At 44.3% G+C, this 72,089-nt stretch overlaps 1 protein-coding gene and 1 pseudogene across 3 annotated transcripts; both read left to right on the top strand.

Moving 5' to 3' along the window:
• The first annotated feature begins 2,535 nt into the window (after window positions 1-2,535).
• On the top strand, window positions 2,536-2,919 carry LOC307051856 (nuclear transport factor 2-like; annotated as a pseudogene). The gene has a single exon. The product of its transcript is annotated as a nuclear transport factor 2-like (transcript).
• Window positions 2,920-15,992: 13,073 nt separating this feature from the next.
• Window positions 15,993-51,484, top strand: ZNF496 (zinc finger protein 496; the record flags this gene model as incomplete). Of its 2 annotated transcripts, none has more annotated exons than XM_079703475.1 (7): window positions 15,993-16,382; window positions 16,808-16,991; window positions 22,872-22,948; window positions 41,889-42,021; window positions 42,567-42,674; window positions 43,774-43,887; window positions 50,730-51,484. In XM_079703475.1, the coding sequence occupies 7 exons, from the start codon at window positions 15,993-15,995 to the stop codon at window positions 51,482-51,484; spliced, it is 1,761 nt and encodes a 586-aa protein (XP_079559601.1). The 2 variants fall into 2 exon arrangements, with proteins under 2 accessions (XP_079559601.1, XP_079559600.1); XM_079703474.1 differs by having other exon boundaries at window positions 43,774-43,929.
• Between the last annotated feature and the right edge of the window lie 20,605 nt (window positions 51,485-72,089).

Below are 72,089 nucleotides of genomic sequence, written 5' to 3'. Positions count from 1 at the left end.
ACTTTGTGTGGTGATGGATTTAACTAAAATTGTGTTAACTAAACTTACTTCACAATATATACATATGCCCCAGGTAGTTTTGATGTAGGTGGGCTCCCACTGCTCTTTGAGAAATACTGACAGACCAGTGATGCTAAAATGCAGATTGGAAAGACTTTCACCTAGTACTTAAAATTTGGAAGGTTTTGGAGGGAGCCAGGAATCAGAATTTTCATTACACACACAGTTTCAAAGGCTGCTGTTTAAGAACTCATAATCTAATAATATGGTTACTGTCTCTCACACTTTTTAAAATTGAAAGCCAAAGAAATATATTTAACATTGTATCTAGTACATATGTATTTATGTGTATGTAAATATGCATGTATGTATAAAATGGGAACAAAATTTAGGGAACAATATTTACCTGACATAGCCTGATAAGAAAAAACAGCCCCCTCTATAATCAGAATTTTGTCAAGTGTTCTAAAAGTTAAAGTAACACAACAAAAAAACTCCTTTCATTTTCCTCACTCAAGGTCCTGCTTCTCTTTGTTGTTCCCAATAAAGCCGGGACTCCTCTGATTCCTCTTTTAAATGTATATTTGGATCCCTTTTCAAATGCAAATTCCACTTTATCTATGGGTATTTATGGTAGATTTCAAAAACACATGCTTGAATGGCTTTTCAAACATAGATTGTGAGTTTACTTTTGAGGACTTCCCAGACTCCCAGTGTTGATCCCCAAACCAGAAGTATTTGGGAGGCGGGGCTGTCTCCTTTTGTTCTCTAAAAGACCCCATAAACTTGTGGAGATAGGAACTGTAATGAAGTAAGCAGTGGTTTCTTGCTGGTGGATACTCCCCTCATTCTTACTTCTCGCAGATCTTGAGAAAACAAAAGCCCTATTTCAGACATACCAGAGTCTATGGACTCATTTCCAAAACTAGAACAATGTGCTCTGGCCATCTAATCTCCACTAGTCTCTTCTATTAAAAAAATAATAATACTGGACCACTACGTTGATTAAGCCATGCACAACTCACAGGGTGAAACACACCAGTCTAAGACCTGTTGGGAAAGGATTTGTTGCGAGGTTCCAGGTTTAAAGGGCTCCCTGTTCTCGTTCTGAGTGGCATTCACTGAGCCCTCAGGACCTGGGCGGACAACAGTCCAAAGAAACTGAACTCGCAGATCTTTTTTTTTTTTTTTTTAAAGTCCCCAGTAGGAAAGACGAGTGCAAAAAGTGCTGGGTATCAGAGATGTCGGTGCAAGTGTAAGGAGAGGGAAGGCAAATTCGTAAAACCTCGTGAGGAGCTGTAGTCGAAGGAGAAGATGGAAGCTCAGACCCGGGGGCTATTTGCCCTTCGGCAGTGGTTCTCAACTCTGGGAGACCAGCTTTTCTTTTTCATTTGCGAATGTGAGGAATCCCCGCAGGTGCTCAACAGCAGCTGTGCAGGAAAGCCAGCGCGGTGCCACGCCTTTTCTTCTTGTTTATTCAATTTGTCATCAACGACGCATCGGAACAATCGAGAGACAAAAACGTGTTCGCTTCCTTTTTTCAGAAGATTCCCTAGGAAAACGATTTGCTTTTAAAATTTCTTTGAACAACCTTCCGCCCTAGAAATGGGAGAACTGAAATTCCGGTTAATTCTGATTTCAAATACCTGCATGGCAATTTGGGAATAAACATTCATCCCCAAGCCCTCTCTCATTCATCTATGGGAGAAGGGAGGAACTACCTAAGACCCCGCAATGTCACCCCTCCAAGGGTGATAGGGCCAGCGCGAGCCCTTCTTACCGCGGTGTCCCGGAACCAAAGTTGGTGACCGGTGGTTACCGACAGTGGCGGGCGGCTCCTGGGTCCAGCCGTCTGCCGGAGTAGCCTATTTGAGATACAGCACCCACCCTTAGAAATTCCCGCGCGGGCGCCTATGTACTTGGCAGGATGCACACCTCCCCGATCCTCGCCTTCCCAGCCCGTAGAGCGACGGCAGAGAGGCTGCTGTTCTAGACCCTCCCTTGCGGCCAGCCCGCCCCTCCCTAGGCTTCAGGGCCTTTGTAAGGCGCGACCACCTGCGTCAGAGAACGAAAGTGGCACTGGCGGGGCTGACCCCCAGAAACTTCTGGATCCCGGGCGGGGGCCACCGGTGGAGATGGGGTGGGAGTAGAAAGAATTACGCAAGGCGTGAGGGTTCAGTGGAGAAAGCAAGGGAGAAGTCCAAGGGCTTGAAGTGTCCGGCTTCCAGCAATGGGAAAGCTCTGTAATAACAGAGAGACCAGGCAATGGTCCCTGTAAAGAGTCCCGGAAATCAGGGGTCAGATGTACTTGTTGTGTCCCTAGAAATTCCTCACATGCGGCTGTTAACTTTTCCAGGCTTTTTCAACTCAGTTAAGGAGTCTGATGCTGGATAATTTCTGAGGATTTATCAGGGTGTTAGCTCTGTGCTACTAGAGTAAGTAAATTTTAAAACAAACGAACAGACAGACCGCGCTGGGTTTCTGTCGCCATCGTTGCAGCCCCTTGGGTCTCAACAAGACCGGTGATGCTCCAGAATGGGAGACAAGCCAGTTTGGGAGCAGATTGTATCCAGCTTCATTCAACATTACTACCAGTTATTTGATAACAACAGAACCCAACTAGGCGCAATTTATATTGACGCGCCATGCCTTACCTGGAAAGGACAGCAGTTTCAGGGGAAAGCTGCCATTGTGGAGAAATTGTCTAGCTTCCATTCTGCAAAATCCAGCACAGCATCACGGCTCAGCACCATCAGCCCATGCCAGAGAGCTGCATCATCAGCATGGTTGTAGCCCAGCTCAACGCAAGTGAAGACACTACCACGGGCTTCCACCAGATGCTTCTATTAAAGAGCATCAACTGATGCTTGGGTTTGCACCAATGACAGGTTCAGGCTTGCCCTGTACAACTTGGGCTAACGCTCTCCCAGCCAGGCACTCATGCTGTTTCCTCCTCCCCCCTCTTCCCAATACTATTCACACTCCTCCAGATGCTCCGAATATCATACACAAATGAGCAGGGCCGCGGTGGGAGTGAGCGCAATACGCTGCTGCTACTGAGGTATTGTGCGTGATGTTTGGACGCTAGACTAGTTGCATCTGACAGGAGAAGTTTGTGTTCTACCAGCGCATGCCTTGGAAAGACAAGTTAATGCAAAAGGTTGTCTTTTTTTTTTTTTAATCTACTGACAAGTTGTTTTAGTAACCCAAAGAAGTGAAGGAGAAAGCTGCTGCCTCACTGCCCAAATGTACTGATTTGTTCAGATGTTTCAATGCCTCATGATACAATAAAACCACGGAAATTTTCTTAACAAAAACAAACAAACAAACAACCTTTTTAAAGAAATTATACCAAGTAGTTGTGTGGGGGGTAAAGGCAGATGTTTTTGGAAGTGAGGCTAAGGATAGAAGTAGATGATAACCTTTCAACTAGAATAGATAATGTAAAGAAAGAAAATAGGAACACAAAGTAACATTTACATGATCTATTCTTAAAGTGGGAAATCTGCGTCATCTAAGCCACAGGGAAGATAGCTATGTTCACATCAAGTTGGTTTTAGATGGTACATCTGTCTTATTTGTTAAGTCCCATTAGCCTTCTTCGTGGCAGAGCTGGGGAGTCCCTAGGAAGGCTACCAGCATGAGCCAGGCCCAGGGCCCACCTTACAGTTCAGAATTCTGGCTCTTACCATTCAGGATGAGGTTTAGGAGCCGGACCTTTCTTATTTCCAAAGCCCACAGCACAGGCTTTAGGATGCTCTTTCTCGGCAAGCTACTACAAACCAAGAGGTTTTGGTTCCCAGACATTCCACAGATCTGGGAGAGGATTTTTACCTGGCAATGTCTTTCCACAACCTAATGGTGACTGAGACATACAAGAGCCCCCTTCAGCGACTGGATTCCATCACAGTTATGGGGCAGCCGACTTTCCAGCCTTCAACTCCTGTACTCACTATTAACTGTCTACATTCTTGTCAAGTCAGTAAGCCAGCAGCCCACACACCTGTCTCCTGGGTTTCCCCAAAATACTAACTGAATTCTAGTACCTGTCAAGATCCCCTTAGCCTAATGAGAACCGTTCATCAACACTCCATTTTGTTAAAAGACCCATAACAGCTTATGATAGTGTTAAAGAAAAATTATTCATGACACTGGTTAAAGCACAATAAGGCTGATCTTGGAGAGGCAGCGGTGACTGGTGGCATGAAGCGAGATCTTAATTCCCTGCCCCAGAATTGAACCTGGGTAGCCTGGATGAAATCCAGGAATCCTAGCCACCACACCCCCTGGCTCTTGCCCCCAGTGAAAAATGCATTTCTCACGGAGGCAAAAACTGTAAAAACAGGTACAAAGTTTATTATTAGAGACATAGCACAACAACAAGTGGGAGAGCAAACAGAGAAAGTTTGTTTAGTTAAGACAGAAGCAAGGCAGAGATGCACACCGGGAGAGAAAGGGTGTGGGCATCCGGGTCTTTGTTTACCTTTGACCAATTATCTGGTTTCTTTTTCCACACCTGACCTGCCTTAGGACCCTCCCCAATATGCGTGCACAACTTTTTTCCAAGATGGATTACAGCCCAGAGGTCTATGAGACGGCCTTAACATCACATATTATGGGGTGGTGCCCCCTCCTTTTTGACCCGCAAGGAGCCTTTCTGCACATGTGCAATGTTTCCCTAGCCCCAAGGATGGAGAAATGTATGACCTCTTGATCTTTTAACAAGGTTTAGTCCCACTCTGTCCCTGCCATAAAAATGTCCAATGTCCGGTTATTTACCCTATTTCTCTTGCTGGTTTTTATATCGAGGTGCAGATCTCGAAATATAGACAGGAGTCCGGTCATAAATATGTAGTCCGGTCATAAATATGTAGTCCTGGAACCCGTTTGTCTCTTGCTTCAGGAAATGTAATCAGGGGGCTGGTAATGAATGTCTGGCGTGGAGCCCATCTTCTTCTCACCCCAGGAAGTGTGAACAGGAGGCCAGTTGTAAATGTCTAGCCTGGAGCCCATCTATCTCCTGCCTCAAGGCAATCTTTATTCAGGGGACTATTGGGATAGGTGTATGGACCACTGAAACAGGGTTTTGCAATGGGGGAGAGTGATTGGACTCAACTCCAAATACAACAAGGAAAAGTGGGAATTCATAGCCAAGGAGCAGGGTGGAAGAGTCAGTGGATAGAATATTACTAAGGGGAAACATTAGGGGTAAAGGGGCATTCGGGCTAAAGTGACCTGACCTGAGGGGATTCTTGCTGAAGGCAGGCCAGGGTGATCAGATATCACCTGAGGGATGGTGGGGGGATGAGGAACCTGATCAGTGATCTCAAGGGTAATCAGAAATCTCTAGGGTGGGGACTTCTGGTCAAACTGACTTAGCAGGATTCTTGCTAAAACTGGACAATGCAAAGCAAGAATGGAAGCCCAAAAGTCAGGTCTAGTAGAAAAATGATCAGGGAAACCTGATTACAGTTTGGCTGAGGAGAGAATCTGCCAACAACAGCCCAGCCTTTTTCCTGCAGAATAGAGTAAAGCAGAAATTATCAGAGTGAATCATGATTTGTGCATCTTTCTCTGAGCTGCAGGCAAAGAAGCATGAGAAACACTAGCCTACAGAGTGAAATCCAAGTTCTTTAGCCTGGTGTATGAGGACCTCTTACCTCATCTGCAGGTTTGTCACACATCTCCCTCCAAATAGCAAGTGTTTTGCATCATGGTCATTCATTCACTTATTTCATCTTCATGTTGTACCAGTGAGATTTTCCCGTCTTCCTGAATAAGCCCCACTTGCTCACCCTTGAGCTGGGCTGCTCTGAGTTGATACCCAGTAAATGCTAAATTAAATTAACTCAAAGAAGAGAGAGATTAGGACAGCAGATCTGTTGGCAATTACCTCAATATTCCAGAGAGATGACTTCAACAAAGACAACCAGAATGCCAAAGAGAAGATGGTTGGGGGACTTTGTCTATTTTAACCAGTTAGATCTGGGAGATAACAGGCAGGGAAAAGCGGAAGGTGACAACTTTCATGTTTCATTGAATGGTCTCAAATCTGTAAAAGATATCTGTAAGAGGCTAGGAACAAGAAACTGGAAATAATAATAAAATAAGCAGAGAAGTAAGACTGCAACAAGTTTCCTAATGCTGCAGGCCAAGTTAGTGGGTGTGTGTGGGTGGGTGTATCCAGACCTGTGTTAGTTTCTTAGGGCTGCCATAACAAATTGCACAAACAGGTTAACCTGAAAAAACAGGAATTTATTCTCTCATAGTTCTAGAGGCCAGAATGTGAAAACTAGGCATCAGTAAGACCATGCTCTATGGAAGAATCCTTTCTTGCCTTCTCCTAGCTGCTGGTGATTATGAGCAATCCATGGTGTTCCTGGCCTTGTAGACCTACCACTCCCATCTCTGGCTTTGTTGTCACATGGCCTTCATCCTGTGTGTCTGTCTTCACATGGCCTACTTATAAGGACACCCGTCATCAGATTTTGGGCTCACTCTAATTCAGTATGACCTTGTTTTAACTTGTTCACAACTGCAAAGACCGTATTTCCAAATAAGGTTAATTTCACAGTAATAAGCGATTAGGACTTAGATATACCATGCTGTGGGACACATTTCTACCCATTACAGGATCCTCACTACCATCCCTATCTGCACATGAAGTAAACTGAGCTTGAGGGAATGGGGCTGAAGGGAGACTGGCAAAATTGGGAGAGCCAGTAGTTAGGGTCAAGAAATTCCTGAAATAGATCATGCTATGTTTAAAAGATTCAGTGTAAGTACTTGGAGTGTTTGAGGAACAAGGAGTAATTCAGAATTCTTTGTGTCTAGAGCAAAAATATGTGGTGCCATCCAGGTGTTCAATAGCAGAAAAGCAAACTGAGATACACTGTAATAGGAGGTGTCGAACACTAAAAAGTTTAAAAGTTCATGTGCAGCTAATTGAGGAGGAAAAGGGGACTATGATGCATAAGTACCTGTTAAGGATCTCTGGCTCTGTGCTTTGGTACTTATGTAAAAATTTTTGTCTGATCCATGTGAGCCAGGTATTGTATCATCCTATCATGAGTGGAGAAACTTATCCACTGCCTCCTAGAATCTAAGTAACTTGAATGACCAGGGTTGTTTCCCTCCTAAAAGAGTCAAAGCCTGTCCAGGAGCAAAACTGTGAAAATCAGTGAGGAGAGAGAAAAGAACAGGCAGGAAAGAAGACACACAGTAAAGCAGCTGTGTGTCCACAGGAAATGTGCTTTCACTAAGGTTTTGTAGCAGCTGTGAAATGCCACAATGCACCCATCTTGGAGTGACTCTTATTTTCTTACCACTGACTCCCCAGATCTGCTTGCTGCACTCATCTATGACTCCACGGCTAAATTACCCTCACCTCCTGACAACCCCTGACCCTCAGTTAACCCCACCCCTCCTGAGCCCACCTCTAAATAGCATGCAAAGCAGAAGTGACCCCACTTCCCTGGTACCGTCCTCCTCCTCCTCCAACCTTCAGCTGCAAACAGACCTTAAGAAGACACTTTCCTTCTTCCTTTATCAAGCCTCACTCCAGCATCCTCTATGCCCCCTCCCTCATGGCACCAGTACAATAAATCTGGTTGTTTCAGTTAACTGAATTTGCCAAACTACAGGCTGGTCCCTGGTGGTCTGGATGAGTCAGTATTAACACCCCAGTGCTCATGAACAGCCCCCCAAACTGATGTTTGGTGCTTTGGCTTTGTTTCTTTGACCACAGCATCCACATGTGACTTCGAGGAAAGGGATGGCACCTTTTTCCAGGGAACAACTGGGTCATTTTAGGTGCTTTCATTGGAGCCCTTAAGTAGTTGGTTATGTTGGCCTTTGTGTAGTTCTCAAAGTCTTTTTGACTTCAGCAAAAGGAACAAAACAAAACAAAATATGAAAATAGATTAGCAGCCTTCATGTGACAGCTGGGAGGCCTGTATTGCGAGAAAATTAATTAAGCCAAATTCCTTCACTCAATGGATTCTCACTGAGCCCTTTTTACCAGCCATAGCCTCTGCTAGATATTGGGGACCAGGTCAGAGCCCTGCTGTCCTTGCTTCCTGGACGCCTGTGAATAAGTCACAGTAATATTCAGCACTATTAGTCTTAGAACTGCTAGTCTGAGCTACAGTTTATTGAGAATCTACTATGCCCAGAACCATGCTGACCCCTTTACAACAGAGCTTCTCAAACTGCAAAGAGCTTGGACGTCCCCGGCGGTCCAGTAGTTAAGACTCCCCGCTTCCACTGCAGGGGGCATAGGTTTGATTCCTGGTCAGGGAACTAAGATCCCACATGCTATGAGGCGTGGCAAAAAACCCCAAAACTTCAAAGAGCTAGAGAGTCCCCTTGTATCTGGCTAACCATGCAGGCTGTGTTTGGGGCCTGAGGGTTCTATTTCTAATGAGCTCCCAGGTAAGGCAGATGTGGCTGGTCCAGGAACCAGACGGCGAGGTGGCACATCTTATACACCTGTATTTGTCATCGGTCCACAAGCATATTCTGTGGAATGATGACCTCCTCCCCAGGGGAAGATGTAATTGCTGCCCTCCCATATGTAGATACTAGGTTTTAGGAAAGCTACACATGGTACTTCATGGTGCACAGTTGACTTTCCACGTTTGGTATAATTTATGGTTTCCTTTCCTACAGCCCATTCACTTTCCACTCTGCAAGGTGAGCGTGTCATGTCTTCTCCTTCCTGCCCTCACACCTCTACCATCTCCTGCTCCTCCCTGTTAGCCAAGGGCCCCATGGATCAATCAGGGCTCTCCAGGAAAACAAGACCAATAGGGTGTGTGTGTGTGTGTGTGTGTGTGTGTGTGTGTGTGTGTGTGTGTGTGTGTGTAAACCTCAGTCTTTACCCTTAAAGACTGATTGGTTGAGGCCCACCAACATTATGGAGGATAATCTGCTTTACTTAAAAGTCTACTAATTTATTTATTTTTTAATTTATTTATTTATTTATTTATTTTTGGCTGCATTGGGTCTTCGTTGCTGCGTTCGGGCTTTCTCTAGTTGCAGCGAGTGGGGGCTACTCTTCGTTACGGTGCACGGGCTTCTCATTGCGGTGGCTTCTCTTGTTGCGGAGCACAGGCTCTAGACGCGTGGGCTTCAGTAGTTGTGGCTCACGGGCTCAGTAGTTGTGGCTCATGGGTTCTAGAGCTCAGGCTCAGTAGTTGTGGCGCACGAGCTTAGCTGCTCTGCAGCAGGTGGGATCTTCCCAGGCCAGGGCTCGAACCCACGTCGCCTGCATTGGCAGGCGGATTCTTAACCACTGCACCACAAGGGATGCCCCAGATGTTAATCTCATCTAAAAAATATCTTCACAGCAAATCTAGACTAGTGTTTATCAAATACCTGGGCACACTGACCTTGCCAAGTTGATGCATAAAATAAATCATCACACCCTGTTTCTTATTTTGCCAAAGTGTCTGAGTATTCAGAAGTCCACCACGGACTTCCACTCACCTGCTCCCTGTCAGCCTCAGGGCCCAGAGGTCACTTTGCCTTCTCCTCTCCCTTCACTGCTCCCCTTGGCTCCTGCCCAGCCCCTCCTTCTTTTAAGCCACACACTGTAATTCTCCCATCCTTAAGGTGGGACCCATGCTCCCTTGGCCACTGCCACTTTTTCTTGCCCAATTGTCTCCACTCCCTCACCTCCTTTCTCTCTCCAAACTACTCCATCCCAGCAGCTCTACCACCTCTGCTCTCCTCAGGGGCCCTCTATACCAAATACTAGGGTCAGTATTCTTATCAGTGTTTTTCCTCATCTAATTTGTTCTTCCAGCAGCACTTATCTTCACAGACTATCCCTCTTTCTTGAAATACATTTGCCTGCCTGGGATTCCAAGGCTCGGCACTGCCCAGATTTCTCTCCAGCTCCTGGTGGCTGCACTTTCTCCTTCCCCTTTCCCCGCTTCCCCCTTTCTTCTTCTCCTCCCCCTCTGGATCTCCCTCCTCTCTTCCTAGTCTCCAAAGCTGGTGTGGCAGATCCACCCTCTCCAAGGCAGCTTCTCAACCTGCACTTGTCCATCCCAGGGTCTCAATTCCTGCTCCATGCTGTAACAACAGATTTCCACCTCCAGCCTTGGCTTTCTCCCTGGACAGTCATAACTATTTGTCTTTTGAGCATTTCAGACCCAGCAAGTCCAAAACTCATCTTTGTCTCCTAAACCCTTCCCAGAAACCTGCTTTGCAGTCTCCTAGGCAGACCCTCCAATCACCCAATTGGGGCCAAAACTACAGCCGTTTCTCACTCTTTTGACCCCCAGCAGCACACCATGGGGGAAATCACCACTGTTCACCAGCTGATTCTGGAATGGACCGTGTCCTGCCTGCATTTCTGTGGCTGCTTCCAGCATGGCCTCTGCCTCCTCCATCCAGCTCCAATCTGTTCTGCACAGTGATCACGTAACATCAAAGTCCCATCAGGCCACGCCTTCACTTGAAACCCTCTAAGTGTAAAATCCACATTCACTCCATTCCAGCCTCCCGTTTCTCCAGGGCAGGGGGACAAGCCTCCTGCTTTATGGCCTTTGCATATGCTGTTCCCTCTGCTGGAATGTTCTTTCTACACACCTCTGTTCAGTTTGCCCTCCACCTGCTCTCTCCTCAAATGTCACCTTTTCATGAAGGTCCTACCTGACTACCCCAGCAGGATCCTTCTTAGCCTGTTTTATTTTTTTCATGCCAACTACCATCTGATTCCCCTTCCAGCTTCTAAAAGCCAGGATCTTCTGTCCACTTTGGTCTCCCCAAGGTTAAAACAAATGGTGGCACACAGCAAGCCTTTCATAAAAATATACACAATTGGCAACATAATATAAACCAAATGAAATGTATACATTAAGTGTGAGATGGCTCGATGGTCCTTGAGCAGCACTGACATTCAGGGTTCTCTTTCTGTTGCTTCACTAGTGGTATCTGTCACAATCCCATCTCGTGTCAAGGAAAACTCCTTCCCATGGCCTCCAGTTGCCTGCCCACCTCCACCCTGAGCTGACACCCTACTGCACTTGCTCACTGGCTGCCTCACTGTGCTTCCACAACTTTAGGGCCTTTGCTCTCATGGTGGCTTCTACCTGGGACCCTGATCTCACCCAGGCTCGGGCTTGATCAACTCCCTCATCTCAGATGTCACAATCACAACAGAATCTGCCCGGACCTCTTCTTTAATACTGTGACTGTCACCAGCTCATCCCCAGCACCCCTGTTACCTGATGCTGCTCCACTTTCTTTTTCCTCTGCAGCATGGATCAAACATAGCAGATCATGTTACTGATTTTGCTAACTGCCCGCCCTACCCCTCTCACCCACCCCTCAGCCAATTGTGTTCACAGATGCACCCTGAGAACCTGGAATGGAGCCTAGCATAATGAATGCCTAGTAGGTACTCAGTACACATTTGGTAAATGATCGAATGGCCCCGCGCATTTAACGAGGTAGACAGCATCATCCTTTTTTCGGATGAGGAAACTGAGGCGCAGAAAGGTTAAGTATACCTGAGATCACCTGGTTAGGAATTGATGAGGCAGGTTTTAACCCAGGTGCTCTGACTCATAACCCCTGTGCTAAGCGAAATGCAGAATAAACACAAAGCTTCAAAGAGATAACAGTGTACAGGGAGGTGTCAGGTCAGGGGAAGGAACTGGACAGGGCAGGGAGGATTGATCTGATGCTGTGTGCTAGGAATTTCTGGGCCCTGCATTTTATCTGCTTTAGAACTGCAGTGAGCAGAACTGTGAGCACAAGTTACCAACACTCAACAGGTAGTTCCCTGCCCAGTCACAGGGCTGGGAACCCAGGCAGAGGATCTGGACTTTTAGAGCAGGCTGCGCTATTTGCCAAAGTACCTTAGTCGGACCTGCCTTGGCGAATCCTTGGTTCTTCCCCAGCTTCTCCTCCAGGCCGTGGTGCCTGGCTGGTATTCCTGAGACGGGGGTGCACATGAATCCTGTTAACGCTGAGTCAAGTCTGAAGGGGGTGGTTCCCACTTGTATCTGCAGGTTCCAGGTAAGAACTCTGGGTGGCCCTGCCTGCATCTGGCTGTATTTGGGGGAACAATCACTTTACATAAAAATGAGCTTTACTCCTTTGCTTCGATCCATCTCCTGCAAAAGTCACAGAATCCAAGCATTCGGCAAATGGTGGCTCCCAGTAACTCCCCTACTCAGGAGTGATTATTCATAATTGAGAGGAAGAAACAAAAGGCTCCCAAGTCCAAGGAATAAGGAACGCAACACTGCTAAGAAATCCCGTTCCTCAGTGCATCCACCTCTTTCCCACCTGCTCAACCAGGCCACTTTCTTTCAGGGAACTGGTATTGTCCTACTTGATCTGAGAAAAATCATTTATCTGCAGTAGTGTATCACCTCTAGTAGACGTAGACATTTCTTCGCCTTCTTCCGTGGGGGAGTCCAACTTCAGTGCCAGGCAGACGAAGAAAGAGAAGGGTTGGTGGGCATCAGGCCTGCTCAGGGACCCGGTACATGCTTGCTCCCAACCCCAAGAACCTGGAAGATTAAGGATGACCCCAGGAAGACCCCTCTGAGCCTTTGAGCTATGTTCAGCATAGGGCAGTGGCAAGGAGCCCTATCCAGAGGTCCAGAGGCCCTAATTCTTCTTGCCCCTCACGGGCCCTCGACTTCAAGTCAAAGTCCCTTAACCTGTCCCTCGGCCTCAGTGTGAACAGCTAGCCACATCCTACACTTAAGGGAGCAATAAGCACTCCGACCACCCACTGGGGGCCGGGATTGACCAAAGTCCCTCTGCGCACTCCCCAGAGTTGTCCTGATGCTCAGAAGGGATGTGTTAGGGCCTCTGTGAAAGTCCGCAAACCCCCCAAAAGCCGGAGCTTACACCTTGGGCATCCGATAGACGACGAATCGGGGAGGTGAGTCTTACTTTCTCCAGTCCTCCTCGTCTCTTCAGCGGCCGCGGGCCGGACCTAGAGGAGGGGTTTTGGCTGGAAGGGGGGTTGGACCTGACAGGGCGCGGGGTGCGGGGTGGTCACACCGGGATTCTGAAATGTAGCGGCCCACTGTGCGCGGCAGCCTTCTTCCTCCGCTGCCCCTCCCAATTCCAGCATTCAGCCTCGGCTCCAGGATCGTCCCTTCCGGGCGTCCCCAAGCCCGTGTGGGAGTCCGAAGGGGCAGAACAGCGAAGAGAGGAGCCCCCAGGCCAACCTTCCCACACCAGCGGCCGTCCACGGCAGGGCGCACCCGCGCGAGCCCTCCTGCTGACCGTGTTCTCTGCCCCCCTCGCTCTGCCACCCGCCTCCAGGCGCGGTCCCAGCTGAGCCTTCGACGCTCCTGCCTCCCGCCCCGCCTCGACGCGCGGCCCCCGCGCGGGCCCGCCGGGAGGCAGGGCAGAGGCGGTGTGGTTGATCCACAAAGCCCCCGGCCAAGCTCCTAGGCCGGGGCGCGAGCGGAGCGGAGCGGGGCGTGGCAGGGCGGGGCGCGCCGGCCGGGCCGGGCCGGGCCGGGCCGGGGGTGTCGGATGTCACCCCCAGCGCACACCTCGGCCGGGGGGCGGAGGAGCGAACCACTGAGATGCGAAGACCTCCCCGGTCCTAGAGCGGAGCAGGAAGTGTCCCAGGGGAGGGAGCCGGAGGGCTTCGGCCTTTCCTTTCCTCCGCGTCCGGCGGGCTCTGGAGGCGGTCAGGCCTGCACGGCCCGCCAACTGGGACGCGGCGCGGCGGTGAGTGCGGCCCAGGCGGCTCAGGCTTCTGTGGCCCGCGCGCCCTGCCTCGCTTCCAGGAGCCGTGCGGTGGGTCTCCGGGGAGGGGGATTAGACAACACAAATGTTGTTTTTCAGGCGCCTCCATTTGCTACCATTTCTTCCCTCCTAAGCGGAGCCGTGGTTTTCTGGATGAGCAGGAGACGGGGGCTCGGCTAGCCAGGGACGGAGTGGCCTCTGCAGAGAACCCGCCTCAGGAAGCACACCCGGGGGACCGGGCTGGAAGGATGAGGCGCTGCTGCCGAAGACTTCCGCCGCAGGAGGGATTTGAGTTAGACGCAGGGAAGGAGTTCCAGGCTGTGAGGTGAGGATCCGGGAACTGGGTAAAGTGGAGGTGGTTGTGTGTATGTGTAGGGAGGGAAAGGGAGAGAGGGAAAAGGGAGAGAGATCTGGAGCGAGGAAAGGCTTGCCCTTTTTCCTGGCATAAAATGCCCATCCCCTCCTCTTTCTGCTGATCCAGCTCTGTTCCTCCGCCTAGAGCTTCTTTGAGCATGCCCCGCCCCCCTGTGGGATCCTCTTGGGACCAACGTTAATTCATTCATCACACATCATTTCCGAGACTCCTATGTGCCAGGTGCTAGGGTGACAGGAACACGGCTGTCTGGTTAGGGATGATGGGCAGAGCCTAGAGCCAGATGCCCGAGAGCTGGTATCTGAGTACGGACTGAGGGTGGGGCACAGGTTGGGTGCAGACCTGAGGAACCTAGAGGCCCTGCAGGTGTGTGATGGCTGAGTTCATGGAACGTGGCAAGTGAGTAAGGCTGAGATTGGGTGTCAGATGCAGGAGCAGACACTGGAGGAAATCCGGAGGCGGGGCAAGCTGTAGTGTGTCCAGCCAGATACCCTCAGAGTCCTTTTATGCCAGTCTGTATTTGTTTTTATGTTGGAAAGCAAAGGGGTATAGAGCTTTGGGGTTTTCTGATTGCCATTCAGTGGCTTTGTTGTTCTTCTGTGAAGAACACTTGTCTTCCTGTGAAATGGGAATGAGGCCTGCGTTTTGCATGGAACCCTTGGGGGTGGGGGCACTGAGCTGTTAAGATTAAGGTGCTAGCATGCTGGGGAGCCTCATAAACCTGGTGAGGAGGGCAAGTGACCATGTCCAAGGGTCTCAGAGGCCTTATGGTGGTGGTGGGGGGGACTGTGTGCGACCCCATGTGCCATTCATTTTCCCTGGGTCCCATAGTTTTGAGTAGTGGCCGCTACTCTCTGATGTCGCTCTGTATGTGTTCACTGGGGAGGTGCAAGGGCCCCTGAGCCCCACCCTGCAGATGTGGAGGCTGTGCCATGAGTGCCCGACCTCTGTTCTGCCTGAGAAAGGTCTGTGAGGTGTGTGTGGTTTTCTTCATTGTGGTTTGAAGAGAAGAGAAGGCAAGATGGGTGGAGGCCAGGTGGAAGGTCCAGACATTGTTAAATATATGCTAAAGTTTACTATTCAGACTTTAGTGAGTTGGGTAGAGGTTCATCTGAAAGCACTGATGTTTTTAAATACATAATGTTATTTTTCTGTAAGAAACTCAGGACGTGGCTGCCTCTTTTGACTTTCTCCATCTCTTGTCTGGGGATCTTCTAGGCTGTCTGCTTTATTCCCTGCTTCCCAGTGCATATTCCACTGAGCAAGGCCGATTCTCAATCTGTGTCTAGCACTGATCGTCAGCCCTAGCCACCAGCAGGATGAATTTCCTGGATCAGCTTTGAAGACTTTTCCTGTGCATGTCTGTCTTTGTCCTTCTAGCTCATTTTGTAAAGGTCTCAAGGGCAAGGACGGTGCCTTTGGCTCTGAAGCCTCAAGATAGCGGCCTTCTCAGCTCGTCCATTTCAGGTCCTTTCCAGGAGGACCTGGACACCGAAGGTACCACAGAGCGTTAATTACATCTCTCTCCTGCATGCGGCCCTGTTGGTCTCCTGGGATGCTTGGAACGCCAGTGCCACGTTGAAATGCCACTGATTTTCTCCTGGACTCCCTGCCTTGTTTGTCCAGTCACCCAGTTAGGGGAATCACAAAATGATGCTTTTGGGAATGGGGTCATTCCTTCTCTCCCTTTTTGTAAGGATCATCCACACTGACACTTCTCACATGTCCCAGGGCTTCTCCCAAGGGCTGGTCTCTGTGGGCTTTTTCACTTTTCCCATCACCACCCCCAAAAAACCACTGCAGGAGACCAGAACATTGAAGCCAGTGATTTCTGTTTGGAAATAGGGTCGTCTTCTGCTGCTGACCCCCATCAAATCCCATCATGCCCACAGCCCTGTGCCCCCGAGTCTTGGCTCCAAAGGAAAGTGAGGAGCCCAGGAAAATGAGGAGCCCGCCGGGAGAGAACCCTAGCCCCCAGGGTGAGCTTCCCAGCCCCGAGTCCTCCCGCCGCCTCTTCCGACGTTTCTGCTACCAGGAGGCGGCGGGCCCCCGGGAAGCCCTGCACCGCCTCTGGGACCTGTGCCGGGGCTGGCTGCGGCCTGAAAGGCACACCAAGGAGCAAATTCTGGAGCTGCTGGTGCTGGAGCAGTTTCTGGCCATCCTGCCCCGGGAGATCCAGGGCTGGGTGCGGGCCCAGGAACCTGAGAGTGGCGATCAGGCTGTGGCTGCTGTGGAGGCACTGGAACGAGAGCCGGGGAGACCCTGGCAATGGGTGAGCAGAGGGGGCTGGGCTGGGCTGGCTGGGAGGATGGGAAGGGAGAGGGACAGAGCGGGGCTGGGCAGCAGATGTGGAAAGGGGGGCCACCTTGTGCTTTGATGGTTTGGTGGGGTCACACGTCCCCTGGCCAGGGATGAGGAATTCCACCTAGAGCTATGTGCTTCGGTTATGCCCACATTGAAGTTTGGTTTCCTAAAAAAGCAGATTCCATTCCCTAAATGCCCTAATTGGTGGCATGGTTATGTTACCCACCCCCCTTTATAGCCCTGAACAAGCCTGGGACTGAGCTTCTAGTGGTAGAGTCAGCAGTCAGCAGGCCCAGGGAGGGAGGGGTTTGCCAGTCCCTGGCACAGTTGCTGGTCCTCATCTGGCCAGGGACCTCTCCACCGAGCTCTGAAAAACCCTCTCTGGGATTGCAGCTCAAGCACTGTGAAGACCCCGTGGTGATTGACGATGGGGACAGCCCTCCAGACCAGGAGCAGGAGCGGCTGCCAGCAGAACCCCAGAGTGACCTTGCAAAGAGCCAGGACGCCCAGCCCATGGTCCTGGCTCAGGGCCCCGGGCTTCCAAGCAGACTCTCGGGCCAGCTCAGCGGGGACCCAGGTAGGAAGCCCAAGGGAGTGGGGAAGGGGTGTTTGTACCTAGTCCTGTGCACTTGGAAGTAGCTCTTGACATTTTTAGTTCTCTCCTTCCCCCTAAGTATCCTGGAACCATTTTCAGCATCTGGTCCTTCCCTAGAGCAATTCAACCAGAATCTCATGAGAGTATTCTCTTCATGGGTGCCAGGTCTGCCCAGAGGGACCTCTACTATGGGTAGGTGTTTTTGAGGCTGCATCATCTTGTCTCTTTGAGGGCGCACCTCTGGGCTTTGTTGGTCTGGGGACAGCTGGGCACCGTCGCTGTCCCAATAGGGCCTGTGTGGGGAGCTGAGCATGGCCATGTCCTTGTCTCTCTGAACCTCTCTTTCCCCAGCCAAACAACTTCTGCTCTCAGGATTGTTATAATATTGCAAAGAAATATAAAAATGCTTCCTAGGGGATAGGGTGATATCTTCAGGACTTGGAGCATGGATGTTGGCTAGACGTGTCTGAATATCTGTACAAAATGCACTAATGGCCACAGTCAGGTGGCTTTGGCAGCAGATACACTTGGCTTTGAATCCTCCAGGTATGACCCGGGGCATGCTTCTAAACTCTGCAAACCTCAGTTTCCTGGTCTGTCCAGTGGAGATAATCTCAATAAAGTGAGTCACATGAAATTTTGGTTTCCCAGTACATATAAAATTTGTATTTACACTTTAGTCTATTAAGTGTCCAATAACATTATGTCTAAAAAATCAATGTACATACGTTAATTGAAAATATTTTATTGCTGACTATCATATGAGCCTTCAGCACGATGAAATCTTTTTGCTGGTGAAGGGTCTTGCCTCCATGCTGATGGCTGCTGACTGATCAGGATGGTGGTTGCTGAAGGTTGGGGTGACTGGCAATTTCTTAAAATAAGACCACAATGAAGTTTGCCTCATCGATTGAATCGTTCCTTTCACGAACAGTTTCTCTGTAGCATGTAATGCTGTTTTATAGCATTTTACCCACAGAACTTCTTTCCTTTTAAAATTGGAGTCAGTCCTCTCAAACTCTGCCATTGCTTTATCAACTAAGTTCATATAATATTCTAAATCCTTTGTTGTCATTTCAGTAGTCTTCACAGCATCTTCACCAGGAGTAGATTCCATCTCAAGAAACCACTTTCTTTACTCGTCCATAAGAAGCAACTCCTCATCCATTCAAGTTTTATCATGAGGTTGTCGCAATTCAGTCACATCTTCAAGCTCCACTTCCAATTCTGGTTCTCTTTGCTGTTTCCACCACACCTGCGGTTTCTTCCTCCACTCAAGTCTTGAACCTCTCAAAGTTATCCATGAGGATGGGTATCACCTTTCAGATTTCTGTTAATGTTGATATTTTGATCTCTTCCCATGAATGTTCTTTTTTTTTTTTCTTTTTTTTTCTGGCTGTGCCACGCAGCTTGTGGGATCTTAGTTCCCCAACCAGAGATTGAACCTGGGCCCCGGCAGTGAAAGCACCGAGTCCTAACCAGTGGACTGCCAGGGAATTCCCGTGAATGTTCTTACTGGCATCTAGAACGGTGAATCCTTTCCAGAAGATTTTCAGTTAACTTTGTCCAGATCCATCAGAAGAATCACTGTGTATGGCAGCTATTGCCATGTGAAATGTATTTCTTAAATGATAAGACTTGAAACTTGAAACTACTCTTTGACCTGTGGGCTTCAGAATGGATGTTATGGTAGCAGGCATGAAAACAATGTTAATCTCGTACATCTCATCAGGGAGCTCTTGGGTGACTAGTCAAAAAGCAGTACAATTTTGAAAGGAATCTTTTTTTCTGAGCAGTAGATCTCAACAGTGGGCTTAAAATATTCAGTAAACCATGTTGTAACCAGATGTGCTGTCATCTAGGCTTTGTTCCATTTATAGAGCACAGACAGAGTAGATTTAGCATAATTCTTAAGGGAAGTTTTAGGAGTTTTGGAATTGTAAATGAGCACTGGTTTCAACTTAAAATCACCAAATGCATCAGCACCTAACAAGAGAGTCAGCCTGACCTTGGAAGCTTTGAAGCCAGGCATTGCCTTCTCTCTAGCTCTGATAGTCTTATAGGTGGCATCTTCTTCCAATATAAGGCTATTTTGTCTAAACTGAAAGTCTGTTGTGCAGTGTAGCCACCTTCATTTAATGATCTTGGCTAAATCTTCTGGATGACTGGCTGCTTTACCTTGGACTTTTATGTTATGGAGACCGGCTTTTCCCCTTAAACCTCGTGAACCAACCTCTGCTAGCTTCAAACTTTCCTTTTTCAGCTTCCTCACCTCTCTCAACCTGAATAGATTGAAGAGAACTAGGGCTTTGTTATGGATTAGGTTTTCGCTTAAGGGAATGTTGTGGCTGGTTTGATCTCTCCAGACCACTAAAACTTTCACCATATCAGCAATAAGGCTGTTTCGCTTTCTTGTGTGTTCATTGGAGTAGCACTTTTAATTTCTTTCAATAACTTTTTGTTTGCATTTGCAGCTTGGCTGTTTGGTGCAAGAGGCCTAGCTTTCAGCCTATCTCAGCTTTTGACATGCCTTCCTCACTAAGTTTAATTATTTCTTCTTTTGATTTAAAGTAAGAGGTATGCGGCTCTTCCTTTCATGTGAACACTTAGAGGCTATTGTAGGGTTATTAATTGGCCTAATTTCAGTATTGTTGTGTCTCACAGAATAGAGAGGCCCAAGGAGAGGGAGAGAAGTGTGGGAGCCATTGGAACACACACAACATTTATCAGTTAAGTTTGTTGTCTTATATGGGCATGGTTTACGGCACCCCAAAACAATTACAATAGTAACATTAAAGATCACTGATCACATATCACCATAACGAATACAATAATGGAAAAGTTTGAAATATTATAAGAATTACCAAAATGTGACAGAAACATGAAGTGAGCAAATTCTGTTGGGAAAATGGTGCCAGTAGGCTTGTTTGATGCAAGGTTGCCGCAAACCTTCAGTTTTTTAAAAAAGTAATATCTGCAGAGTGCAATAAAATGAGGTATGCCTGGATACCCATAAAATACTGAACAGGGGGCCTGAGCTGTCCATGATTTTTTTTTTTTTTTTTTTTTTCTTTTTGCTGCATCATGCAGCATACGGGATCTTAGTTCCCTGACCAGGGATCAAACTCATACCCCCTGCAGTGGAATCATGGAGTCCTAACCACTGGACAACAAGGGAGTTCCTGCCCATGATTTCTAGTTGAAGTAATTAATCATCATGGAAAGAAGTGGTGCTCTCAGCTTGAAGGAAGTGACCTGTAGGGTGTGAGGGTTAGTTTGGGCAGACTTGTGCTACAGTTGTGCTACAGTTATAGATGGAAAAAGAAAGTATGAGGAGAGCAGGAATGCGTTATTATGATTCACAGAAGTTGTCATTGTAATAAGGTTTTCAGTTTTTAAAAGTTACATATTACATTTCTTTATGTGTGAAACTATACTGATTTCTGTAAAAATCAAATTAACTCTCCAGCCTCTCCTTGGTTAAAAGTCAAGACAGATGTGCTAGTTTGTTTGGGCTGCCATAATAAAGTCCCACAGACTGGGCAGCTTAAACAACAAATTTATTGTCTCCCGGTTCTGAAAGCTGGAAGTCCTAGATCAAGGTATCAGCAGAGGTGGTTTCTCCTAAGACCTGATTCTCCTTGGCTTCTAGGCAGCCATCTTCTCCCTGTTTCCTCACATGGTCTTCCCTCTGTGTGTCTGTGTCCTAATCTCCTCTTATTATAAGAGCATCAGGCATATTGAATTAGGGCTCACCCCAATTACCTCATTGTAACTTAATTATCTCTTAAAAAGCCCTATGTCCAAATCTAGTCCCATTCTGAGGTACTGGGGGTTGGGACTTCAACATATGAATTTGGCAGGGATGCAATTCAGCCCATAACCACAGGCATGAGAAACAACCATTTGCCCAAATAAACAAACGCATGTGCAAGCAGCCTGGGTTATGCAGGTTGATGATGGCCATGACAGGACCCTCAGGAGGAGGAGGTGCTTCAGGAACTGTAGCAGCCTACTCACTTCCTGGTGAAGTTCTGAGATAATCCAGCTACCATGGATGGGCTTTGGGTCAAAAGGGTCAGCGCTTCCATTTCCTTGAGCAATAATGAATGGACAAAGTAGGCATGATGAGAGTTAGCTATTAAGGACACCTTAAACATTCAGGTGATTTATCATTGTGAAGCACTTCCAGTAAAAGCCATATAGTTCCTAATCTTGAAGCTTTTCCCCAAAATATAGATTTTGTTTAGAGGCTAAAAGCTGTCCATAGTAATTTTTTTTTCTTTTTGCGGTACGTGGGCCTCTCACTGTTGCGGCCTCTCCCGTTGCGGAGCACAGGCTCCAGAAGCGCAGGCCCAGCGGCCATGGCTCACAGGCCCAGCCGCTCCGCAGCATGTGGGATTCTCCTGGACCGGGGCACGAACCCGTGTCCCCTGCATCGGCAGGCAGCCTCTCAACCACTGCGGCACCAGGGAAGCCCCAAAGTAATCTTTAAAGTGTCGATGTGCTCATTTATCTTGGTGAAAGATAGGGTAGGGCTGTGTTTTACACCCCAGAAGGTGGTAGGTATGAGAGCAGAATTAAAACATGCCTTCCTCAAATCCATGCCCACCTAGCCTGAGCTTCTGGCAGCAGAGTGATGAGGCTGCCTTCAGTGGGGAATTCTCCTCACACACCACCCCCCCACCCACATGTCACTGCTGGTCTGAGCTGGCTCCTGTCTCAGGCTGTTGTTCCCAATAGCCACACCTGCCCCTGCTGTTTGCCGAAAGCTTTATGTCCCAGGTGTGAAAGGTGAGGAACACTGGCTTCTGATGTTAGCTTTGACACTGATTTCACACTATGAGCTGCAGTTAACCTCCCAGATTTTCTCCAAACTGAGAGATGATAGTGCAGCTTATTCTGTGAAAGGAGCACCTTTTGAAACACAGCTCATTTTGACATGGCTGCACCGTGGGCCAGGTGTGTGGCTCACTTCTTGCAGAAGCCTGGGCATGTGCTGGTCAGGGGAGAGAAATCATACGAGAATGTAGCAGAGGCCCTTGATAAGGGAGAGTGAGATGATCCCAGTACTACAATGTGTACACATTTTGAGTGATGGTGGTTGGGCACTGTGGGAAGTGCTATTCCAGGAGCATCTGTTAGAGATAATAGTCTTTCTTAAAGAGCTTTGCAATTTATAAACTTATAAATGTATAAATTTATGACACTGGAGTCCCACAGTAATCTTAATTGCTAACAGCTGTTACCCCTTTTACTCCATGGAGCTTTAACCTTCTTTTCCCTTGTATTGTGGATGATACAGCTGAGGTCCCTGGACCTGCAGGGAGTCACATAGCTAGTTGGTGGCAGAGCCAACTGGAACCCAGGCACTCCCTGTTACTGCCCCCACTGACATGTCTGAAAGCAAAGTGACAGAAATCCTTATTTTGCAAGTGCTTTTTTTTTTTTTTAACTTAAATTATTTATTTATTTATTGGCTATGTTAGGTCTTTGTTGTTGCGTGCGGTCTTTCTCCAGTTGCAGCGAGCGGGGGCTACTCTTCATTGTGATTTGCGGTGGCTTCTCTTGTTGCGGAGCACAGGCTCTAGGTGCGCGGGCTTCAGTAGTTGTGGCTTGTGGGCTCTAGAGTGCAGGCTCAGTAGTTGCGGTGCACGGGTTTAGTTGCCCCGCGGCATGTGGGATCTTCCTGGACCAGGGATCAAACCCGTGTCCCCTGCATTGGCAGGCGGATTCTTAACCACTGCACCACAAGGGAAGTCCCACAGGTGCTTTTTATGTGCATCATCTGGTAATCCTCTTTCTACAGGTGAAAAAAGAGACCCAGGATTTTATGAGCTATCCATTTCTGATCTCTTTCAGTCCTGCAAGACACCTCCCTTCTTCAGGAAGCGAGTTTGAGGGACGCACAGCAGGTGACTGCCCTCCAGCTGCCCCCGGTGAGTGATTTCTTCAAGGGTCTTTGAGAACCCCATATTTGCCTCTTTCTAAGCTGCATGGCAGCTTTTCCAGGATCTCAGCCAGCTTGCTGTCTGCCCCACAGGTTGTTCAGCCCTAGCAGAGAAAAACTAATACAGGAAGGGCATGAGTTTGTAAAATGCTCTTTTGCATCCCTCCTGCCTGTGTAGTCCTGGCTGTTCACCATGCTGGCTTGTTTGTCATCTTCGGGAGCCTTTGTGCAGACAAAGATGGTGGAAAACAAATGCCCTGGAGTCCTCGTCTGTTATCCTCTCGGCATCTTAGAGTTCCTTTCCTGTGAAAAAAGAGAGACCTCTTCACTCTTTTACTTCATAGGGTATTTTTTTTAATTTAATAATAATCACGGTAGTAGCTATTTCAGAAATATTAGGAAATGGAGGGAAAAAGCACAGATTATTTCAGCACCGTCCCACAACCGTGCAGTGAGTTGTTAGGGAATCTCCTCTGCATTTTCCCCTTCCATGTTCCCTCACGAGGCTTACTTTTTACTTTCTCAGGTGTCCTCACAGGATAGGGGCTGGTGTTGGTCTGGCAGGTGCTCTCACCCACCTCTTTTCAGCCCAGTTTCTGCCTTCGGCCTTGGTTTCCCACCATATCCCTTCATTTTTATTTCTAACGCTTTCCATTGGCTGGCATAAAATCTAGTTACTGTACCACAGAGTCATCTCCTCCCACAAGAATGGGCTGTGTGAAGGTATGGACTTTGTTTTGTTTCTGGTTCCCTGGCAGCTGGAAGACGGAAGGACAGTAGATGCACAGGAAACACATCTCAAGTTTGCTGTCCGCACAGTGCATTCGATAAGACTTTAAGCTTGGGGAGTAGAGAGGGCTCAGGATAGGAAGGAATTAACCAGGGTACATGGGATGGGGTGTCTCTATTCCCTCAGCGCTGTACTCATGGGCCCTAGTGCTCAGCACACCTGTTTCAGCATCTACTATGTACTGTGATAGTTGTTGAACACAAATGACCCAAAGGAGATGAAACTCATATTTCTTATTAAAACTTGATACCTTTGACCAGTGTGACACACAAGGAGATACTGTGAATTTAATATCTAATGAGCTTTGGTATTCATCTTGTGAAAGGAAAATGTAGATTTTGATAAACAATGCTGTTTTATCACTCTATTGAGGATAGTTTCTGCCTAGTGCACTAGAAATCACCATTGTGAAGGTCTTTTTTTTTTTTTTTTAGTTTTTTAAAAAAATTCATTTGTGGTAGAATGTGTATAACATAAAATTTAGTATCTTAACCATTTCTAATGTACAGTAGTGTTTTTAAGTGTTCAGTAATGTTAAACATATTCACATTGTTGTGTAGCCAATCTCCAGTATTTTTTCATTTTGCCAAGTTGAAATTCCTCACAAATTAAGTAATTAATTCCCCTCCATTCCCTCATACCCCCAGCCCCTTGAAACCACCATTCTACTTTTTCTATGATTTGACTACGCTAGACAGCTCATATAAGTGGAATCCCACGGTATTTGTCTTTTTCTGACTGACTTATTTCATTTAGCGTAATGTCCTCAAGGTTCATCCATGACGTAACGTGTCAGAATCTCCTTCCTTTTTAAGGCCGAATAATCCATGGTATGTATGTAATGCATTTTGTTTATCTGTTCATTCACTGATGGACACACCTTTTATTATAAATAATGCTGCTATGATCATGGCTGCACATAAAGTTTATATATTTTTTATTTTTTACACAATTGTAGATTCACATGTAGTTGTAAGAAATAACAAGAGATCCCTTGTACTTTTACACTAAATGGTAACATCTTGTAAAAATATAATACAGTATCACAACTAGCATATTGACATTGATACGTATAGGATACAGATCATTTGCTTCACTGGAGGATCCTTCATGTTGCCTTTTATAGCCAAGCCCACTTCTCTTTTATCCCATGCTCTCATCCTTCTCTGACAACCACTAATCTGTTTTACATCTCTGTAATGTTGTCATTTCAAAAAAATTATATAAATGGATTTATACAATATGTAACATTTGGGAATTGACTGTCAGCTAATTCTGTGGAGCTTCAGCCAGGGTTTTACACATATCAGTAGTCCATTCCTTTTTTAGTGCCGAGTAGAATTCCTTGGTTTGGATATACCACAGTTTGTTTAACCCGTTACCCGTTGAAGGACGTCTAGGTTGTTTCCAGTTTGGGGCCATTTTGCATAAAGCTGCTGTAAACATTTGTGTACAGGTTTTGTGTGAACATCGGTCTTCATTTCTTTGGGGTAAATGCTCAGGCGTTCAGTTGTTGGGTTGAATGGCAAGTGCATATTTAGTTTTTCAGGGAACTACTACATCCTTTTCCAGAGTGACTGTACCATTTTGCATTCCTATGAACAATGTATGACTGATCTACATTTTTCACATCCTCCCACCATTTGTTGTCACTTTTTTTATTTTAGCCATTCTGGTAAGTGATATCTCATTATGGTTTAAATTTGCATTTCCCTAGTGACTAATAATGTTGTACATCTTTTCATGTGCTTATCTGCCATGTGAATATCCTCTTATGTGAAGTGTTTCTTCATGACTTTTGCCTGTGTTCTAATTGGACCATTTACTTTTTCACTGTTGTTTCAAGAGCTCAGTATATATTCTAGATACTTGTCCTTTGTTGGATATGTGTTTTGCAAATATATCCTCTCACTCTGGAACTTGTCTTTCCATCCCTTTAACATAGTTTTTAGCAGAGCAAAAGTGTTAAATTTGGATTAAGTCCAGATTGTGAGTTTTTCCTTTTAAGGATCATGCTTTTGGTGTAAAGTCTAAGAACTCTTTGCTTAGTTTTAGATCCCAAAGATTTTCTCCTGTTTTTTCCTAAAAGTTATATAGTTATGTACACATTTTATGTTTAAGTCCATGATACATTTAATCCATGATCTGTAATCCATTTACATTTAAGTCCATGATCTCTAAGTTTTGTATAAGGTGTGAGACTTAGGTCAAGGTTCATGTTTTTTTGCCGGTGGACGTCCAGTTGCTCCAGCACCATTTGTTGAATACGTTTTCTTTCCCCCACTGAATTGCTTTTGCTCCTTTATCAAAAATCCATTGAGCATATTTGTGTGGGTCTTTTCCCAGGTTCTCTGTTCTGTTCCGTTGATCTATTTGTCTCTCTCTCTACTAATAGTACATAATTTTGATTACTGTACCTATATACTAAGTCTTGAAATTAGGTAGATTGATTCCTCCTTTTTAATTTTTTTTTCTCAAAATTATTTTAGCTATTTTAGTCCCTTTGCCTTTCTCTGTGAATTTTAGAATAATCTTGTCCATATCTATTAAGGGTATAACTGAGATTTTGATAGGAATTTTGTTAAACCTATATATCAATTTGGGGAGCATTGACATTTTTATCATCCGGATCTTTCAGTCTGTGAATGCAGAATGCTTCTCCATTTACTTATTTTTTTGATTTCTTTCATCACTGTTATGTAGTTCTTAGATATAAATTTTGTATGTGTTTTGTTAGATTTATACGTAGGTACTTCATTTTTTGAGCAATTTTAAATTTTATTTTTAATTTTGATGATAACACATCCATTTATAGTATAAGAAACACAATTGATTTTTGTATGTTTATTTTCTATTCTGTGACCTTGCTGGATTCATACATCAGTTTAAGGAGAGTTTTGGGTTTTTATTTTATTTTAAACAGTTCCTGGATTTTCTGTGTAGACAATCGTGTCATCTGCAAATAAAGGCAGTTTTCTTTCTTTCTTTCCAGTTTTAATGCTTTTATTTCCTTTTCTTGCCTCATTCCACTGGCTAGAACTCCCAGCACAATGTTGAATAGCAGCAGCGGGGACAGACATCCATCCTTGCCTTGTTCCCAATATTAGGGGGAATGTATTCAGTCTGTCACAATCAAGTATAATGTTAGCTGTAAATTTTAAATAAATTATCAAGTTGAGTAAGTTTCTTAATTCCTATTTTTCTGGAGTTTTTATTATGTGTGATTGTTGAATTTGTCAAAACCTTTTCTACTTCAGTTGATATGATCATGTGAATTTTCTTTAGGCTGTTAATATTACGGATTGTATTGATTGACTTTTGAATATTGAACCAGCCTTGCTTCCCTGGAATAAACGCCTTCTTGTCATGATATAAAATTCTATTTATATATTGCTGAATTTTATTAGCTATTATTTTGTTAAGGATTTTTATATCTATGTTGATGAGAGATACCTGTCAGTGGTTTTTGTTTGTTTTCTTTACTGTCTTTGCCTAGTTTTGTTCAGGGTAATACTAGCTTCAGAAGATGAATTGGGAAGTGTCCCCTCTTCTTGTTTTCTAAAAGAGATTGTATAGAATTAGTGTTCGTTCTTTGAACATTTGGTAGGATACTCTAGTGAAACTATAAGAACCTGAAAGTTTGGGGGTGGGGTGGGTTGTGTGTGGTATTTTAATTATATATTAAACTTCCTTAGTGGTTATAAGGCTCTTCATACTATCTGCTGAAACTATAAGAACCTGAAGGTTTGGGGGTGGGGTGGGTTGTGTGTGATATTTTAATTATATATTAAACTTCCTTAGTGGTTATAGGGCTATTCATACTATCTGTTTCATAGTGGATGAGTTGTGATAGTATGTATTTTTCAAAGAATTGTTTCATTTCGTCTAAGTCGTTAAATTTTTGTGTGTGGAGTGATTTGTAGTTTTCCTTTATCATCCTTTCTGTTATCAGCAGGGTCTGTGATATCCCTGTTTCATTCCTGATATTGAAAATTTGTGCCTTTTTCTCTGTCAATCATTTCAGAGGTTTTCAATTTTATTGATATTTTCAAAGAACTAGTTCTTTATTTCATTGATTTTTCTCTATTATTTTTCTGTTTTCAATTTCATTGATTTCTGCTCTCATATTATTTTCTTCATTTAGCATGTTTGGGTTTGTTTTACTATTCCCTTTCTGGATTCTTGAGGTGGGAGCTTAGATAATTGATTTGAGACTCAAATGTAAGCATTTCTGATTTAAGCATTTTAGTGCTATAAATTTCCCTGGTTTAGCTACTTACTGCTTTAACAAGGTCCCACAGATTATAATACAATGTATTTTTGTTTTCAGTCACTTCAATGTATTTTTAAATTTCCCTTGAGACTTCTTTATCACACTTTAGAAGTGTGGTGTTAAATTTCCAAGGGTTTGGAGATTTTCCCCTTACCTTTCTATTATTGATTAATATCTAGTTCAATTCCATTGTTTTCAGAGAACACACTGTATTATTTCAACTCCTTCAAATTTGTTGGGAGTTTCTCCTCTCCTTCCAGGATTTCGATGACCCCAGTGTATGGTCTGTCTTGGTATATATTCTGTGGCCATTTGAATAACAAAACATTTTGCTGTTGTCTAGTGAAGTGTTCTATAAATGCTGATTTGCTCCTATTTGTTGATGGTGCTATTGAGTTCTTCTGTATCCTGGCTTATTTTCTAATTGATTGTTGTATTAGTTTTTGAGAGAGGGATGTCGAAGTCTCCAACTATAGTAGCTGATTTGTCAACTATAGTAGTTGATTTGTCTATTTCTCTTTTCTGTTCTGTCAGTTTTTGCTTCACATATTTTGCAGCTCTTTTGTTTGAGACATACACATTTAGGATTGCTATGCCTTCTTGTTGGATTGACCCTTTTATTATTATATGTAATGTCCCCCTCTCTCTGATAATTTTTTTTATTCTGACATACCTTATCTGATATAAATATAGCTACTCTTTCTTTTGATTAATAATTGCATATTAAATATTTTCCACCCTTTCACTTCCAACCTGTCTGTATCATTACGTTTGAAGTGAGTTTCTTTTAGATAGCATATAGTTGGGTTATGTTTTTTAATCCATTCTGCCAATCACTGTGTTTTAACTGATGTACATAGACCATTTGTATTTAATGTAATTATTGGCATGTTAGGGCTTAAGTCTGTTCTGTTTTTTTTTTTTTTTCTATTCTGTTTTTTGTTTCTTCATTTTCTTTTTCTTGACTTCCTGTGGGTTACTTGAACATTTCGAAGAATTCCATTTCTGTTTGCCTAGTGCATTGTCAAGTGTATATCTTTATATTGTTAAAAAAATATTCAATGATGCTTGTTACAGATGGTAAGGCAGACTTTATTCAGGACCATCTTGACAGGTATAGGGACCACTGTAACAGAAGTTTACAGTGGAGGAGAGAGGTGGGGCTTAATTCCAAATACAGCTTGGGCAAATGGGAACTTATAGCTTATAGCCAAGGAGCAGGGTGGGGTCAGTGGATGGAAAATTACTAAGAGAAAGCATCAGGGATAGAAGGGATTCTGGCTAGACCAACCTGACAGGTTTCTTGCTGCAGACAGGCCAGGGTGACCAGACATCACCTAGGATGAGGAAGCCAGTCAGATGTGGAAGACAGGATGTTCTGGTTAAACTGACTTATGCTAAAATTGAGTTTTTCAAGGAAGTGCACAGATGGGCCCAGGGGAAGGTTCAGGAGCCTGACTAAAGTTTGGTCAAGCAAAGAATCTTTGTCAATATAGCTTTTTAGTGATTGTGTTGCAGGAAAAATGGGGCACGAGAGGATGGTCATGTCCCAGGTCTTGGGGGAGTTCCTGGGACAGCCGCTAAGTGAGGGTCCTTGGCTTCGCCCAGGAAAGAATTCAAGAGCGAGCCATAGTAGTATGAAAGCGGTTTATTTAAAGAGATACACGCTCCGCAGACAGTGTAGGCCTTCTCAGAGGGCAAGAGGCGGCACTGAAATATGGGGTGGTTAGTTTTTATGGGCTGGGTAATTTCACAGGCTAACGAGTGGGAGGATTATTCCAGTTATTTGGGGGAAGGGACAGAGATTTCCAGGAATTGCGCCACCGCCCCATATTTTGGCCTTTTATGGTTGGCCTCAGAACTGTTATGTGCCTGTGGGTGTGTCATTTAGCATATGCTGATGTATTACAAGGAGCGTATAATGAGGCTCAAGGTCCACTGGAAGTCAGATCTTCCACCATCTTGGGCCTCAGTAGGTTCTAACCGGGTTTTGTGGTATCCTGTTCTTCTTAATGGTTGTGTCATTTTTTTAATGGTTGTGCCCTTCCCCCTTCCTTCCTGTCTCAGTTGCTCTAGGTATTAAATATACATAACTTATCACAAAATTTTACATCCCTTTCCCCTCCTCCTTTTATAATACAATTGATTTAAATAGTTTCTCTACATACATTTAGAACCACATCAGACATTTTCAACCATGTCAGACAATGTTATAACTGGTGCTTCAACTATCAGATATTTATTTAGAAAACTTAAAAAGGAGAAGGACAGCCTATCGCCTTTGCTCATATTTTGACTTAACTTTTTCCTTTCTTCCTTTCTTATGTTCCATAGTTCCTTCTTTTATTGTTTCCTTTCTGTTTAGAGAATTTTCTTTAGCCATTCTTTTAGGATAAGTCCGCTGGTGGCAAATGTACCTTTTTTTTTTTTTTGGCAGCGTTGGGTCTTCATTGCTGTGCACGGGTTTTCTCTAGTTGCCTCGAGCGGGGGCTACTCTTCGTTGTGGTGCATGGGCTTCTCATTGCGGTGGCTTCTCTTGTTGCAGAGCACGGACTCTAGGCATTCGGGCTTCAGTAGTTGTGGCACGCGAGCCCCAGGGCGCAGGCTCAGTAGCTGTGGCGCATGGGCTTAGTTGCTCCGCAGCATGTGGGATCTTCCCGGACAGGGATCGAACCCGTGTCCCCTGCGTTGGCAGGTGGCTTCTTAACCACTGTGCCATCAGGGAAGTCCACAAATGTACCTTTATTTGATTCATTTGAAAATGTCTTGGGCTTCTGAGGGAGGTTGGGAGTTCCAGCTCCCCATGTGGTCTCCACTGATACAGTGTGTGTTGGGGTTGTGTGGGGGGAGGACTGTTATTAGTCAGCAGGATGGAAATCCCAGCTCTCTGCTTGGCCTTGGCCTTCACTGAGACCACCAGTGGGGGTGTTGGGGCACTTCATTGCAGCCTGGTGAGGGTGGAAATCTAGGCTCCCACTCATTCTCTGCTAGCATGAGCGAGGTTGGGGGCCATGTTTTGTTTTGTTTTGTTTTGTTTTTGCAGTACGCGGGCCTCTCACTGTTGTGGCCTCTCCCGTTGCGGAGCACAGGCTCCGGACGCGCAGGCTCAGCAGCCATGGCTCACGGGCCCAGCTGCTCCGCGGCATGTGGGATCTTCCCGGACCGGGGCACGAACCCATGTTCCCTGCAGCAGGCGGACTCTCAACCACTGCGCCACCAGGGAAGCCCAGGGGGGCCATGTTTTTTTGTGGTGCTTGCTGGACTAGAGCGGTTATTGTCTGTCTAGCTACTTTCCTGGTCCTGTGGCTGAGAGAACAGGCTTTTGTTAGGGTTGTATTTTTATCTGTGCCTGTTGGTATTTTGGGGTCACCTGCTCCTTCAGCTTCAAGTTTTGATATATGAGGCAGAAAGAAAAACCAGGGTACTCACCACTCTGTTGTTCCTCGCTGTGTTGTCTGAGGTCCCTAGCTGGTGTGCCTTCCTCTCTCCACCTTTCAGAGAGAGTTTGCTGTGTTTTTTTAATATATAATTTCCTGGGGTTTTAGTTGTACTAAGTGGGGGGAATTAAAGGAGTGTATGTCTGCTCCATCTTCGAGAAGGCAGCAGAAGTCTCCTCAGAAAATTTAATTTTAAATGGACATATTTATTTCCCCCACCCATTCTTGTTATAAAAATTGGCAAGATTTAGAAAGTGAAAGGATATTACATGTTTCCAGTTATCTGAGAAGATCTCTGAGTGTTTTGATGAACTTCCTTCTTTTCTCTGCTGTTTTGTTTGTGCCTTTCTGGGATTATGCTGTATTGAGTCCTGTTTTTATGCTTTGTCTCCAGTGTGTATGTAAGCATTTCTTCATATGATATAAAAGCTCCCTGGGTATCCTGCTAAGTGGCTGTGTCAGATTGTCAGTGATTGGAGCATCATTGATCCATTTACCGGGACCTGGGACTTGGGTTTGCTTACATGATGCCATGAACATCCGTGCCCACCGTGTTTTATTCCTATTGCAGTTTGGGGTAGATTCACAGACACCTATCCAAGGCTTACAGGGGAAAAACATCCATATCTGTTTTGAAAAATACGTAACTGCCAGTTTTTTCTTCAGAATCTTCAGAACCAGGCACCTCTGCAGTGCTGTCTTAGAGCACTGACTTCTTTCATATTTCACCAATAGTGGCAATTACTATCTTTTTCTCATTAAGAGACTTGTCAGGGAGGAAAAACACTTTTTCTTCTACTCTCTAAGGTTCAGTGGCTGGGAAACTGCAAATTGAGCTGATAAAAGACAGATTAACAGGTGAAAAATATTTATTTTATATGGCTATGGGATGCCTCACAGAAATGAAAGGAAAACTAGAAGGCAGTCAGACCCAGAGAATTATACCATTTTAACTACAGGCAATACATTTATGGAGAAATGACAAGACAAAGAGGATTTTGAGCTTCAAGGGCTGGTAAGTTGTGGGAAGGTAGCTATATGTGGAAACTAATGGAAGATAAAGGTTATTTAGTTAAATTTGTTATGCTGTCTCTGGGCTGATAAAGAGTCTGGAGTTCTGTCTGGTTATTAAGAGTCACATTGCCCACCCTGGTAGGAGGGGAGGAGTCCTTCACAAAGGAATATTTACGCCCTGCCTTTAGGCAAGTAGGGGGAGGGTACTTCTGCAGTCTTTCTGTTTCTCCATTGCCTACAGCTCAAAACAGCCCTTAGGCCAAAGTGGCATATTTTGGGGTGGTGTATTCTTACCCGCTTCAAGACCAACATCAAGTTCTTTGCTGCAAGCCCTTGTGAGGAGAGCCTGTGGCTTCCTGAGGCTTGTCTTCCACTCTGTGGAACTTGTCTTGGACAGACTTCCCCCACACTGGCCTCTGGCTAGCAGTAAAGCCACTTAAGGACTGATAACTGTAGGCTCTCAGGCTCCACCCCAGACCCGCAGGGGCATAATGTGCATTTTTACCAGGATGCTTGAGTGATTGATATGTACATCCAAATTTGAGAAGCTCAGTTCCAAACGGATTCATCTTTAGAAATTTTTAAAATATTATATTTATTTTTATTTTTAACTTTTGCTTTGGCATTAATATCAAGCTTGGGGAAGACTGCCAGAATAGAAAAGACTTGCAAATACTCTTCACTTTAATTCCCCCATTCTCTGTCACTATCTCTCTCCCTCTCCCTCCTCCCTCTCTCTCTCTTACTCTGTCTCTGTCTCAGCCCCAACGCCCCCCCCTTTTTTTCCCTGAATCTTTAGGGAGTTATATGCAGACATTCTTCCCCTTTTATCTCTTTGTTCATGCCGAGGGGGCATATTTCCTAAAAGCAAGGGCATTTGCTTACATAACCATAATACAGTTACTACATTCTGGAAATTCAACATTAAATAATAGTTATAGAGCATCATGCTTCCCAATTATTAGTTGTCCTATGTCCAACATTTTCTCCTTGGAATTTCAGTGTTTGTCGCGGCATCAATAGTTCTGAAGAGTGAAGACTAGTTGAAATGGCAGACTGCTCAGATAGGTTCTAACTCACGATGAGATTCAGGTTACACGTTCTGGTGAGAGTGCCAGGCTGGGTTGTCTTTCCCCATGTGTCACGTCGAGGGCACTGAAGTGGTGTTCCCCATATGGGTCATGTAAGCTCTGATCTCTGGGATAAGGGTCTCAGGTGGGTTTTATTTATTTATTATTGGCTGCGTTGGGTCTTCGTTGCTGCATGAGGGCATTCTCTAATTGCAGTGAGCGGGGGCTACTCTTCGTTGCGGTGTACGGGCTTCTCATTGCAGTGGCTTCTCTTGTTGAGGAACATGGGCTCTAGGCACGCGGGCTTCAGTAGTTGTGGCACGTGGGCTCAGTAGTCGTGGCACACGGGCTTAGTTGCTCTGTGGCACGTGGGATCTTCCTGGACCAGGGTTTGAATCCGTGTCCCCTGCATTGGTAGGCGGATTCTTAACCACTGCACCACCAGGGAAGTCCCTCTCAGGTGGTATTTTAATATGACATATATACATATATAAGTTATGTATAATTGTTCCATATTTGTTTATTTTTTATATTAACATTGTTTTTTTAATCTTCACCATAATGATGACCGAAAATGGTCTCTATATTTTTACTTCTTTTAATCTGTTTTTTGAGCTATAATTTGCATATACCTATTTTAAGTGCAAAGTTTAGAGAGTTTTTGACAAGTGTCTACACATGTAACCATTATCCAGTCAAGATACAAAACATCTCCATCACCTCAGAAGTTCCCTTGTGCCCTTTTGCAGTAAAGCTGTGCTTTCCTGCCCAGGTCAGCACCTATCTCCTTTTTGTCACAATAGATTTGTACTTCTTGTTTTAAAATTTTACGTAAGTGGGATCATATAGTATGTGGTCCTTGGTGTCAGGCTTCTCTTACTGAGCCCAGTATCAGTAGTTTGTCCCTTTTTATTGCTGAGTAGTATTCCATTGTATAACTACGTCACAGTTGGTTTATCCAGGGCAGTTCCCTGGTGGTCCAGTGGTTAGGACTCCACGCTCTCACTGCCGAGGGCTGGCTTCAATCCCTGGTTAGGGAACTAAAATCCCGTAAGTCACGCAGGGCAGCCAAAACACACACACACACACACACACACACACACACACACACACACACACACACTCTCTCTCTCTCTCTCTCTCTCTCTCTCTCTCTCTCTCTCTCGGTTTATGCATTGACCTGTTGGTGAATATTTGGGTCACTTCCACTTTTGGCTGTTATGAATGAAGCGTGTATGAGCATTCATATACAAGTCTTTTTGTGGATGTATGTTTTCCTTTCTCTTGGGCAATTACCTAGGAGTGAAATTGTCATGGGGAGGTGTATATAATTAATTATAGGAGAATTGGCTGTTTTCTATAATGATTTGACCACTTAGACTCCTACCTGCAATGAATGAAAGTTTCAGTTTTTACACATCTTTACCATATCCTGACATTGTTATTTTTAAAAACATATTTTGGCTATTGAGGTGGATATCTCAATATGGTTTTGGTTTGCATTTGTCTGTTGACTAATGAAGTTGGGTATCTTTTCATGTGCTTGTGTATCATTTCTACATCTTTTGTGAGGTGTCCAACATTTTCCCTGCTTTTTGGTTTGCTTATCTTATTGTGTTTTAAGAGCTTTTAAAAACATATATATTCTGGATAAAGTCCTTTGTCAGATATAAGTATTAGGAATATTTTCTACCACTCTACAGCTTGCTTTTTCATTGTTTTAATGATGTCTTTTGAAGATTGGATATCTTCAAATTTAATGAGATTGAATTTATCAATTTTTTCTTTTATCATTTAATACTTTTTGTGTCCTGTCTAACAAATCTTTGTCTACCCCCAGGCCACAAAGATTTTCCTACTGTGTGTTTTATAGTTCTAGGTTTTACATTTAGGTCTTTGGTTCTTTTTTGTTTTCTTCAGTTGTGCTGCGTAGCACATGGGATCTTTGTTCTGCAGCCAGGGATCGAACCCGTGCCCCTGCAGTGGAAGCACGGGGTCTTAACCACTGGACTGCCAGGAAAGCCCCTTTGGTTCTTTTTTTTTTTTTTTTTTTTTTTTTGACTGTGTTGGGTCTTCGTTGCTGTGCACGGGCTTTCTCTAGTTGCAGCAAGTTATGACTTCTCCTGTTGTGGAGCACGGGCTCTAGGTGCACGGGCTTAGTTGCTCTGCGGCATGGTGGGATCTTCCCTGACCAGGGATCGAACCCGTGTCCCCTGCATTGGCAGGCGGATTCTTAACCACTGCTCCCCTTTGGTTCCTTTTAAAATTATATTTTGTGTATGGTATGAGGTGTAGGGTTTTTTTTTTTTAATGTTGATATTTAGTTGTTTATCACCATTCACTGAAAAGATTTCCCTTTCTCCCATTGAATTGCCTTGGCACCTTTGTCAAAAATTGGTTGTCCACATATGTCTGGACATCTGGGCTCTACCTAGTACCCTGATTTATGTTTTGATCCTTTATGCCAAGAACACTATAACTTTATACTTAGTTTTGCAATTGGTAGTGAGTCCTCCAATTTGACTTTTGTTTTTCAAAGTTCTTTTGGCTACTCTAAGTGCTTTGTATATCCTTATAAATTTTAGAATCAACACATCAATTAAAAATAAATAAATAAAGTCTCCTGGAGTTTTTATGTGGAATTGAACTGAATTTATAGATCATTGTGGGGCAAATTGACATCTTAACATTTTGAAGTCTTCCCATCTAGGAACATGTTAAATCCTTCCATTTACTTAGTTCTTCAGTGTTTGGATGGGGTACATATTTGGTAAACATTTTCCTTAAGAATTTCATGACTTTTGATGCTACTGTAAGTGGTATGGTTTTTTAATATTTCATCTTCCACTTGTTCATATATAGAAATACAACTGATTTTTGTATACTGACCTTCTAACCAGCAACCTTGTTAATTTTACTTATTAGTATAGAAGCTTCTTTGAAGATTCCAGAGGATTTCTATGATTGGATTGTAAGAATTTTGGCATCTAGGCTCGGGTGAAATTCATCACCTTTCTTTTTGAAACTTCATCAAAGTGAAGATTTTTTATATATATATAAATTTATTTTTGGCTGCGTTGGGTCTTCATTGCTGTGCACAGGCTTTCTCTAGTTGCGGTGAGTGGGGGCTACTCTTTGTTGTGGTGCACGGGCTCCTCATTGTTGCAGAGCGTGGGCCCTAGAGTGCGTGGGCTCAGTGGTTGTGGCTCACGGGCCCTAGAGCGCAGGCTTAGTAGTCGTGGTGCATGGGCTTAGCTGCTCTGCGGCATGTGGGATCCTCCTGGACCAGGGCTAGAACCCATGTCCCCTGCATTGGCAGGCGGATTCTCAACTACTGTACCACCAGGGAAATCCCCAAAGTGAAGATTGATAATAGTATTTTATATACATTTTTTCATGTACTAGTAAAGGTGAACTTTTTTTCATGTTTTAAAATATTTACTTTCTTGGTTCCCTCACCTTTTTTTATTGGGTTGGAAAGCTTTTCCAATTGTGGTGTAAGGACTCCATATATTTTAAGTACTCTTTGCCTTTCATAAATGGTGTGCCTTTATTCCCAGTTTGTCATTTGTCTTTTAATTTCATTCGTGCTTTTTCATTACTGTGGATATTTATAATTTTTATGTGGAGTATCTGCCAATTACTTCTTCATATGGCCTCTATTTTTAGTGCCTGAAAGCCTTTGTGGGGGTGGGGAGGCTTCAAGTTTTTTATTTTTATATTCTTTATGATCAAGGATCAGAATCTAGTTTTCTTTCTAAGTAGTTAGCCAACTGTATCAGGCACATCAGATGAAAGTCATCTTTCTTTTTCCCCATTGATTAGGGTTCTGTTTTTTCTTGTAGATTAAAGTTTTAGGTATACCAAATTTTGTTTCTGGACTTTTTCTTCTCTTCTTTATTGGCCTGTTTTTGTTCCAAAGCCACATTTCTGATTTTGAAGCTCTTTCCTTACTAATTTGTTAAACATTTTCTTGCAGTTCTTTATATGTCATTAATATTACTGATTACTCATATCACCATAAAGTGATTGAAACACTTAGATTTTTAAAAAATTGAAATAGTGTTATCTTTTCTTTAATGATAGTGAAGTATATCCACAGTTGATAACAAGCTGGTTTAAAAAAAAATAGGAAGAGCAACTCATTAGAAAATAGAAAAATAGGCAAAGAAAATAAGCAGGCATCTTTTTTTTTTTTTTTTTTTTTGCTGTATAGCAGGCATCTTAAGACAGAACCCAACTGGCCAATAAATTCATGAAGAGATGTTCATCAAGGTAAAGGGAGTTACGCTGCTGTGATTGCTTCATACCCACAGTGTTGCTAGAACCTTAGATATTTGACATTACCCAGTGTTGTTGGCAAAGGTGTATGGAAATAGGCGTGCCGATGTATTGCCAGTGGGAGTGTACTTTAGGTACTCCACTTGAAGAAAGATGTGGAAATACTTAATGTCGGTCAAGATGTATGTTCCCAATGTTCCCTCTACACATCTACTCTGGAGACACTGTTACACATGGATGGGGTGACAGAAGAGAGAGTTCACTGAGCTGGGAAAGACCTAAACATTATGACAGAAGAATAATTCTATGAAATTGTATACCTTAAAGACCTACATTATATCAACATGAATAAATCTTAACTAGAATGGTGTATATAAGGCAAGTTTAACATTTAAATACTTACAAAACAGTGCTGTCATTTCAGGCTATATTTGGATGTAGTGGGAGTTTAAAAGCCATGCATAGAATATTAAACACCAAATCCAGAGTGCAGCTTCCCTCTAGGAAGGTCTGGGGGTGGGACTGGGATCTGGAGAAGCCCAGAGGAGACCATAATCCCACCACACCCTTTCAAAGAAAACCTGAAGCAAAGACTGTTACGTATTAATAGTTTATACATCTTACTAGTGGGTACATGGGTATTTTATTTCAGGGTTTTTTTGTTGTTTTTTTGGCCGTAACACTCAGCTTGCAGGATCTTAGTTCCCCGACCAGGGATTGAATCTGGGCCACCGCAGTGAAAGCGCTGAGGTCCTAACCACTGGACCACCAGGGAATTCCCCAGTTTTTAATAATATTAAAATATAAATGATACGTGCTTAGGTAGGTCTTCAGACACTAGAGAAGAGCATAAAGAAGAAAAGAAACCTCACATATGCTTCTGCAAAACATTGTGTTCTACGTTCTTTACACACATTTTTGCATACATCTCTAATGATTTCCTTAGGAGCATTTCCTAGAAATAGAATTACTGGATCACACTGTATGCTTCTGCCACATTCTCCCAAATATTGTTCAGAAATGTGCAGTTATTTCCAACCGTGTATAAAGGCCTGTTTTCCTACATCCCTAAGTACCCAGGGGAGTATCACACTTTTAATCTTTTCTGATCGAATGGACTTGGGCAAAGAAAAGTATAAATAAGTAATTGTAAACATATGCCTGTAGTAACATAAACATATGACTGTTGAATTTTATTTATATCCCAGATGACCGACATTTTAAGACAGTGTATGTTTAGCAAGATTTCTAGGGGCCCATTAGAAAGCTTTAACCCAGCAATTCCCAATCTTGACCTCTTGTCACAGTCACCCATGAAACTCTTCAAAATATTTTTCCTTGAAAGGGTAATGCTATTTCATAATTCAGAAGACACTAGGTGATATTACTGAACCAATATTAAATTTCTCAGTTGTAGATTAGTTTCTTTTTTTAATGTATTCATTTATTTATTCATTTAAGAAACATTTATTGAAATCTGTTCTGTACCGGATATTGTGTTGGGCATTCAACATACATTATCTCTTAGCCCTCACAATAATACCATCGGGCTTCCCTAGTGGTGCAGTGGTTGAGAGTCCGCCTGCCGATGCAGGGGACACGGGTTCTTGCCCTGGTCCGGCAAGATCCCACATGCCGCGGAGTGGCTGGGCCCGTGAGCCATGGCTGCTGAGCCTACACGTCCGGAGCCTGTGCTCCGCAACGGGAGAGGCCACAACAGTGAGAGGCCCGCGTACTGCAAAACAACAACAGCAACAACAAAAACCAAAAAAAAAACAACGAAAAAAACCCCAATAATATCATCTATCTATCTATTGTTAGCAGTACTATTATTATCAGTTAGCAGTGCTATTATTATTATTTTTTCACACACACATACTGTATTTTATTTTTACAAGAGATAAATACACTGACACCAAGCATTGTAAATGGATGACCACAACAAAAGCAACAATGATTGCAATTACCAAACATGAAACACACTCATACTGTGTCATAATACTGCCATTCAGTCCAGTAATCCTCCACTGTAACAGCTCCTTTACTTTGCAGTGAAAATTGATTTGTATATTTTTTGCCTTGTAGAGCAGTTTCTTGACCATGGCTCTATTGACATTTTGGCTGGGTAGTTCTTTGTCGAGTTGGGCCGTAGGGGTGGTGTTGAGCAGCATCCTTGGCCTCCACCCGCTCGATGCCAGTAGTGCCCACCCCTCAGTGGTGACAAAAATGTCTCCAGACATTGCCTGATATCCTCTGGGTGCAGAATCAATCCGCTTGGTTGAGAGCCACTGTGCTAAAATAATTGTGCTGATGTAGGAGAGTAACATCTTTCTTAGGAGATAAACTCTGTCACATATTGGGGTAACGACCTGTGGTACCTGCAACTCCCCAGATATCCAGGAGAACAAGTGAACATACCCAATCACCATATATGTGAGAGGGGGAAATGTGACAAAAGGGCCAAATGTTCATTTATTGACTCTAGTTGAACAGTGGTGTATCCTTCATGTTCATTGTATTACTCTCTAGGTTTAATTTAAAAATTAAAAAGCACGTATGTGGGGGAGGAAGGGTCCAGAGGTACCAGAGGAGATGCATTGAAAATTCTCCTTACCCAGGTCCCCGCCCACCTGTCTACCCGCCAACCCCTGCACCTGGCACCTGGCCCCCGGGCAACCGTATGGCAGTAACTGGTAATATTCCAGAGATTTAGATGCAGGGACATGTGTTTAAAATATTGTGAATTCTTTTTCTTTAAAAAAAAAAAAAGATGTTAGTATATTATACAGAAGTACTGTGGGTTGCATTTTTACCCCCAAATTCTATCCCCCAAATTTTATTTTGAAGTCCTTTTCAATTAACTGTATAAACAGTTTTTTTAAACCCAAATGGAATTTTATTTTAAATGCTTTGTGATTGAAACACTTTGCAGAAAACCTGTGCTTGTTAAGCCAATATATAATGACATGCTTAGTAGAAATAATACATGTATGTATTTCTGTTCTTCTGGGATTAGAAGGTACAAACAGAAATGTCAACTAGACCAGTAGTTGTTCATCTTTCACATTTTACTTCTCTCAAATATTCTATCAAATGATCAAGGTTCCAGATTATTACAAACAAAACAAATAATTTTTCAATGACATTTACATATACCACCAATTGTCATATTAGTATTTAGAGGAAATTTGAGAACCTAGCTTCATGGTCTTAACTGGCTAAGAATTACATTTCCATTTTGTAAATGACTTCTTTAGTTTTATGGACTCCCGGTATTATGTGGACATGCCATCATTTCAGAAATTAAAATTAATTTTTGACACATTCTCATGGTTTATAACACAAAGTGTAAGAAAAGTCTCCCTCCTGTGCATAACCCTGGGGGTCCTAGCACCTTTTGCAGAAGCAGCCGACGGTCAAGACTCTTAGGTGCTGGGCACACAGGGACAATCTAGACAACCTCTGCAAGGGTGCTTTTTTCATGTAACAGTACACCTTGGAGGGCTTCCTACGCGGTACAGAGAAGCCCTTATTCTTTCTAACGGGGGTGTGATCAGGCCTTGTAGGATGTCCTGTAGCTTACTTAAACAGTTCTTTGTTGATGAGCATAGACCTTGTTTTCAGCTTTAACTATTATCTATTATCATCAGTGCTGCAGCGAAGGCGCTCATACAGACCTCATGCTGCACATGTGCAAAATAAACTATAGAAATGGAATCTCTGCATCGAAGGATGAACACGTGGGTAATCTGGTGGACGTTTGCCTGCCTGGGAGTTGTGGGTTGCAGCCTCCCCAGCACTGTGTAGGAAGGCCTGTTCTGTACATCCTTGGCCACCCTTGGAGGCATCCACTGTTTGGATTCTGCCAAACCAGATGCATCCAAGGTGGATCTCAGGCTAGAACTAGGGAATCAGTGTGAGCTCTGGAGCAGCCTGTCTGCTTTTTCTTTCTCCCATCTGCACGGGGGCTTTGCTTCAACCCCGTCTTCCTTCCCACTTGTTTGTAGCATCCCTCCCCTAGCTTGTCCCTGGATTGAGGTGTACCTGTTCTCCTGTGGTTTCAGAATCGGGTTTCTTCTTTCAAGGATATGATCTTCTGCTTCTCAGAAGAGGACTGGTCCCTTCTAGACCCTGCCCAGACTGGCTTCTACGGAGAGTTCATCATTGGGGAGGACTACGGTGTCTCACTGCCTCCAAGTAAGACTTAACTCTCCTCTCTCCTGAGACCAGGGATCTAGGGGGCCCATATCTGACCTCACTGTTCACCCCCAAACCCTGATGGGAGGTCACCTCTACACAGTGGCCCCAAGGCCACTTCTCAGGTTGACCATTGCCTGCTGCTGTGACATGTAAGTTAGGCTTGTTAGCTGGCTGTTTTGCATAGAAAACCAAATATAACTTGTATCCCTTGCATTTGCTTTTCTTCTGTCATTCTTGTCCTACGGATCTCTTCATTGCTGTTTTTCTAACTGATAGGCCTGAAAGAGTTGCCCCAGGCCCACAGCTTCCCCTTTAGTGTCCTCCTTCCCCCACCCTCTCCCTGCTTGCTCTGGGCTTTCCACTTCTCTGTGGCCCTGTGTGGCTCCTGTTGGTGTCATGGCCCGTCGTGTGTCCCTCCAACTTCTCTCTTCTCTACCTGTCCCAGAGTTGCCTGGGACAGGCAACTTCTCTCTCCTCCCACCCTGGTTTCCTATGGGAGCAGGTCACTGATGAATGTGTATCCTTCCCTTTTCTGTGAATAGATGACCCAGCTGCCCAGCTGGATCTCTCCCAAGGAGAGGAGAATGAGCCACGTGTTCCAGAGTTGCAGGACCTCCAGGGGAAGGATGTGTCTCAGGTCTCCTACTCAGGTGAGTAGTGATACCAGAACTTGGTGAATAGAGCGGGATGGAAGGCCGCTGCCAGCCAGAGGCAGACCTGCTCCCTCTGCCAATTTTCTGCAGCCCTCTGTCACCACTGGACCATGTCTTGGTAGGACAAGTCTTGCCTCGTCCCTCATTCCTTACAGAAAGAATATGGGGATTTAAATTTTGCCAGGTGTGGGGATTGCACTTCATCAACCAGGAACTAGGATGTAATATGAATATCTTTCTCCTCTACTATAAGTGACACCTGGCTTATGCTGACAACCCAGTGGCCCCTCTACCAGTGAGGTCAGATGCTCTCCAAAGGTCAGGTAGGGGAGGAGGAGGGTGTGCCACCTCTTGGCCGGGCACTGGGCACAGTGTCTCTGGCCGCTTCACCTGTCTACTCCTTCCAGCCACATACTGCAGGTAGTGTGAGGAAAGTGAGGCAGGGGGTGGTGCTGGGGCTTGGTTGACATGACACAGTTCAGCAGCAGCATCTCCCAGCCCCCTCCCCACCCCCAGCTTTCTGTGTCACCAGAGCTTGTGTTTGTAACCACTGTGCTGTAATGCCTCAAGATGTCTGCTCCTTCAGGGGAAAAAGTTCTGTACGGTGTCGTCAGCAGGCCCTTGACCCCTTCCCCTTTGGGACCTAAAGCTGGCACCGAGCAGATCTGTATTTCACTCACTGTCCCCACCTGGAACAAGCATCCAGGGCTTCTGGTGTGGCTAGCTTCCCATCCCATCTCTACCCCAGCAGGCCCTGTCCAGGCTGCATTTATGCAGCGTCTGCGTGGAGTACTGGAAATCCCAGCACAGAAAATGGAAATGACAGCAGGGATGGCAGTTACTTGTCCACAGTCAAGTGGAAGGGGCAGAACCAGGATCCACATTCCTCCTATCTAGCTTCAAAACCCACGTTCGTGGTGTTGGCCCATTTTGCCTGCAGATTCATTTGCTCAACAGACATTTACTGAGTGGCTGCCCTGAGAGGGAGCCTAGGCCTACTCTTGGATCACAGCCTGGCATCTGTTAAGATGCACCCCCCCCGGGTGGTGCTGCAGCTGCAGGGAAAATCAATGTTTTCATTTTCTTCTCTGGAAAGACTTTCCAAGTCTCCAGCCATTCCAGACAGAAGAAAGAAGAAAATGGGATGAGCCGCAGGTGCCAGAGTTCCAAATCTGCCAGCAGACAGTGCTCCCTCAAAGCACCTGCCCAGGTAAAGGAATGCCTGAGAGGGTGTGGGGGAGTGTGCCCCTGAGTGTGTGATGTGTGGCTTGAGTGTGCATATGTGTGTATATGGTGTGTGGTGTGTATGTGAGCATGTGTGTGCATGTAGCGTGGGGCTGTGATATGGCATGTGGTGATGGCATGTGTGATGTATGTATAGTGTGTCTGGTGTGTTGCGTGTGTGAGCGTACATGTGTGGTGTGTATGGTTTGTGGCATTGTGTGGTATGCATGTGAGCATGTCTGCATGTGTGTGGGCATACACGTGTGAGTGTGGTATTTATGTATGTGGTGTGTGTGTGGTGTGTGCATAATGTCTGTGTGAATGTTTGCGTGCATGGTGTGTGTGTGCGTGCATGCGTGTTGTGTATGTGTATACATTTGTGCTGGTGGTAGGTTCAGGAATTGAACTTTCTGAAATTCCTGCTGACAGTTCCTTGCCAACTGCCTGCCCTAGTTTTGTTTTGCTAGGTTCTCTCCCAGCTCACTCGCAATCTGAGACCCTCCCCTCCTTTCCTTTCTCTTGTGGGTTGAGTCAGGGTGCTGATGTAGTGTGTTGACCACCTAGTTTGTGTATTTCTTCCCTGAGCAAGGAAGACCAGACTCCCTGGACAAAGTGTTGGAATTAAAGAACAGGTTTGCAGAATGCTGAAAGGGGGACCTCTGGAGAATGTGCTCCAGCTGCTCTCAGCAGCATTTAGACTCCAAGTAATGCTGGTACAAGTTGCCACCTCCAGAGGCGAAGACTAAAATCCCGCCATATTTAATGTCCTCAGTGTTCAGCCATTCTTCCAAATACCACACCCAAGTCTCCGGTCCTTACTTAAACCCACTGTGTCATGGAGGACTTTTTGCAGCTATGAAGACTGACTCATGCACAATCTGTGATGCCTTTTGGAAGCAAGACTTGCATGATATTTTGGTATTTCCACCTACCATTGTGCAGGATTCACAACCATTTGTGTTCGCCCCCTATCCTATGTAGACAAAAGGGATTTTATGTTTATGTAAATCTACAGTAGATCTACATGGACAGTACTCCCTCCCCACAAGCTTTTTTCTTTTTTCCTTTTTTTTTTTTTTTTTTTGCGGTACGCAGGCCTCTCACCGTTGTGGCCCCTCCCGCCATGGAGCACAGGCTCCAGACGCGCAGGCCCAGCGGCCATGGCCCACGGGCCCAGCCGCTCTGCAGCACGTGGGATCTTCCCAGACCGGGGCACGAACCCGTGTCCCCTGCATCGTCAGGTGGACTCCCAACCTCTATGCCACCAGGGAAACCCTCCCCACAAGCTTTGATGCTCACCCCTGGTTTTCTAAGGAGCTTGCTTCTGTATGCTGAGGATGTTTATTCATGTGTAGCCCATTCTCAGTTCTGCTTGATGAAAGCTTGATTCTCGAGATACATTTTGTTTTATGTTTTGTTTTTTTGGCCGTGAGGCATGTGGGATCTTAGCTCCCCGACCGAGGAGTGAACCTGCACCCCCTGCCTTGGAAGGCGAAGTCTTAACCACCAGACCGCCAGGGAAGTCCCTCGAGATACATTTTGAATCCTCTTCAGCTTCTTCCTGCCCACAGCATGTCTCAGCCCTGGCAGCATCCTTATAGAATGTGGATAGTCATTAATCCCCAGGGGAGTTTTTTAGCTCCACTCCCCCTTTGCTGGGCTCTGACACAGAATATACTTTGAAATGGCAAGAAGCTAAGGGTTGCTATCTGAGATCAGTGAGAGATGATAGATTGCAAAGAATAGGCACCATTTTTATTTTGGTAGCCTTTCCCACACTTCGGACAGCAGGTGAAGGGTCCACATCCCCACATCCATGCTCATGAGGGACCCTCCCAACTGGTTCCATTCGTGTCAGTCCAACCAGCACATTGTAAAGCTGCCACTGTGATGGAATATCTTTTTTTTAATTTATTTATTTTATTCTTTTTTGGGGGGTGGGTACTGCATTGGGTCTTCGTTGCTGCACACGGGCTTTCTCTAGTTGCGGCGAGCAGGGGCTACTCTTCATTTTGGTGCGCGGGCTTCCCACTGCAGCGGCTTCTCTTGTTGCGGAGCACGGGCTCTAGGCGCGCGGGCTTCAGTAGTTGTGGCACACGGGCTCAGTAGTTGTGGCATGCAGGCTCTAGAGCGCAGGCCCAGTAGTGGCGCACGGGCTTAGTTGCTCCGCGGCATGTGGGATCTTCCCAGACCAGGGCTCGAACCCATGTCCCCTACATTGGCAGGTGGATTCTTAACCACTGCGCCACCAGGAAGCTCAGAATATCTTTTCTTGTTTATTGTGTTTTCTCTGTGAATTGCCTAGTTGATATTCTTTAGTCCTTTTTTTCTTTTTTGCCCCTTCCCCCTTCACATTTGGTAAGCTCTATGTCTTTATGTCCAAAGCACTGCACCAGTGTAAGGTCTTTACATGATTTGTGCATTATATCCTTACTGAACCTTCTGAGATAGATACTGTCTCAGCCAGCACAGGCTACTATAGCAAAATACCATAGAGCTATTTTCTATTAAACAACAGAAATTTATTTCTCACAGTTCTGGAGATTGAGAAGTCTGAGATCAAGTCAACAGCAGATTCATTGTATGGTGAGGGCTCTCTTCCTGGGTTGTGGTTGACTGCCTTCTCCCTGTGTGCTTGTATGCCCTTTCCTTGGTGCGTGCTCATGGAGACAGAGCTCTTGTCTCTTCCTCTTCTTATAAAGGTACTAATCCCATCACAAAGGTCCCACCTTCGAGACCTCATATAAACCTAATTACCTTCCAAAGGCCCCACCTCCCATACCATCACATTGGGAGTTAGTGCTTCGACATACAAATTCTGGGGGTGACACAAACTCTTGGCCCGTAACAGGTACTATGATGTCTCCATTCTGCAGCTGGGACCCCCAAGCTGAAGTCTCTTGCCCAGGCAGCATCTGACACTCACAGGCTGTGAGTATCAGACTGAGGATCTGAACCCATGTTATAGGGCTCCAGGCCCGTGCTCTTAATTCCACATTCACTTGCCTTTTCCATGAATTAGTAGAAACTCAAAATTGTGGGTCACAACCTGTTGCCTCTTAGTATTTGTACATAATTCCTCCTGTTTTTTAACTTTGTTTATGTGTCTTTTAGGACATAAATGGTTTTCTAAAAACGTTCTTAATATGTAAATGCAGCTATTCGTCTCTTTTTTGATTTTGTGTCTTAAGAAAGCCTCCCATCCTAACATTATAAGAATATATTAGTTATAATGCGTTTATTTATTTATTTTTTAAAATCTAGCTTCCTGTCCTCCCTGCTTCTCTCCTTAGCACCCCCAGCTGACAGGGAATGATTCATTCCCAGGCCACAGATTGCCCTTCTTGAGGAGTTAGCCATCAACCTGGTCATGGGCTTTTTCCCCCTGAAAACACACAGCAGCCTGGTTGTTCCCTGGCCATGGAACAGCATAGCCAGAGGCTCTGGTATGCAGCACCCACCCACCCCCACCCCCAGCTGAGCTCAGTTCCCCTGAACCTTGGTCTACTTTATCTCTCGGTTTTAAATTTTTCTTCTGTAAGACAGAGATAATAGTCATAGCTACCTTCTGGAGTTGTTATTGTTGAGGATTAAATGATTTTTCTTTTCTTTTTTTTTTTTTTTTTGCGTTACGCAGGCCTCTCACCGTTGTGGCCTCTCCCGTTGCGGAGCACAGGCTCCGGACGCGCAGGCTCAGCGGCCATGGCTCACGGGCCCAGCCGCTCCGTGGCATGTGGGATCTTCCCAGACCGAGGCACGAACCCATGTCCCCTGCATCAGCAGGTGGACTCTCAGCCACTGCGCCACCAGGGAAGCCCAGGATTAAATGATTTAATACATGTAAAAGCACTTACACCAATAACTTCCCTGTTTTCTCTACCATTATCCTCACAACCAATTCAGCCTCCATCTCCCCTTCTCTCCGCCCCACACACCCCTTGCATTCATCAGTGCTGAGCTGAGACAACCCTGGTGTTACTCTTTCTCTGTGGTGTTTTGGGCAACACATCTATGAGTTTCATCTCATCTGCTAGGAATTCTTTACACTGTTGTGTCAATGGCACACAGCACTATTGTTGATTTATTTCCCCCTTTTTAGAAACTATGCATCTATTTTTGGTCACTTCATCTGATTTAAGGGGATGTCATCCTATATGCACTGTATTAGTCTTCTAGGACAGCTGTAATAAAGTACCACAGACTGGGAGGCTTGAACAACAGAAATTGGTTTTCTCAACATTCTGGCAGCTTAGAAGATTGAGATCAAGGTTTCAGTAGAGTAGGCTTCTCCTGAGGCCTCTCTTCTTGGCTTGTAGATAGCTGTTTTCTCCCTGTGTTTTCACATGCTCATCTCTCTGCATGCCTGTGTCCTAACCTCCTCTTCTTACAAGGATACCTGTTGGATTAAGTCCTGCCCTGTTGACTTCATTTTAACTTAATTACCTCTTTTTTAAAAAATTATTTATTCATTTATTTAATATTTGGCTGCATTGGGTCTTCGCTGCTGCATGCGGGTTTTCTCTAGTTGCTGAGAGTGGGGGCTACTCTTTGTTGCAGCATGCGGGCCCAGTAGTTGTGGCTCACAGGATCTAGAGCGCAGGCTCGGTAGTTGTGACACACGGGCTTAGTTGCTCCATGGCATGTGGGATCTTCCCAGACCAGGGCTAGATCCCATGTCCCCCACATTGGCAGGCAGATTCTTAACCACTGCGCCACCAGGGAAGCCCCCACTTAATTACCTCTTGAAAGACCTTATCTCCAAATATAGTCACATTCTGAGGTGCTAGGGGTTAAGACTTCACCATAACGTATTTTTAAGAGGAAGAGGATGCAGTTCAGCCTATAACACTTCACCCTCTGTTCCCCCATGAATGATGCTTCTCATATGCAAAATACATTCACCCTATCCCAACATTCCTTAACCTATTCCAGCATCATCAAGATTTAATCTAAATCAGGTTTGGGTGAAATTCAAGGTGTACTCACTTCCAGCTGTGAACCTGTGAATCCAAACATCAAGTTATGTGCCTTCCAAAATGCAATGGTAAGTCAGCCAGAGAGTAGACACTCTCATTCCTAAAGGGAGAGATTGAAAAGAAGAAAGGCTGATGGGTCCCAAGCAAGTCTGAATCCTAGCAGGGCAAATTCCGTTAGATTTTAGGGCTTGAGAGTCATCTTTGGCTCAGGGCTGTGTCCACACTCTGGGCCTGTGGATGCAGTGGCAGTCCTGTCAACCTCTGAACTGCCTTTGGGGCTGGTCTTCCTTTTCCTTCAAGGTTGATGCATGTTTGCAGCCAGATAGCTCTATTAGTTTGCTCTAGAAGTCTGAGAGCCTTCCTTCAGTTCATCCTGTCTCCTTCCTTTTTATTCCAAGGTGGCAGTGTTTCGGCTCATATAATGTTCTTAGAAACACTGTAGGCCTCCCATGCAATTTACAGTAGTTCAGACCGTCAGACAAGAGGGTCCTCTACAGACCATTCCTGGATTATCTCACCTCCATTCCTGGCTTCCGAGAAGGTTGATTGGATCCAAGGTTGTCCTGCCACACCCTCGGTGTTCTCCCCAGAATATACTTTCTCATTTTTTGCAGTACAGGTAGACGGAAAATTTTCTAAATCTTCAAGTCTTCCCTTCCCACTCCCCAGTCTCACGTTCTACCCAGTCCCCCTCACACTTGTCTTAGGATGTATGGACAGATACCCCCATGGACGCTGCCCCTCCCATTGTCTCTCCTGCTCTCTGTGGCTTTGGGTCTTCCTGCTGTGCTCTGTCCGGTTTCACCTGTTCTCACTTTCCCTAAGCTGCCAGAACTCTCCTCACTCCAGCAATTAAGTCCAGAATAACCATATTCCTACTAATATCTTGAAGGGCCTGGCACCACTGCTCCCCACCTCTGTTTTAGACCTGAGCCCCACATTGCACAAAAGTGAGGAAACAGTCCTGAGGGGAGCTGCACAGTGGGCTCTGGGCTGCAGGCCAGGACTTCATACCAGGTTCCCCAGTGCCCACCCACTTCCTCCCCACGGTACAGCTTTCCAACATCACAGACTTGGGATCCATTGAACGAGCTGCTTCTACTCAGTTTGTAAAGTCCAGGACATCTCTACGCATCACCCCTAGTGGCTGTTGGTGGGCCTCTGATACGACACTGAGAGGGAGAGGTGATCTTGGGCGGTCTGGGACCATTGAACAGCTCTGACATCACAGCAGGGCTCAATTCCCCTTCAGCCCTGAGCCCTTGGGCACATCACCGGAGTTTGCCTATGTTTATAATGTGGCAAATCAGGTATCACTGGGTGTGTCCGGGAGCAAACGGGACTGGGCACGTCAGAAGTCTTGCACAATCCCTGGGTCATTTAAGTGCTCAGAGTATGGTAGCTGGCAGCTTCCTGGCAGTCTGTTTATAGAATATAGGGTCTTCCTCTCTCTCAAGGCTTTTAATGTACCCTGACAGATTTTTCCCCATGCCTGGTTAAGGAAGTCAAGGTTAAGTGATGTGTAAATGCTCAAGACTTACATGGATAGATACGAACTCTTAGAGCTTGGAGTGGTCTCGGTGGCTAGAAAAAAAAAAAAAAGATTGGGTCTGGGGGCTTGGGAGAAAAAGGTAGGGAAGCGGGAGAGAGGAGAAAGAGGTACCGAGGATATGTTGGCACAGTGTGGCTAAGGGTTTCCTTGCCACTAGATACACCAGAGGTATCTGCAACCGGAAGATCCCTTGCAAAAATGTGGGTTCCTGGACCCACGCTGAACTTTCCTGGGTAGGGTTCGTAGGGGCTAGAGTGTGGGCTGGGCAGCACCGCTGACCTCCATGTTGCTTTCTGGTAGCCGGAGGTGATGCACCATTTCCCGACAACAGCCTGGATGAGGAGGTGACCATCGAGATTGTTCTTTCCAGCTCTGGGGACGAGGACTCCCAGCTCGGCCCCTACTGCACAGACGAGCTGCAGAGCCCCACGGAGAAGCAGCACAGCCTCCCTACCTCCCACCGGAGCGGCCCTGAGTCAGGGGGCGAGGTGCAGACCTCCTCCAAAAAGTCCTATGTGTGCCCGAACTGTGGCAAAATCTTCCGCTGGAGGGTCAATTTCATCCGGCACCTGCGGAGTCGCAGGGAGCAGAAGCCACACGAGTGCTCGGTGTGCGGGGAGCTGTTCAGTGACAGCGAGGACCTAGACGGGCACCTGGAGACCCACGAGGTCCAGAAACCTTTTAGGTGCGGTGCCTGTGGGAAGAGCTTCCGCCTCAACTCCCACCTGCTCTCCCACAGGCGGATACACTTGCAGCCAGACAGACTCGAGCTACTGAAGAAGAGAGAGCAGGAGGCATCGGGGACCATGGGCGGGGCTTCCGACGCCCTACTGGCAGAGGGCAAGGCCAAGCTGCGCTTCCAGTGCTGTGACTGCGGGAAGGTGTTCCAGCGTCCCGACCAACTGGCCCGGCACCGCAGTAGCACTCACGCGGACAAGTCCCGGCCCTTTCAGTGCCGGTACTGCGTCAAAAGCTTTTCCCAGAACTCTGACCTTCTCCGCCACCAGCGCCTGCACATGAAGCGCCGGTCCAAGCAGGCGCTGAACTCCTACTGAGTCAAGGGCGCACACGTTGTTGGGTGCAGCTCCAGCCTGGGTAGAGCACATCCCGCTCATGCTCGGTACTGACTGTTTCCAGACTCTTCCCCAGGACAGAGACCACATCCTCCTGACCTTTACTCTCAGGTACAAATGAGATCGTGGCCAGTTGAGCATTTGTTCTGTCTCTGCTGTGCCAGAAGCCGGGAGGGCGTGTCACCACCAGCTTTGACTTGCCCAGTGTTTTCGGGTCTAGGGGAACCCTGTCCAGTGCTTCCCAAGCGGTGGAGGGACTGGGGCGCCCCCTACTGCAGTGACCCCTTGTGGGGGGGGGGGGGTGTCTGTCCCTTACCAACTAACTTTCAATATACTCCCATCCTGTGCTGTCTGAATGCCCACCCCATCCTGAGGTCTGGAGGTAACTGTACTTTCTACCTGACAGCAAGAAGCTGCAGATGAGGTGATGGGTTAGGAGGAAGGCAGGAAGGTGGGGTGGGACCCGTGGGCACAAGGGCAGTAGGGCCAAGCACACCAAACCATGCCATGTCATCAGAAGGCTGAGTCCTGGTCACCATCTGGTCCACAAAAACACTCAAAATTAGGAGATGGCCCTTTCAGGCTCAGAAACCTTGATGGGGGGCTTTATAGCTTCTTGCCAAATGGAAACCTTTTATTTGTGATGGTGGCTGGTTATTAGGGATTGTGAGCTCATTTAAGGCAAAGCCCACATTTTAAATTGTATGTTGGCACACTCTCCCCAAAGTGTCCTTTCTTTGTACCCTGAAGGTCCTTGGTATATGCTTGGGGGTTAGAAGTGAAGTCATCATCATTTGAAAGGCACATAAGTTTCCTTTCCCATTGGGTCGTGTCTAGGAAAGGGGAGCTCAGCTCCAGTGAATGAGAGGTTCTTTGACTGGGTGAGTTGAGCAGGGGAAACAACAGAACCTTTGGTGAAGTCATTCTCTACATATGTATTAACTTAGTGTGCCAGTTGTATTAGTTCATTAGGGCTGCTGTAACAAAGTACCAAAAACTGGATGGCTTAGAACAACAGAAATTCATCATCTCAGTTCTGGAGGCCAGAAGTCCAAGATCAGGGTGTCAGCAGGGTTGGTTTCTTGTAAAGGAAGGATCTGCTCCATGCCTCTCCTCTAGCTTCAATGGTTACTGACAATTGTTGATATTCTTTGTCTTGTTGAAGCATCACCCCATCTCTACCTTCATCTTTACATGGTGTTCCTGTGTATGTGTCTGTCTCCAAATTTTCCCTTTTTATAAAGACACTAGTCATATCGGATTAGGGCCTACCCTACTGTTTCCAGTATGTTCCCATCTTAACTAATTGTATCTGCAATGACCCTATTTCTAAATAAGGTCACATTCTGAGGTACTGGGGTTAGGACTTCAACATGAATTTGGGGGGGATGGGGAGACACAGTTTAACCCATAAAACTAGATAATCCTGAGGTTCTGCTGTCATTGCTGAGTCAATGACAGGTGAGTCAATACAAACTTGGGTTAGCTTGCTCTCAGTTCTATTGGAAGCAGGATTCAGATCCAAGCTTCTGCTCCCAGGGTGGATGTCCTCTGCATATAGCCTTTAAATTTCATTGCCTGGGGTTCTGGGTTGGGAGTGACCACTGGTAGTGAAACCGCAAGCAATGAAAACCATGGTCATGTTCCTGGCAGACTGACCAGGTTGGCTCAGCTCAATGATGAGAAAGCACAGAGGCTATAGAGTATCAGTGACTAAATCAGAAAGCCAGCCATCAGGCATGTGTTACGTATTTGTATGTCAGGTCCCATTAGCAGGCAGTAAGGCTGGGCAAATGAATGCAAGGCCCTTTGTTCCTTGTCAGCCACTTCATTGTCATGTTGAGAGACACTGCTGCCACAAACTCAGTGAAAGAGTTACAAGGTTTTATAGTTATGATTACTGTGCCTGTGTAGATTCATCTACATACCCAGGAACAGTAAATGCAATAAAATAATTTGGTCGTACCCTGAACAAGAAATAAACTATTGAGGCTCTTTGTTTTCTACATAGTTTGCCTCTTGGATTGATCTGCCAGGAGAAGGGAAAGATGTGAATCTTGAAGGCCAAGGGAGGGGAAAATTCCAAATAGAACCCAGATTCTGTGTACATTTACCCCACCCACCTGTGCAGTCTTGCCCAAGGATTCCATTAAGAGGGGAGGTTATGATCCCAAGAGGAACACTACTCAGTGTATTTTATCTGAAAATCTTAAGTAAGAAAGAAAGGGAATGTGACAGAATTGGAACCTTTGGGGATGCTGTGCGCCTGTTCAGTACCCATCAAATATTGTGAGGGAGTCCCCCATTCACTTACGCAAACCTGACCAAGGTACTTAGCTAATCAGAAGGTTACCTTCCCCCTGGATTCAGGAACCCTACTGGGTGATGCAACTCAAATCCCAGGTTCTTTCCATGCAGAAGAACCAATGCGGTTACCTGCTCTGGAGAAAGCTCCTCCAGAAGATAGGAGAACTGACCGACTTAGTCCCTTCCCACCCTCCCTGGGTAGCTGGGCAGACAGGTGAGCTATGTTTCTACCTTGCCATGGATGTTCAGAGACCCCACATCTGAAGAACATCTGTCCTCCCTGTTCATCTGATCCCTTGGCATTGTCCCCATGAATTCACAGGTGCATAATAAAATTTGACTCACTGAATTAATATTTTCGTTTGACTTTTCATTTTAGTTTAAAAAGTCACAAGTAGCACAGCTGAGAGAAATGGTCAGTTGGCCTGACAAAGACAAGTTGAGGTGGGAGGATGCTGAAAATGGCCCTCTGGCTGTCAGGCATCACCTTGTGAAACTTCTGGGCCTCAGATAGTTCTGGTCACCTGATCTGACTTCTCTAGAGGAGAGAGGAAGTAACTGCTTCTTTACCCCAGGGATGGGATGAACTCCTGGTAACACCATAGCTGTTTCACCCAACCTCTGCCATTTTCATATAGCCTCTGTCTCCTGACCTCTTGCCACAGCTGGGAAAAACAAAGATAAAGCCAGTGGTGGGAAGGTCCCTTGCTATTCTTAAGTCAAATCATGGCACAAGTGGAAGAGAAGACACCAGTCTGTGCCTACCTTGGACTTGGAGATTGGTCCTGGTTGCTTTTCTCCTATGAGATAGTTTCCCTTCTCTACCAAAAGCAGAGTTTTGATCAGGCACAAACACTTCTGCTTGCAGCATAATGGAGGGAATTTGATGACATTTTTGTCAACTCCCCAGTTCCATCAAATAAACCCAGGTGCATTTTCTATTAGTAACAAAAGTTGATACTGTTTTGTCTTATAAGGAATGGTCAATGCCTACCAGTGCTCCAATGCAAACAAGTCTACAGATTAAGTAACATGCATAAGAAGGCAGCTTAGCCGGCAAAGGAGCATTGGGAGGAAGACTGGATGACCAGGCTCTCCTGCAGCCCTGCCCCACACCTAAGGCACCCAGCATCTGCAGGCTGGTTATTAGGGATCCTAAGTTCATCAAGGGCAAAACCCTGGGGTTCCATCCATACTTTTTGACCATCCCATACAGATTAGGAATTTTATCCTCCCTCTAAACCATAGCCAACAACCAGAGCACCATGATTAATGTGCATATAATCACCAAAGTACACTGCAGTATTATCAATTCCCCATAAGATGCAGAACTCTCTTAAGAAATGGAAGAGCAGATTCACACATTAATGGGAAGGGCCAGTCTTCACTCGCGTATCTTGGCTGTAGCCAAGGAGATCACAAGCAGATTGGTAACCCCCTCAAGACAAAGGGCTGTCCCCTCAGCACACAAATAAATGGCAGGGGATTGCCCTTTTCCCATCACCCGCTAAAAAACGGTTTGGTACAAGTCATGTCTGTACTAGCCTATTACATACAGATCTTGCTACATCTTGTCAAAATGTAAAGGGGCCAGGATACCTGCCCTGAAAACGTTGCAGGTCAGAAAAGGTGCAGACTTAATAGTCGGGGTAAATCAATCCCACCCAAATCAAGCTGGATCACCTTTGAAAGTGTCTGTGTGCTCTGAGAAGAGATGGGGGCCTGCTTCCAACCCACTGAAGGTAAATTCAGAGTGATTTCTAGATTTTTTTAAAATAAATTTATTTATTTATTATTTATTTTATTTATTTATTTTTGGCTGTGTTGGGTCTTCGTTGCTGCACGCGGGCTTTCTCTTGTTTCAGTGAGCGGGGGCTACTCTTCGTTGCGGTGTGCGGGCTTCTCATTGTGGTGGCTTCTCGTTGTTGCTGAGCACGGAGTCTAGGTGCCCGGGCCTCAGTAGTTGTGGCTCGCGGGCTCTAGAGCACAGGCTCAGTAGCTGTGGCGCACGGGCTTAGTTGCTCCGCGGCATTTGGGATCTTCCCAGACCAGGGCTCGAACCCATGTCCCCTGCACTGACAGGCAGATTCTTAACCACTGCGCCACCAGGGAAGTCCTAGATATTTTTAAGTGTTTCTCTGAGTAAATATTTTGGAAAAGAAGATTTGGAGTGGAAAAGAGTATAAGCTCATATTGAAATCATATCAACACAGCATCTTCAGCAAACAATGACTCGTCAAGTTGCAGGTAGGGGGTGGGGTTGCTAAGAGTGGCTGGACCAAATTTATCTTGGTTTCCTTTTTTACAACTCATATTTTTCTAAAATGACTTGGCTGATGTCCAGATGATATTCTGTGGTCGTGATCTAAAAATTTCACTATCAACTTTCTTTAACCATCTGCTCAAGAAGCCCAAAGTCTAACAGATGTGCACTCACCAAACTTATAGAAGAACCAGGTGCACCAGCAAAGATGGCCACTGAGATGAGAGACCCAGGGGCCTCAGCATCCTTAAGGCTGCCTCCTGTACCTGTGGAGATTTTCATGTAGCTGCCTTTGGTGACAGCAGAGAACTTTGGCTCAGGCACACTCTCTGTCCTTTGAGAAGGTGCTAGGCAGGTGGGCAGTCTTGGGGTTCGGAGAGGGTAGGCATAGACCCACATTGTAGTTGGGAAGGAGAGGGTGGACAGATACTGGTATATTCTCTCAATGTTTTCTCCACTGCTAATCACCCACCAAGAACTGAGACCTCATTGTGTTTACCTGTTTACGTTGTCAGCTCAGTATCTGAATCAAAATGGGATATTGATAATGTGTGGTATAAGGTGCACCTTGTCAATTCTGCCCTCCCAAGAGAGACTGGACTCCTATTGGAGCAGGAGCTTGGAAACCAGCTTTTCCAGGTGCTGAGAAGAGCCTGCTGCTATGATAACGCCAATTCTCTGATACCAACTGGTTGTTCTCTGTGGACAGGGAATGTTGCCTGCCATTCCAGTAAACAAGGATCAAGCCATCGGCCACGGCAGCCCTGCCCCTCCCTCCCCGACTGTGCACCCTGAGGGGAATACAGGATAGAGAAAAACAGGGACTTCCCTGGCAGTCCAGTGGTTAAGACTCCGCACTTCCAACACAGGGGATGTGGGTTCGATCCCTGGTTGGGGAGCTAGAATCCCACATGCCAAGGATAGAGAAAAACAGGAGGCATTATGTGCTTTGGATACTGGCCCTATATAGTTAAGGTGCTTATCTACGGAATAATTTCAATGAGCCCAGATTCTTGCATCTTCCCTTACAGAGAAAAGTGCTAAAATCATTAACTTGAGGAGTCTGTTTTTGTGATTAGCAGTAATAAATGCAGTCACTCTCCCACTAGGACAGACAATCTGAGAATATGGAACACATGATTTTTGGTTTTGTTACTCTTTTGGGCAAAGGTGAGATTTTTCTGAGCTGGGTTTTAAGTGGCAGAGGGAAGCAAATTCCTTTTTTGCAACTTTTCTTGGTCACTTGGGAAAGAGAAGTCTGAGACAAAAGATTGTCTGAAGCCAGACAGACTCTTTCTCCCTAAACCTGAGCTGATCTCCTTCAGCCTCGAGAAAGGGCCCTCCAGGGGATGTCAGTGCTCTAGCCCATGTGCTCCACACCCCTTCCCCACCCATGTTTGAGCCACAAGATGTGGCTGAAGAAGACATAACCACAACCCTGGCTGAGTTTCAGGCTCTGGATAGCAAAGGTGAAGTTGAAACTGAGCAGGACCCTGTGGGTCCCTCCTGGGCACAAAAGCCTTTCTGTGCCCCCCGTTTCTTGTTTGTAGGAAATAGGCTTCATTCAGCCTCCTTGACCTTCCCTGAGTCAAAAGGGTAGATCTAAACAGTTGCTAATCAAGGGAAAGGAGAAGAATGCCGAAACAAGGAAGGAGCTGTCAATAAACAATAGTGCAGTGTTGGGGCAGGGTTCTAGTTCCTCCTCAAGGAATATACATAACAATATCTTTGAGTTCTTCTGCTGGAACTAAGGCTCCAACCCAGGTGGAGGATGGTAAGTTCATGCTGAGCACAAGATTCCTGGAATACTGCCCAGTTTCCTCAGCACCAATCAATCAGAAGAAAGTCACACACCCTGCAGCCCTCACCCCAAATTTTGCCTATGAAAACATCCCCCCCCAGAAAAAAACAGAAAACAAAAAAAGACAAAACAACTTTTCCTCCTAACCCATTGAGGAGCTCAAGGTTTTTGAGCATAGGCTACCCATTCTCTTTGCTTGACCGTGCAATAAACCTTTCTCTGCTCCAAACTGATGTTTCAGTTTATTTGGCGTCAGTGTGCATCAGGCACACAAACTTTGTTCAGTAACAAAGTCATGATAAATCCAGGGAAGAAAAAAAAATCATTTTTAATGAAAAGGTCCTGGTCGGCTTTGAAATAGGTTAAGGGTGACACATAAAGGAAGGGGGCACGGCACAACCATTAAAAGAATGACACAACCATTAAGAAGAACCGGATACCACAAAAACAGGTTAGAACTTACTAGGTCCAAGATGGCGGAAGATTCAACTTCCAGTAGACCTTGAGCCTCATTATATGCTCATTGTAATACATTAGCATCTAAATGACACACCCACCGGTGCCATGACAGTTCCGAGGCTGACCATAAGAGGCCGACCATAAAAGGCCAAAACGTGGGTGGTGGCCCGGCTCCTGGGAATCTCTGCCCTTTCCCCAAAATAGTTGGAATAATCCTCCCACTCGTTAGCCTATGAAATTACCCAACTCATAAAAGCTAACCACTCCCACATCTCGGGGCCACTCTCACTTTCCAAGACCCTGACCTCATGCCCTGGGGTCACCTCTCTTGCCTTCTGAGATGGCCCATACTCTGTCTATGGAGTGCGTATCTCTCTAAATAAACCTGCTTTAACTTTACTTTGGCTCCCTCCTGAATTCTTTCCTGTGTGAAGCCAAGAACTCTCACTTGGCGACCCGTCCCAGGGACTCACTCGAGACCAGGGACATGACCATTTTCTTGTGTCCCATTTTTCCTAGAACATGGGGAAGAGACTTCATGAGAAGAGGACTTCTTTTACCTGGAAACACCTAGGAGTTGCCTTCACTGCTCATCCCTCTCCTTTGCTCCCTTGGTGGCTGTGAGGGACTTATAAAAGTCCAGATGCCTTTGGCTTGGCAGCTGTGGGCAATAGATGACATTAACTCTTGGGTGCCACCTATCTATTCCTCAGAGGGGCAACTCTCTTTGGGACCCCAAAGTATCACTTTGGGGACTGGTTTATTCCAACAAGGCTACAGCAGAAGCTCCATGGTGGGGTGGGGTGGGAGGCAGGGGTGGTCCATTTCTGGGTATTACGTATCCTAGTGCATTTTTGTCTTGATGATCAGACCAAACCTCCAACAGTCATGGAAACACTGATATCTTGGAGGTACCCAGCTCTCCCAACTATAATCTCCTGCCCCTCCCTAACCTCTGTCTGTCTTTCTGTCTTGTCTGTCTGTTTTCCAGAAAGACATGTGAGTGCAACAGAGAGACCTAGGGAGGAGACCTGACTGGATTCTGGTCTCACCATTCTGCATAGCCCTGAGCATTTTCCTGGGAGTCTTTTAACTGCTCTGAGCCTCAGGAGTCTGCTCAGTGACAGTCCCCTTGACCTGCATGGGCAGAGGCACAGCTGTGCCTGCCAAGCTTGTAACCTGAGCTCACCCCTGCATCATCTGACCTAGAAAGGGAAAGGTACACACATAAGTTGTGCAAGATTTTATATGAACCTTGACATGCCCCTCCCTTTGGTAGATGGTAACCCAAGAAGCAGGAAAAAAGGCTCAGGAATTTCCCTATAACTGGAAGAAACTTGTGTATTTACCTCTTATGGCAATTGGAAGAGCTTGGAAGAGCTTTGCCCATGTTAACTCATTTGATCTTCACAATTATTTAGCAAAATAGGCACAATTATTACCCTCATTTTATGGATGAAGCATGCAGTGGTTAAGGAATTTGATTAGGGACACACAGCTGACCCAAGATTCCAATTCAGGCAGCCTGTATAGGTAGTCTGGGTTTTTCATAGTTTGCTGGGTTACTGCTCACTAAGGCATTAAGCAACAAATTCCACAAGTGATTTTTAAATTACTGCTGTGATAAAGGCTACAGACAAGAAATGCAGAGAGAAGATACAGGGAGGTATTCCTTAGTCTATGAAGTCAGGGAAGGCTTCCATGAGAAGTAACTTTGAAAGTGAGATGTGGCAGATGAATAAAAAGTAGCAGGAAAAAGGGAGGGGACAGGAATTTCCACATCTGGTAGGACAGAGGGGAATAGGCCAGAGTAGCACCAGACCTTGTACTTTACTTTGAGAGTCCATTTGGAAAAGGATGTGTTTTCTAAGATGTTTCTGCTGCAGTGGGGTGAAGGAGAAGGAGTACTGGGGCTACTGGAGAGGGACAGCAGGTACAGGGGAGATAGTGAGGTATAGGGGAGGGGCAGTGCATCAGTGTAAGGCAGGACAGTACACAGGAAGGGCAGTGAGTTTTAGGAGTGCAGAGGAGTGGTAGTGAGATTTAGGAGAGAAACAGTGGGGCAGTGGGGTGCAGAGGAGGGGCAGTGGGGTACGTTGTAGGGGCAGTGAGTTTTAGGGTAAGGACAGTGAAGTCAGGGGAAGCGGGCAGTGCTGGGGATTTGGGGGAGGTGAGTTTCAAAGCTGTTGAGCTAGGACAACTGAGATACCAATCAGGAGCTGGTAACAGCAACAGAGGGTGCAGAGAAGTAGAGAGATCTGAGAAATATGTGGGAAGTAAGCAGGGGAGAACTTCCCAGTTTCTGACTTGAACAGAAGGGTGATATTTTGAGGAGGAAGGAATATTTCCGCATGAGTTCGGTGTGAGACTTGCTGAGTTTCAGGGTAGCCACAGGGAGGGGCAGCAGGATATGAACATCTGGAAATCAGGGAGAACTTCAGGCTGCAGGGGAAACACTTGTCACTGTAATTAAAGGTGTGAGAGTAAATGAGATGGCCATGGGAGAAAGCACATAAGGGCAAGAGACCCTGGATGGAGAGTCCTAGGAAACATCTATATTTAAAAACCTCAGTCCATACCATCAACCAAGAAAAATGCAGAAGGCTGCAAATTAGAAAAGAGTTTATTTGGAGTCTTAGAAATTGTAATTCAGGAGACAGATTCAGGTAAAACCCAAAGAATTTTCTGGAAAAGAAAGAGTCAGTGGCTTATAAAGGCAAAAACCACAGAGCTGTTAAAGTTGTCTGGTAAGAATTATGATTAACTCTGATACAAGAAAGAAAATATTTGATGGGTTAGCTAAAGATGGTGGAGTAGAAGGACATGTGCTCACCCCCTCTTATGAAAACACCAGAATCACAACTAATGGCTGAACAACCATAAAAACAAAAACAAAAAAAAACACTGGAACCTACCAAAAAAGACACCCTACATTCAAAGACAAAGGAGAAGCCACAATGAGGAGGTAGGAGGGGCACAATCATGGTATAATCACATACCCACCAGGTGGGTGACACACAGACTGGAAAACAATTATACAACAGAAATTCTCCCACTAGAGTGGAAGTTCTGAGGCCCATGTCAGGCTTCCCAGCCTGGGGGTCTGGCAATAGAAGGAGGAATCCCCAGAGAATCTGGCTTTGAAGGCCAGTGGGATTCATTTGCAAGACTTCCATAGGACTGGGGGAGACAAAAACTCAACTCTTGGGGGGGCACACACAAAGTCTTGTGAGCATCAGGACCCAGGGGAAAAAAGCAGTGACCCCACAAGTGACTGGCCAGACCTACCTGCTAGTATTGGAGGGTCTCCTGCAGAGGCGGGGTGGGGGGGTGCTGTGGCTCACTGCAGGGACAAAGACACTGGGAACAACAATTCTGGGAAGTACCCATTGGTGTGAACCTTCCTGGAGACTGCCATTAGCCCCACAAAACAGCCTGTAGGCTCCAGAGCTATGTAGCCTTAGGTCAAACAACCAACAGGGAGGGAACACAGCTCTAACCATCATCAGAGAAGTAGATTAATGCTTTACTGAGCATGGCCTTGCCCACCAGAGGGACAAGACCCAGCTCTACCCACCACTAGTCCCTCCCATCAGGAAGCTTGCACAAGCTTCTTAGATAGCCATATCCACCAAAGGGTGAACACCAGAAGTAAGAACTACAATCCTTCAGTCTGTGGAATGAAAACCACAATCACAGAAAGTTAGACAAAATGAAACAGCAGAGGGTTATGTACCAGATGAAGGAACAAGATAAAACCCCAGAAAAGCAACTAAGTGAAGTGAAGGTAGGCAACTTTCTGGAAAAAGAATTCAGAATACTGATAATGAAGATGATCCAGGATCTCAGAAAAAGAATGGAGGCAAGGATTGAGAAGACGCAAACAATGTTTCACAAAGACCTAAAAGAACTAAAGAGCAAAGAGAGATGAACAGTACAATAAATGAAATGAAAAATACACTAGAAGGAATCAATAGCAGAATAACTGAGGCAGAAGAATGGATAAGTGACCTGGAAGACAGAATGGTGGAAAACACTGCCATTGAACAGAATAAAGACAAAAGAATGAAAAGAAATGAAGACAGTCTAAGAGACCTCTGGGACAACATTAAATGCACCAACATTCACATTATAGGGGTCCCAAAAGGAGAAGACAGAGAGAAAGGACCTGAGAAAATATTTGAAGAAATAATAGCCGAAAACTTCCCTAATATGGGAAAGGAAACAGTCACCCAGAGAGTCCCAGGCATGATAAAGCCAAGAAGGAACACACCAAGACAGATAGTATTCCAACTGACAAAAATTAAAGACAAAGAAAAAATATTAAAAGCAACAAGGGAAAAATGACAAATAACATACAAGGGAACTCCCATAAGGTTATCAGCTGATTATTCAGCAGAAACTCTGCAGGCTAGAAGGGAGTGGCAGGATATATTTAAAGTGATGAAAGGGAAAAACCTACAACCAAGATTACTCTACCCAGCAAGGATCTCATTCAGATTCGATGGAGAAATCAAAAGCTTTACAGACAAGCAAAAACTAAGAGGATTCAGCACCACCAAACCAGCTCTACAACAAATGCTAAAGGAACTTCTCTAAGTGGGAAACACAAGAGAAGAAAAGGACCTACAAAAACAAACCCAAAACAATTAAGAAAATGGTCATAGGAACATACATATCAATAATTACCTTAAACGTGAATGGATTAAATGCTCCAACCAAAAGACACAGGCTTGCTGAATGGACACAAAAACAAGACCCATATATATATTGTCTACAAGAGGTCCACTTCAGACTTAGGGACACATACAGCCTGAAAGTTAGGGGATGGAAAAAGATATTCCATGTAAATGGAAATCAAAAGGAAGCTAGAATAGCAATTCTCATATCAGATAAAATAGACTTTAAAATAAAGACTGTTACAAGAGACAAGGAAGGACACTACATAGTGATCAAAAGATCAATCCAAGAAGATGATTTAACAATTATAAATATATATGCACCCAATATAGGAGCACCTCAATACATAAGGCAACTGCAAAAAGCTGTAAAAGAGGAAATTGACAGCAACACAATAATAGTGGGGGACTTTAACACCTCACTTACACCAATGCACAGATCATCCAAAATGAAAATAAATAAGGAAACAGAAGGTTTAAATGGCACAATAGACCACATAGATTTAACTGATATTTATAGGACATTCCATCCAAAAACAGCAGATTACACTTTCTCCTCAAGTGAGCACAGAACATTCTCCAGGATAGATCATATCTTGGGTCACAAATCAAGCCTCAGTAAATTTTAAAAAATTGAAATCATATCAAGTATCTTTTCTGACCACAACACTACGAGATTAGAAATGAATTACAGGGGAAAAAAGTAAAAAACACAAACACATGGAGGCTAAACTCTACGTTACTAAATAACCAAGAGATCACTGAAGAAATCAAAGAGGAATCAAAAAATAAGTAGAGACAAATGACAATGAAAACACGACAAACCAAAACCTATGGGATGCAGCAAAAGCAGTTCTAAGAGGGAAGTTTATAGCTATACATGCCTACCTTGAGAAACAAGAAAAATCTCAAATAAACAATCTAACCTTACACCTAAAGGAACTAGAGAAAGAAGAACAAACAAAACCCAAAGTTAGCAGAAGGAAAGAAATCATAAAGATCAGAGCAGAAATAAATGAAATAGAAACAAAGAAAACAATAGCAAAGATCAATAAAACTAAAAGCTAGTTCTTTGAGGAGATAAACAAAATTGATAAACCATTAGCCAGACTCATCAAGAAAAAGAGGGAGAGGACTCAAAACACTAAAATTAGAAATGAAAAAGGAGAAGTTACAACAGACACTGCAGAAATACAAAGCATCCTAAGAGACTACTACAAGCAACTCTATGCCAATAAAATGGACAACTGGGAAGAAATGGACAAATTCTTAGAAAGGTATAAATTTCCATGACTGAACCAGGAAGAAATAGAAAATATGAACATACCAATCACAAGAGATGAAATTGAAACTGTGGTTAAAAATCTTCCAGCAAAGAAAAGTGCAGGACCAGATGGCTTCACAGGTGAATTCTATCAAACATTTAGGGAAGAGCTAACACCCATCCTTCTCAAACTCTTCTAAAAAATTGCAGAGGAAGGAACACTCCCAAGCTCATTCTATGAGGCCACCATCTCCCTGATACCAAACCCAGACAAAGATACTACAAAAAAGAAAATTACAGGGGTTTCCCTGGTGGCACAGTGGTTGAGAGTCCGCCTGCCGATGCAGGGGACAAGAGTTCGTGCCCCGGTCCAGGAAGATCCCACATGCTGCGGAGCGGCTGGGCCCGTGAGCCATGGCCGCTAAGCCTGCATGTCCGGAGCCTGTGCTCCGCAACGGGAGAGGCCACAACAGTGAGAGGCCCGCGTACCGCCAAAAAAAAAAAAAAATGAAAATTACAGACCAATATCACTGATGAATATAGATGCAAAAATCCTCAACAACATACTAGCAAACAGAATCTAACAACACATTAAAAGTATACACTGATGTATATAAAATTGATGACTAATAAGATGACTAATTAACAACACATACACCATGATAAAGTGGGATTTATCCCAGGGATGCAAGAATTCTTCAGTATACGCAAATCAATCAATGTGATACACCATATTAACAAACTGAAGAATTAAAACCATATGATCATCTCAATACATACATAAAAAACTTTTGACAAAATTCAACATCCATTTATGATAAAAACTCTCTGGAAAGTGGGCATAGAGGGAGCCTACCTCAACATAATAAAGGCTATATATGACAAACCCACAGCAAACATCATTCTCAATGGTGGAAAACGGAAAGCATTTCCTCTAAGATCAGGAACAAGACAAGGATGTCCACTCTCACCACTATTATTCAACATAGTTTTGGAAGTCCTAGCCATAGCAATCAGAGAAGAAAAAGAAATAAAAGGAATCCAAATCAGAAAAGAAGAAGTAAAGCTGTCACTGTTTGCAGATGACATGATACTATACATAGAGAATCCTAACGATGCCACCAGAAAACTACTAGAGCTACTCAATGAGTTTAGTAAAGTTGCAGGATACAAAATTAATGCACAGAAATCTCTTGCATTCCTATACACTAATAATGAAAAATCTGAAAGAGAAATAAAGGAAACACTCCCATTTACCATTGCAACAAAAAGAATACCTAGGAATAAACCTACCTAGGGAGGCAAAAGAACTGTATGCAGAACACTATAAGACACTGATGAAAGAAATTAAAGATGACACCAACAGATGGAGAGATATACCATGTTCTTGGATTGGAAGAATCAATATTGTGAAAATGACTATACTACCCAAAGCAATCTACAGATTCAATGCAATCCCTATCAAATTACCAATGGCATTTTTTACAGAACTAGAACAATAAATCTTAAAATTTGTATGGAGACACAAAAGACCCAGAATAGCCAAAGCAGTCTTGAGGGAAAAAAACGGAGCTATAGGAATCAGACTCCCTGACTTCAGACTATACTACAAAGCTACAGTAATCAAGACAATATGGTACTGGCACAGAAACAGAAACATAAATCAATGGAACAAAATAGAAAGCCCAGAGGTAAACCCACACACCTATGGTCAACTAATCTATGACAAAGGAGACAAGGATATACAATGGAGAAAAGACAGTCTCTTCAATAAGTGGCGCTGGGAAAACTGGACAGCTAAAGAATGAAATTCAAACACTCCCTAACACCATACACAAAAATAAACTCAAGATGATTAGACACCTAAATGTAAGACTGAACACTATAAAACTCTTAGGGGAAATATAGGAAGAACACTCTTTGACATAAAGCACAGCAAGATCTTTTATGATCCACCTCGTAGAGTAATGGAAATAAAAACAAAAATAAACAAGTGGGACCTAATGACACTTAAAAGCTTTTGCACAGCAAAGGAAACCATAAACAAAATGAAAAGACAGCCCTCAGAATGGGAGAAAATATTTACAAATGAATCAATGGACAAAGGATTAATCTCCAAAATATATAAACAGCTCATGCAGCTCAATATTAAAAAAACAAACAACCTAATCCAAAAATGGGCAGAAGACCTAAATAGACATTTCTCCAAAGAAGATATACAGATGGCCAAGAAGCACATGAAAAGCTGCTCAACATCACTAATTATTAGAGAAATGCACATCAAAACTACAATGAGGTATCACCTCACACCAGTTAGAATGGGCTTCATCAGAAAATCTACAAACAATAAATGCTGGAGAGGGTGTGGAGAAAAGGGAACCCTCTTGCACTGTTGGTGGGAATGTAAACTGATACAGCCACTATGGAGAACAGTATGGAGGTTCCTTAAAAAACTAAAAATAGAATTACCATATGATCCAGCAATCCCACTACTGGGCATATACCCTGAGAAAACCATAATTCAAAAAGAGTCATGTTCCAAAATGTTCATTGCAGCTCTATTTACAATAGACTGGAGATGGAAACAACCTAAATGTCCATCATCAGATGAATGGATGAAGAAGATGCGGCACATATATACAGTGGAATATTACTCAGCCATAAAAAGAAAAGAAAGTGAGCTATTTGTAATGAGGTGTATAGACCTAGAGTCTGTCATACAGAGTGAAGTAAGTCAGAAAGAGAAAGACAAATACCTTATGCTAACACATATATATGGAATTTAAGGGAAAAAATGTCATGAAGAACCTAGGGGTAAGACAGGAATAAAGACACAGACCTACTAGAGAATAGACTTGAGGATATGGGGAGGGGGAAGGGTAAGCTGTGACAAAGCGAGAGAGAGGCATGGACATATATACACTACCAAACGTAAAATAGATAGCTAGTGGGAAGCAGCCACATAGCACAGGGAGATCAGCTCGGTGCTTTGTGACCACCTAGAGGGGTGGGATAGGGAGGGCGGGAGGGAGGGAGACGCAAGAGAGAAGAGATATGGGAACATATGTATATGTATAACTAATTCACTTTGTTATAAAGCAGAAACTAACACACCATTGTAAAGCAATTATAAGCCAATAAAGATGTTAAAAAAAAAAAAAGACACATGCACCCCAGTGTTCATTGCAGCACTATTTATAATAGCTAGGTCATGGAAGCAACCTAAATGCCCATTGACAGACGCATGGATAAAGAAGATGTTGTACATATATACAATGGTATATTACTCAGCCATAAAAAGGAACGAAATTGGGTCATTTGTTGAGACGTGGATAGATCTAGAGACTGTCATACAGAGTGAAGTAAGTCAGAAAGAGAAAAACAAATATCGTACGTTAACGCAGGAATTTAGAACCTAGAAAAATGGTACAGATGAACCAGTTTTCAGGGCAGAAATTGAGACACAGATGTAGAGAACATATGTATGCACACCAAGTGGAGAACGCCATGGGGGGGTGGGGGTGGGGGGGTGATGAATTGGGCGATTGGGATTGACATGTATACACTGATGTATATAAAATTGATGACTAATAAGAACATGCTGTATAAAAAAATAAATTAAATTAAATTAAAAAAAGATTTTGCAAACTCTTTGGGGGAAGAAGTAATAAATTTTTTTAAAAATTAATGGAAATTTACACCTAATATAATTTGCAGTCCCCAAATAATTTTACAGGTTATTTTTCTGAATAAATTCATTGAGAATTATTACAAATTCTCTGTTATATTTGTTATATTAACCTTTGTAATGTGGTTGGCAAATACAATTGAGTCAATTGTACACACCAATTATATCTATAGGCTTTTAATTTTTTGCTTTCCATTCATTTTTGCATCTCAGACTAGACTTCTGGAACCTTTGTCTTTTTCTTCAATTAAATTATTGGGAAGTATTTTATTAAACATTGATTATAGATGAATGCTCCCTCTTGATCTAAAGTGTCTAACTTTTCTTGGTTTTTTGTTTTTGTTTTTGGTTTCGGTTTTGGGGTTTTTTTTGGCCGTGTCACGCAGCATGGGGAACTGCAGCATGGAGGATCTTATTTCACCCACCAGGGGTCGAGCCCATGCCCCCTGCAGTGGAAGTGCAGAGTCTTAAACACTGGACCTCCAGGGAAGTCTCTTTTCTTGATTTTTTAAAGTCAAAAAGTATAGTTGATTCTCATTATTTGTGGAAGTTATGTTCTACAATGTTACTTAAAACACTGAATTAGAAGATACTGATTCATTGTTCCTAGAAGAAATGCAAGGTTAGGTTAGTGTGGCCCTGGAGTCACAACATTTTTATCAATTGATTAATACATAACCTTGTTTTATGTGTATTTCTGTTTAAAGACAACTTATTGTCTTTAATATGTTTATTTTTTTGTATTTATTTTCTTTATTATTTAATATTTATTATTAATTAACATTGAACTCATGGCCAACAGCACTGTAACTCATGCCTCAGGGTGAGTGTAACATACAATGTTTTTGGTAAGGCACATCACAGACTTCCATGCTTAGTCACACTAGACAGCACATCAGCACTACACTTGGGGGTGATCTTAAACAGGAAAATCACCAAAATGCAAAATTGTGGCTCTAAATATTTCACAAAAATGACCTTGTTTACTGTATAAAAGCTGAAACAAGAAGACGGAGCATTGCCTTGTTGACTTTTGTGGGGAATGTGCATATCAGATGGCTCAAGTTTTTTGCTTTTCTATGCACATTTCTGAGTCATTATGGAAATACTGTGAATATTGTTTTGGGGGTTATAAATAAATTTTAATAAGTAAAATTACAAATATGAATACACAGTTAAAGAGGTTTGCTATATATAGCTTTTTTTTTTTTTTCTCTCCTTTGCGGCATGCGGACCTCTCACTGTTGTGGCCTCTCCCATTGCGGAGCACAGGCTCCGGACGCACAGGCTCAGTGGCCATGGCTCATGGGCCCAGCTGCTCCGCGCCATGTGGGATCCTCCCGGACCGGGGCACAAACCCGTGTTCCCTGCATCGGCAGGCAGACTCTCAACCACTGCACCACCAGGGAAGCCCTATATATAGTTTTATGTTTAAAATTTCTTACAGTTTTAAGATAATATTTTCTTTTCTCTTGGCTTCCATTTGAGATTTTGTAAGTTGTACTGAAACTCACGATATTTTTTTAGGTAGCTTGCTTTCCTTTGTTTTGACTAAATTCACTTTTTCTCTAAGCATTGGTGTTCTTATTAACTATGCTGTGTCTGTTTATGAATACCCAACATTAAAAATCATGCTTACATCTTGGTAGGTTGTATGATTCTAGGAATTTATCCATTTCTTCTAGGTTGTCCTGTTGTTGGTGTATAATTGTTTATAGTAGTTTCTTGTGATCCTTTGTATTTCTTTGGTATCAATTGGAGTGTCTCCTCTCTCATTTCTGATTTCATTTGAGTCTTCTCTCTCTCTCTCTCTCTTTTTCTTCTTGGTAAGTCTAGCTAAACTTCTGATACTTTCTTTTAAAAAAAAACCAACTCATAATTAGATTGATATTTTCTATTGCTTTCTCCCCTCTTTTCATTTATTTCTGCTTTGATCTTTGTTATCTCTTTCCTTCAGCTAACTTTGGTCTTACTTTTTCTTGTTTTTCTAGTTCCTTGAAGTGTAAAGTTAGGTTATTTGAGATCTTTCTTTTTTCTTAAGGAAGATCTTTATCACTATGAACTTTCCTCTTAGAATTGCTTTTGCTGCATCCCATATATTTTGGTATACTGTGCTTCCTTTGTGTTTTTCCAAGATATTTAAATTTTTTTCCATTTGAATTCTTTGGCTCATATGTTGTTCAATATTGTGTTGTTTAATTTCCATATATTTGTAGATTTTTCCTTCTTTCCTCTTGTTTTTGATGTCTAGCTTCATACTATTGTAGTCAGAAAAGATTGTTGGTATGATTTCAATTTTCTTAAATTTGCTGAGTCTTGTTTTATGTCCTATCATACGATCTATCCTGGAGAATATTCCATGTGGACTTGATAAGAATGTATATTCTGTTGCTGTTGGATGGAATATTCTATATATGTCTGTTGATCCTGTTTGGTCTAAAGGAGGGTTCAATTCCATTGTTTCCTTGTTGATTTTCTGTCTCATGATCTATCCAGTCGATAGTGGGGTATTGAAGCCCTCTGCTATTACTGTATTGTTGTCCATTTCTCCCTTCAGATAGGGTGTGTATGTATTCATAACTCTTGTATCTTTTTGATGTATTGACCCATTTATCATTATATAATGACCTTCTTTGTATCTTGTCACCATTTTTGGTTGCCACTTATTTGGAATATTATCTTCCATCCCTTTTTTGGGAAATATTATCAACCCATTTTCCCAGCTGAAATAGGTCTCCTGTAGGCAATACATACTTGGGTCTTGTTTTTCTTATCCATCCAGCCACTCCGTGCCTTTGGATTGAATTAAATCCATTTTCATTTAGAGTAATTATTGATATGTAAGGACCTACCACTGCCATCTTATTGTTTGCCTTCTCCTTTGTTTTGTATCTCCAGTGGGTTTCTTTTCCCCCTGTGTTTCTGCCTACCTTTGTAAATTGGTGGTTTTCTATGGTGGTACACTCTATCTCCTCTTTTTTATGTCTAGTGAATCTACTCTAGAATTTTGCTTTGTGGTTACCATAAGGTTTACATAAAACATCTCATACATAAAACTGCCCATTTTATGCTGATAGCAACATATATTTGTTTATCTAATAAAGGTTCCACCCTTTTACTGCTCCCCTTGTATATTTTGGATGTAAAAATTTACCTCTTTTTATACTGTGTATTCATTAACAAATTATAGTATTCATAGTTATTTATAATGATCTTATCCTTTAACATTTATACTATAAGTAGGTGGTTGACATGCCATTCTAATAGAGAGTTATAGTTTTCTAATTATGACTGTCTATTTTCACCATTACCAGAGTGTTGTGTACTCTCATATGTCTTTTTTTTTTTCTATACACGGGCCTCTCACTGTTGTGGCCTCTCCCGTTGCGGAGCACAGGCTCCGGACGTGCAGGCCCAGCGGCCATGGCTCACGGGCCCAGCCGCTCTGCGGCATGTGGGATCTTCCCGGACCGAGGCACGAACCCATGTCCCCTGCATCGGCAGGCGGACTCTCAACCACTGCGCCACCAGGGAAGCCCTCTCATATGTCTTTATGTTGCTGATTGATGTCTTTTCACTTCAGCTTAAAGAACACCTTTTAACATTTCTTTCAAGGCAGATCTAGCGGTGGTGAACTCCCTCAACTTTTGTTTATATGGGAAGGCTTTATTTCTTTTTCATATCTGAAGGATAACTTTGCTGGATAAAATATTCTTGACAGGAAATTTTTATCTTTTAACACTCTGAATATGTCATTTCACTCTCTCCTGGCTTATAGGATTTCTGCTGAGAAATCTACTGATAGCCTAATGGGAATTCCTTTGTCAGTTACTTTCTTTTCTTCTTTCACTGCCTTTAAGATTCTTTTTCTTTTTTTTTAACTTTTGATCCCTTTCATCAATTCCTTCCCCCATCCTACTCCCCTACTCTAGCTTATGGCAATTACCTATCTGTTTTCTGTGTCTATGAGGTTTTTTTTTTTTTTTTAAGACTCCACATATAAGAGAAATCATATGGTTTTGTCTTTCTCTGTTTGACTTATTTCACTCAGCATAATGTCCTTGAGGTCTATCCATGTTGCCACAAATGACAAGATTTCATCTTTTTAAATGGCTGAATAATATCT

The sequence above is a fragment of the Hyperoodon ampullatus genome, assembly GCF_949752795.1.
Source record: "Hyperoodon ampullatus genome assembly, chromosome: 4".
Classification (NCBI taxonomy): domain Eukaryota; kingdom Metazoa; phylum Chordata; class Mammalia; order Artiodactyla; family Ziphiidae; genus Hyperoodon; species Hyperoodon ampullatus.
This window is presented reverse-complemented; position numbering and strand designations above follow the sequence as displayed.